General features: G+C 48.0%; 1 protein-coding gene and 1 long non-coding RNA gene across 5 annotated transcripts; both read right to left on the bottom strand.

Moving 5' to 3' along the window:
* Positions 1–46,168: 46,168 nt before the first annotated feature.
* On the bottom strand, positions 46,169–59,909 carry LOC149361304 (uncharacterized). 3 transcript variants are annotated; one of them, XM_089572655.1, is made up of 3 exons: positions 55,598–59,909; positions 54,608–54,811; positions 46,169–50,718 (listed from the first exon to the last, which is right to left on the bottom strand). In XM_089572655.1, the coding sequence occupies exon 3, from the start codon at positions 50,206–50,208 to the stop codon at positions 48,853–48,855; it is 1,356 nt and encodes a 451-aa protein (XP_089428781.1). In that variant the 5' UTR covers positions 50,209–50,718; positions 54,608–54,811; positions 55,598–59,909; the 3' UTR covers positions 46,169–48,852. The 3 variants fall into 3 exon arrangements, with proteins under 3 accessions (XP_089428781.1, XP_089428780.1, XP_089428782.1); XM_089572654.1 differs by having other exon boundaries at positions 54,608–54,788; XM_089572656.1 differs by lacking the exon at positions 54,608–54,811.
* A 277-nt stretch (positions 59,910–60,186) lies between these two features.
* Positions 60,187–66,463, bottom strand: LOC149361303 (uncharacterized). 2 transcript variants are annotated; one of them, XR_016288940.1, is made up of 3 exons: positions 66,187–66,463; positions 65,200–65,403; positions 60,187–61,138 (listed from the first exon to the last, which is right to left on the bottom strand). It is a non-coding gene; the product is annotated as an uncharacterized LOC149361303 (long non-coding RNA). The 2 variants fall into 2 exon arrangements; XR_016288939.1 differs by having other exon boundaries at positions 60,188–61,138; positions 65,200–65,380.
* Positions 66,464–72,089: the final 5,626 nt, after the last annotated feature.

Genomic DNA, 72,089 nt, shown 5'->3' with positions numbered 1-72,089 from the left:
TCGGCAGAGTGTCCTTGTGGTCACGCTGTCGGGGATGTCAGTCATTATCTATCCTCATGTCCAATCACAAGGGATTTGGCGCAGCAGCTACCGGGTTTTGCGGATCAGAATGCCGGTCGCCACACTGTTTGGCGGCGGTGGTTAGATGATCGCCGTGCGTCGGCAATTTTGCTCCGCATTGTGTCAGAAATCAGCCGCGCTCTGCCAGATCGAGTGCGGGCGTCTCGAGCGCGACCTTATTGGTCTTCAGTCGAGACCCAGTATTAGTAATTTCTGTCGTTTATCTTTAAATTAGGTTTTTGTTTTTTTTCCATTTACCTTTTCTTTTTCCACTTTCTTATCTCTAGAATATATTTTATTTCTTTATTTATTTATTTTTTTTTCTCTCTCTCTCTCTTTTTTCTTTCTTTTCTCGGGTCTCGGCTTCTATTCCTTCTTTATTTCTTTTTTGTATACAGTTTTACCTTTTCAATACCTTTTTCTGTTTTTATTTTTTCTCTCCGGCAAAGTTTACTGTCTTGTCTCCTTCGCCTTTAACAGGAGATTTTGGCGTACGTCCCGCAGAGTGGGATGAGTTTTTTTTTTGTTTTGTTTTGTTTTGGGGAAAACGGCGCGCCTCTAGTTGCCACAGTTTCGTGCCTGCTCGGGGGGCCTTTCTGGCCATACGAGGTGGACATTTTTATGTCCGCCCTTCTGGCAGGTGCGTGCTGTGGTTTGTTGGGTGGGTGTGAATGTGTGTGTGATTGGTTACCTTTTTTTTGTGTGTGTATTTCTTGTTTATTGCTTTCCCTTTTCTTATATTTTCTTTTTCTTTTTCCTTTTCTTTCGTTTTCTCTCTCTCTCTCTTTTTTTTATTTACTTTTATTTATTCCTTTATTTTTCCTTTCTTTTCGTTTATCTTAACTTTTTGTTTTCATTTCTAGTTTTTTCTTTTTCGTTTCATATATTTTCTTTATTTCCTTGTTGTAAATATCATATTTCTCCTTGTTTTTTGTGCACATAAGAGATTATTATTATTAATTTTTTTTTTGTTTTCCTTTCTTTTTCTTCTTTTCCTTTTTCCTTTTCTTCCTGTTTTTTTTTAATCTAGTTCTCTGTTTTTTGTTTTGTTTTTCATTTTCACTTCCATTTCTTTGTAGTTTTTTATGTTTTTTTTTTTTACTCTTTGTAATGAATGGACGGGGTGGTTCTGCATTGCTTTTGGTCTTTCTTCGTTTCTGTTTTGGTTCCTGCTTTTTGTTTTCTCATTTCAGGTTGACTGCTTCCTTCTGTCTTTCCCGGTTCATTCTCAAGCATTTTATTGACGGACGGATTAGATACCTCATGCTCATTTGTTTTTTTGTTTTTTTCTCTACACTTTTTGGGCACCTTCATATCTCAATAAATTTTGGTCATTCATCAATAAATCAGCTCACGCGGGGATCTTTCATCCCTCTGTGCTCGTTGTGCCCTTAGGACACCCATTCAGTTACCGTGCCCACATTTTATTTTTTCAATTGGCTTTTTCCACGAAATTTTTTTTTGGCCAATTGGGCCCTGTTCATTTATTTTTGATTGGTTTAAGCCTGATTGATGCTTTATAGCAGGTGCAGGCTACTTCTCATTCCACTTTATTTTTGCCTTTTCTTTCGATTTGATCATGGAATGAGACTCCGATTGGGGCAGACTCTATTGTTCGTACCGTTATCACGGCTGTTCTATTGGTGCAGAAGGATCGGAAGGAGTTGAACATTCTTTCTTCGGGGTTGATTTCGGACAACTTTGTGAAAATGGCCTCGTGGGATACTCTGTTTAAAGCTTCCTTAAGGTCTAAATCTTATATTGATTTGCTTCCTGTTCCCTTATCAGCTTCGAAAATGTCCTTGTTAAGCTGCAAGAGCATGTCCTGGGCAGATAGTGGGCTCTGAATCCTATCATTGTTTCTCGTAGAAGTTCCCTGTCCTCCGCATTGTTCAGAGTATGCTGAGGGTGACATGCTGTATTAGCCAGCCTAGGCATGATGTTAATTAAATGGGGCGTAGATTCTCAGTGCTGAATTTCTGACATGCTTTAGGAATAAAGGTGGTTTTAGCGTTTTTCCACTCCAACGTATGCTGCATGCCAGCCAGTAATTATTTTTTCATAAGGTCCGTAACTGCTGTAATGACACTGCGAAGTTGCTAAGAGCCTTACTAGTTACTTAATCTGGTCCTCCTGCCACAGATGTTCCTGCCACGGCTGACCTTTTTTTGCGCGGGACGTGATTGTTCTCGCTCAAGAAAGATTCTTAACACATGCCACGTCTTCTTATTTCGGAGTTGTCTATTCATGCTTTCACATATCTCATAACGTTATTGTGTTTAGGATGGAAGTGTATGTTCTTCGATTCGTCTTTCGATTTCAACTATATTTCGAGGAGTCGTTTGTTGTGTTTTTGCTTCTTCAAGCGTTTTATAGACCTTTGTGTGCTACCCATATGCGCTCACAATGTTCATAAAGCAGGTGTTAAGAATTAGGTTTATGGGAGTCACCTGGGGTTCTTCAATGTGCACTGGCATTGCACAGTACACGGGCCTCTTTAATTTTGCCTCGATCGAAATTCGGCGTGGCTGGGATCGAACCCGCGTCTTGCGGTTCAGTAGCCGAGCGCCATAACCACGCAGCCACCACGGCGGCGAGTTGGGAAGGGCATGCGCCGCGCGTCGCTTGGAGACTGCGAAATTGTAGTGCTCTTTAGAGAAGCGCCTTGAATTAAGCAACAAACATTATGCTGGACGATTTTTACGCGGCTACTGTAGTAAACCAGAAAGAATGTAACGCGATATGCGCAAAAGAAGCACAAAAAATCTCAGGTAAAGAAGATAATTTTTTGTCAATATGACGTCCAAACAGCAGCCCTTGACAAGAGTGTAACATGCAAGGTCTTGCTATTACACACCTGCCTTTTAAAAACTAGCACATGTGCGCCTCACGACCTTGCAATGGCATTGAAATTGAAATAATATATGCAGGAGTAGAATGCCAGCATTGCACTCAGATTTGGTGCTGGTTGTGAGACAGTGTTTTTAAGAACTAACTATTCTAATTAAAGATATACTCCAGTGCTTCCGGCGTCTGAGCGGCTTCCCTTCTTTGAAACGCGTCCAGTGCTCTACCTCTGAGCAACGGCGACAGCTGTCATATCGTCTGCTTTCGGGGTATATGTGTTAACTAGTAACCTAACCTTGGGAGGGTTCATCAGCGCCTCCCACGGTCGTAAGCGGCGCACGAAGTACGTCCTGAGTTAAGGCTGGTGTGACGTGGAACGTCATCGAACGACGAGGGTGGAAGCTGTTGAGAACACTTTTATACTTGCTACGGAGTCAAGGCTGCCAGAACCGATGGCCCTCGCTAAACAATTTAGCAAAGAAGAGAGGAGAATGAGGGGCTCGTTATAAATATGAGAGAAGCCAAGAGCCTCAGAGACGAAGGAACAAAGGGAATTTTTTAATTTAATACTTTAATTTTGTGGTGTTGATCAATTTAAAATATTAATGAGTATTGGCTCGTGCTCGCGGAAGCGCGTCGACGGTGAGGCGTAAGTGTGAGTGTGTCGGTCGACGAAGACGAAGTGTGTGTGTGGTTCGATGAGCGGGTCAGCCCTCTTGTCAGTTCTCTGTTGTGCACTGAACTTTGCTGAAACTGCGAGCTGTGCTAGTCCTGTCTTCGTTACATTTGTGGTGGAGGTGCGGGGTACTTTACAACATCTACGTGCCCCGAAGGCTGTCTATGAACACGGATTTGACTCCGATTCATCGCAGTGGGAGCCGCCGACACCAAGGTTACTTACCAGAGTTCGGCCCGTTATCCCCTAAGACCAGGGCTCCTGCCGCGACGCACAGGACTGACGCGGCAGCTATGACTGACAACAGACGCGGCAGCTATGGCTGACAACGGAAACTCAGCTGCTCATTTGCTGGTCTTCCAGCGGCGAACGCCGGCGACCTTCCATGGCAAAGTTCGAGCGCGTTTCCAGGTACAACGGCTGGGATGCGGAGCGGAATCTCCACGATGTTTATTTCGTTGTTGACGACTCAGCGCGGACGAGGTACGAGAACCACGAGACGACGTTTCTTTCTTGGGAAAGGTTCCGCAGCCAGTTGCTGCCGACCTACGTCAACACCGACCGTCGGGAACGAGCTGAGTCCGCGCTGCACTCAAGGAACCAGCGACCCAATGAGAGCGTCGCAATGTAATCTGAGGACATGACGTGACTGTTCTGAAGGGCGGATCCAAGCATGGTCGAGGACAAGAAAGTGCACCACCTGTTGCGCGGGATAAAAGAACAACTTTTCGGTGGGCTTGTGCGAAACCCACCTAACACAACTTCAGAATTTGTGTCAAAGGCCACTACCGTCGAAAAGACGGTAGTGGCCTCTGACAACGCGCCCGCTATTACAATCGCGCCGTGAACACTGTATCTACTGCCGACTTCTCGCCAGCCTCCAGCGACTCCGTTGACACCCTGCAGAAGGTGGTTCGGTCTAGCGTCAAAAAAGAGCTTCACCAAATTCACCTCTCTGCCCAGTCGCAGCCGCAGTGTCCGTCGTTAGCACAAATTATTCGAGAGGAAGTGCAGCAGGCGGTCCCTGAACCTCTTGCCCCTCCTGCCCTTACACGGATGACCCTGCGCCAGACGTACGCGTCGGTACTCCGGCAGAACTGCGACCTAACCCCTTGGAGCTCACGCCCATCTGCTTTCCAGCCGCGGCCCCCGTCTGTCCCTGTGTTGGCCGAAGCGAGGCTGCGGAAGACAGACGTTTGGCGGGCACCTGACCTGCGGTCCCTTTGTTTCCACTGCGGTGAGGCTGGCCATATGTTGCGATGGTGCCCTTATCGCCCAGCAGTAATTCGTGGACTTCATCCGCGAGTCCCCTGTACGCTCAATGGCGAACAGCGCCATGAAATTGCGGAGCACCTGTCAACACGCCGGGACCACACTGATTTCCCTCGCCCTGACTACCGCGCACCAATCTCTACCTGCTATCGTTCGCCGAGTCCCCGTCCTTCGACAACCGTTTCAGCCGCTCACCGAGTCCTCGCCGGGGAAACTAGGACCAGCGACCTGCGGAGGTAAGGTAGCTGACAAGGGAACAGCCGAATATCCTCCATCGCGTTCACGACCAGACGATGGCTATCAAATGAGGACTCATGACGATCACAAAGGATGTGCAGCTTCGGACTTACCGGTCGATGTAGACGATTTAGGAGTTACGGCACTGGTTGATACGGGAGCGGACTATTCGGTTATGAGCAAGGAGCTAGCAAAGGAACTGAGGAAATTTTCACCGCGTGGACTGGGCCTGAGATTCGCACAGCTGGCGGGCACCTAATCACCCCTATAGGCCGGTGTACAGGGAGAATTACAATCGACGGATTTGTTTACGTTTGTGACTTTGTTGTGCTACCTCACTGTTCGCGTGATGACATTCTCGGCTTGGACTTTTACAAGCTAACGGCGCCGTTATCAATTTAAAACAACCGCGCGTGACGTTTTCGCCGACGCACGTAATTGAAAGAGCCGACCCAGACAACTCAGGATGCCCGCCCTGCGTGTTGCTGCTGATGACGTGACAGTACTTTTGCGGGGCAGCATGATGGTAAGCGGGCAAAGTGACTCGCCCGGCGATTGAGACGTTATGGCAGAGAGAAACGTCAGCCTTCTACTCGCGAAAGGAATCTGCGCTGCAAGAGGGCTTGTTGGCTTTCGGGATCGCTCTGAGACACTCTTGCTCACCAACTTTGGAAGCGAGTTTCAGCTCATTCCGAAAGGAACGGCCGTCGCATACCTTACCGACTTCGTTGAGCCCGCAGAAATATGTGCTCTGGAGTTACCGTCGCCGGACGGACGCGATGCAGCAGTCGTTCTGTCTGCCATCGACATTAATCCCGGCTTGCCGTTGTGTCACAACCAGCGCTTGTTAGAGCTCCTTCACGATTTCGCGGAGTGCTTCGCCACGATATCAAAGGTAGGGCGCACCCCGGTAGCAAAACACCGCATCATCGTAAACGAGGCGACAAGCCCCATATCCCAACACCCGTACAGAGTGTCGCCGATAGAACGGGAGGCTATACGATCCCAAGTGCAAGAAATGCTTGCAGACGACGTAGTCGAGCCGTCCACGAGCCCCTGGGCTTCGCCTGTGGTATTGGTGAAGAAAAAAGATAACACTTTGCGATTCTGCGTCGATTATCGAAAGTTAAATCGTATAACGAAACGTGACGTTTGCCCCCTTTCCACGTATCGATGACGCCTTGGATCGACAGCGTGATGCTAAATGTTTTTCTTCACTCGACCTTAAGAATGGTTACTGGCAGATCGAAGTGGATGAAAGGGACAGAGAGAAGACAGCGTTCGTGACACCTGACAGCCTGTATGAATTCAAAGTGCTACCCTTTGGACTCTGTTCTGCGCCAGCAACTTTCCAACGCATGATGGACACCGTTCTTTCTGGGCAGAAATGGCAGACAATCCTAGTGTATATTGAAGATTTTGTCATTTTTGCACCTAGCTTCCAGGAACACCTCAACCGGCTGCGAATGGTGCTACAGGCGCTCCGTTCGGCACAGTTGACGATAAAGCCACAAAAGTGTCACTTCGGTTTCGAAGAGCTCAGTTTTCTTAGTCACGTGATAAGCGCTGACGGAGTCCGTCCCGACCCGGAGAAGACTGCCACTGTGGCACAGTTCCCGCGCCCAACCGACCAAAAGTCCTGTTCGTAGGTTTCTGGGCCCCTGTGCCGACTACAGGCATTTCATTGAAAACTTTTCAACAATTGCCGAGCCCCTCACAATGCTTACTAGAGACAAAGTCTTTTTTGTGCGGCACGAGGATCAGGAAGCTGCCTTCAACCAGCTACGCAGCCGCCTGCAGACTGTCCCAATATGTAACCGCTTAAAGCTAACTGATTAAAAGACAACCACATGAGGCCGGTGGGAGCCGAACCTACGACCTCCGAATTACGCGTCCGGTGTTCTATCTCTAAGCTACAGAGACGGCTGTCAAATCTGCATTCGGGGGTATTTATGTTTAGAAGCAACCTAACCTTGAAAGTGTTCATCAGCATCCCCCACGATTGTAAGCGGCGGACGTAGTACGTCGTCGCTGAGTTACCCCCGAAAGCAGATTTGACAGCCGTCGCCATAGCTCAGAGGTAGAGCACCACACGCCTGATTCAGAGGTCGTGCGTTCGGTTCCCACCGGAGGCATGCGGTTGTTTTTCCTTCTGCTTTTCTAATAAATTAGCTTTAAGCGATAACAAAGTCAGTAAAATTCTAAATTGATCAACACCACAAAATAAAAAACCAATAAATTAAAAATTTTCCTAGGTCCGGTGGTATCTGTGCGGTTGGTTTCACTCATATTTATAACGAGCCCCTCATTCCCCTTTCTGGTTTGCTTAATTGCTAATCGAGGGCCTTGGTTTTGGCAGCCTGGACACCATAGGAAGCATAAGATTCTTCTAACACAGCTTCCACCCTCGCCGTTCGATGGCGTTCCACGTCACACCAGCGGTAACTGCTGCTCCCGCCGCTTTCGACCGTGGGTGGCGCTGATGAACGCTCTCTTGGTTAGGTCACTTGTCATCATAAATACTCCTTAAAGCAGAAGGTTTGACAGGCGTCGCCGTAGCTCAGAGTTACAGCACTGGACGCGTAATTCGGAGGTCGTGGGTTCGGTTTCCACCGGCGGCATGTGGCTGTTTTTTCTTCTGCATTTCTAATCAATTAGCTTTAAGCCATCACATATTCAGTAATATTCTAAACTGACAAACACTACAAAATACAAATTAATAAATAAAAAAATTCCCTGTGTCCCTTGGTTTCTGTGGCTGTTGGCTTCTCTCATATTTGTAATGAACCCCTCATTCCACTCTCTTGTTTCTTAATTTCTTAGCGAAGCCCTCGGCTCTGGCAGCCTTGACGCCATAGGAAGCATAAGAGGGTTCTCACTCAGCTTTCACCCACGTCGTTCGATGACGTTCCACGTTACACCAACGGTATCTCAGGACGTACTAGGTGCGGCGCTTTCGATCGTGGGAGGCGCTGATGAACACAATCAAGGTTAGGTTATTTGTAAACAGAAATACCCCCGAAAGCAGAAGATATGACAGCCGTTGCCGCAGCTCAGAGGTAGAGCTCCGGACGCGTAATTCGGAGGTCGCGGGTTCAGTTCCCACTGGGCTGGAGCCACTGAGTCGGCTGCTTTCTACTTCACCGACTATCGGGCGTTTTTGTGGGAATTGAGAAAGAGCAAGACGAAGACTTTGAAAATAAATACGTTACACTTAAAAAATTGGTAGGCCTTAATTTTCTTATTTACGTGTTTATAGAATACTGCACACCCTAATATGGGTCCAAGCAGGAGGGGCAAAAAATGATATAAAGAAGCGCGATAACTTACATTGCAGAAAACTAAAATATGAGTAATAGGACATAGTAAAGAACAAGGAAAAGCAACTCATCCACTATCAATAAGCAATGTTTTCAATGGCATCCATGCTGCAATCATAATCTAACGATAGGTATCAACAAAACCTAAAGACTGAGACATACCCAGCTAAACGATAAAGATGTAAAAGATAACTAAGCTAAACCGTACCTCTCGCTACGCACGTCCACGCATAACTGCGTTGAGCCAAAGCCAATTTTTTTTGCATGCATCTTAGCCCCCTTGCTTTTTTGAGACGTTGATAGACAGATGCCACATACTGCACCCACGCTTTGAGGATTATTCATGTGTAAGGCGTTAGCGTGAAAGGCCCCGTTAGGCGGAAAATCCGGCGTCGCCGCTGTGAGAGATAAACCACGAAAATGACTGTGGTAGGTAGTGTAGAGAAAGCAACCTAAGTGGTAGTTGGGCCAGCTAGGTGATGTGACCTTGCGGCATCATCCCAACCTGCCCACTCGACTTAGACAAGTGCCACCGTTGCTGGTGGCAGTTAAATTAATGGCTGGCCCCTGGGAAGAGCACCCTGGGCCGCAGAGCACCCACAATCGCTGGGCAGTGGATGCATCGCTTCACCGCTGCAGCACTGCGCCAGGTGGTATGTGGGCTTCTAAGAATCTGTGAACGTGGAGCAGAGGATTACCTTTCGCATATATGGGAATTAACCGATTACGCTATGGGTTCACACCCTTGAGGTGTTGCTTAAGTGTACCCTCAAATTTTTTCGAATGATTTGTGACATTGTTTGGGAACCTCTTCTCGGCGCTTTACCGCAGCGAATGCCATTTGGCCAAAAGCAAGCTGTAACTAGGGTGTCGAACCCGAATTTTTTTGGGTTCGGTTCGGCTTCGGGTTCACGCCTTTCGGGTTCAGTTCCGGGTTCGGCTCCTTAGGGACGTTCAGTTCCGGTTCAAACCGGTTCTGACCATATCGAACCAGTCCAGACGGGTTCAAATTAAAAAATATTTAGAATGTAGATGGGTTTCAACCAACCCTGCACTACTAATTACTTTTTTCTGGCACGTCGATATACAAAATAAAAATGCAAAAATTTGTGTACCGGAATGAAAAACTGGGCTAGTTCCTAAGGGTTCATGTTTAAGCAGCGCAATAGACAGGACAAAAGGAAGACGAGAGACTACTCGGGCCCTGACTGACAACTGGCTATTTTATTCACACGAAAGTAAATAAACCGTAGGACACAGTGAATTTAGAAGAACGCCAATTTGGCGCTAGATGGTGCATTATTAAGGCGAAAACCTTTAATGTCTCATCGTTGTAAGCAGCAGTTGTCGACAGAAATGTCACGCTTTTCAATTGGTCGAAACGGTCGTGACGTCACAGTGCGCAAATTTCAAACGGGGCCAATTGTACTTCGGCTAGTAACCATGCAACCAATTGAAGGGATCATATAGTGATGCTCCAGGTAAGTGGGACTGAGCTTAGTTAATTGCTTAATTACCTAATTAGCCTAATTAACTCTTCTAGTAAGGCCATAGAAATACATAAAACTGATTTGGAAATTGGTCGAGCTCGGGAATCGAACCCCGGTCTTCGGAGTGCGAGACGAGCATGCTATCCACTCCGTCATGCCAGCTCGATGGTTTGGAATGAACAAAGGCACGTCTAGTGAATACGGTGTCTTCGCTCACTCCCATTCTCCTCTCTTCCCTTCCGGAGAGGTTTAGGTGTCCACCGAGATATGAGAGACAGATGCATTTCCTTTCCTCAAAAACCGTTTTACCGACGAGCGAGGCGTAGACCCGAATGGGCGATGGCGTTCTATGGACTCCCTGGCAGCGTTGCAAGATGCTGTCGCGTTCCACTCTTAGAGGCGAAGCTTAACATCTTAATCACACTTCAGTGACCGCACTTTAGGTCAAAAAAGTCCCCCCCCCCCCTGAATTTCGACGGGTGTCCAACGAGATATGTGAGACAGCTACTGCGTAATTTACTCTCCTCAAATACAATTTCCATTTTCTTCATTACGGGCCATCTTTGTCTTTCTTTTTTCACTCCCACTTCCTCCCTTCCTGTACGGTGCGGTTAAGGTGTCCACCGAGATGACAGAGAATTACTGCGCCATTTCCTTTCCTCAAAAAGCGTTGCGTTCAAAGGGCAAAGCATCGCGCCGAACGGGTGGTTGCGTTCCGTGGACTCCCTGGCAGCGCTACAACACGGTGTCGCGTTGCACTCCTAAAGGTGAAGCTTAAGCGTCATTAATTAGCAGTGAATTAGTGTTTAGTCATTAACCAGTAATTAGCCATTAATTAGTAATTTGTCATTGCTTAGTAATCAGTCATTAATTATGCGTGCCGTCATCCAGTGGTGACGCCACCAGTGCCACAGAGGAAGTCAAAGTGGTGCGGAAAACGCCAGAAACACGGCAGCCGGAGCGGACAGAATCGACAACGCCTTAATCCGCAACCTGAGCGACGACCTCATAAAAGAGCTCGTCACCTTTCTTAACAAACATTGGGAGGCGGAGACGGTTCCCGAAGATTGGAAACACGCCGAAGTAATAATGATACCTAAACCTGGTAAAAAGCTACAAATTGAAAACCTCAGGCCTATATCACTGACGTCGTGCCTTGGCAAGCTTTACGAACGGGTTGTAACTTTCAGACTGCAAAATTACATGGAAGACAACGACTGTGTACCACATACCATGTTCGGCTTCAGAGCGAAGCTCTCGACGCAGGACGTTCTCCTCCAAATACAAGAAGATGTCCTGCGAAACGTACCTCGGACGGGAGAAAATGTCATAATGGCCCTGGACATCAAGGGGGCATTCGATAACGTCAGCCACGAAGCGATCCTTACGGGCCTAGACAACCTGAATTGCGGACGCAGAATCCACGGCTTCGTCAAAGCCTTCCTGTCCGATAGAACTGCCACCATCGGCATAGGAGACCTTCGATCGGAAAAAATTCGCACTCCAAACAAAGGAACACCCCAAGGGTCAGTTATCTCACCCCTACTCTTCAACATAGCTGTGATAGGCCTAGCTCGAAAACTACAGAATATCGAAGGCATCAGGCATGCAATGTATGCTGACGATATAACAGTCTGGACAAACACGGGCTGTCTCGGAGAGAAGGAACAAAGGCTACAGCAAGCGGCTTCTTGTGTAGAGCAATACCTCGCAGAAAGAGGACTCGCATGCTCGACCGAGAAATCGGAACTGCTGAGAGTCTGGAGAGGCAAGCAAAACCGGACCGTCCCAACCAACGAGGACCTAAAACTCAACGTCTACCTAGATGGGACGCCCATACCCGAAAAGACAACAATAAGAATTTTGGGCATGTGGGTTCAATCCAACCAGCGCAGTACTCACACTTTTACCCTACTGAAAGCAACAACGCTACAAGTCGCACGCATGATCACCCGCATAACCAACAGGCGACATGGCATGCGTGAAGAAGACACACTAAAACTAGTCAGAAGCCTAGTAGTTAGTCGAATCACGTACAGCCTACCCTACCAGTGCCTCAACAAAAATGAAATACAACAAGCGGATGCCCTGCTACGCAAAGCGTATAAGACAGCGCTCCGACTACCACGCAACACGTCTACAGAAAAACTCATGGCCCTGGGATTACACAACACCTTTGAGGAGCTACGAGAGGCGCAGCATGAGTCGCAAAAACTGAGGCTGTTGCAAACAACGACAGGAAGAGCGCTCCTGCAGAGGCTCGGATACCGCGATCAGATGCGAGAAATGTCGAGGACGGCAACGATCCCCGACGAGCTTCGCAAGACCCTCAAGGTAGCGCCAATACCAAAAAACATGGATCCCAACCTCCATCCAGGCAGAAGAGAAGCGAGGGCCGAATTCATCGAGAAAACATACGCTCCTCAAGCCACGACCGTGTATACAGACGCGTCTTGGAGAGGAGGAGATACCAAAATCGCTGTAGCGGCGGTGGTCGATTCGTCTTTACGCGAAATGACCAGCGCGTCTCTCCGAGGCTGCACAGCTGCAGAGTCCGAGGAAGTAGCCGTTGCTCTAGCGGTGGCGGAGGGCTATAGAACCGGGCGGTCACTAACAATACTTACGGACTCTCAAACAGCCTGCCGAAATTACATGAATGGCAGGATAGGTGGTCACGCGCTCCGTATACTCCTCGCAGCGAGTGACAGAATTAAAAACCGGGAAGAACAAAACGACAAGATCCTACACAAAATTGTGTGGGTGCCTGGACACACGGGGGTTGCAGGGAACCGAGAGGCCGACAGGATAGCTCGAGGATACATTACTTTCCGAGCTTCCGACGAGACCGCGGAACTCGCGCCAGCACCCAGGGAACACTCGGCCATACTACAAAACTATAGAGGCAGAAGAATGCGATATCCCCCACCGCACAAATCTCTCAGCAGAGAGGAAGCTGTCACTTGGAGACAATTACAAACAGGCTCTTTCCCAAACCTACATATACTAAACAAAATGCACCCTACGATATACACGAACAAATGTCCCTGGTGCGACGAAAAACCTACACTATACCACATCACATGGGCCTGCCAAAACATAGACGTGGTCCCCAAAATACAAAACCCGAGTGCGGAGCAGTGGGAGACTGCTGTCCAGCGACCGCTGCGAAGACCAACAAGGTCTGGTACAGCGAGCTCAACGGGCGGCAGTGGCCAGCGGAGCCCTGGACTGAGGGCAACCGACCACTGGTTAGAGGCGGACGATTTCGACAGAGAAGGCTCCTGGGGGTAGAACCAAGACGTCTCTGAAGAAGCCCCCAAACCGCAGGAATAACCATTACTGTAAATAAAGTTTTCCCTTCCTTCCTTCGCCTCTACGCACTTTAGACAGTCAAAGTGCCCCCTGAATTTTTTTAGACTGAAATGGCAAAAGCGCTACAGCAAGACGTACACACCAAAGACGACACAGGACATGCGCTAACTTCATCTGAGTTTATTTACTGCAAAGCCAGCAAATAAATAGAAAATTTTAGGCATACGCAAAAACCCGGTACAGCAAGGCATCTACAAAACCGTTCCAGCTATGATATCTCAGTCTTCAAAAGGCGGGCCGAAGTGTCACTTACAAAATTTATTCACCTCTTTTTAATGTGCAATGCTTCCAAAATCTCCCGCGCCTTTTTATCTCCACTCCTGCCAAGAATCTTTATCTCCATACGCCGTGGCTCACACTTCTTGCATTGCTGCCATCTTTTTTGCCCCAGCCCTTGTGCTGCCACACGATTACACACGAAGCACTCGGCGCAGTTCTGCGTAAGATGTGCACCTCCTACTTTTTTTAACGATCGTGCGTGCGCAGCCAGTCGTTCATTAACGCACCGCCCCGTTTGGCTAAAATGGGCTTTTCCGCAGGTCAGGGCTATCTCGTATACCACACCTGTGCAGCACTTCACGTACTGTTTGCCACGCTTTTTGTTGCAAGAGCTCTATTTATCGCTCCCAATTCGCGCGCGTAGCTGGGCAAGGTTTTGTGGAGCAAAAAACACGACCGGCACGTCAAGTCGCTTCGCCACCTCTTTGACATTGCTCGCGAATTTGTGCACATAAGGCAGCACTTCTGGACTCACAGAATTTCTTTTGGCTGACACGACTTCTGAAACATGGCACACTTGATTTTTTTAAGACGGCTTCAGCAACTGCCGTGTGTGCTTCAGCAATTGGCGTTACTCCCATTTCAGTCTGAAAGACACAGTGAACAATCCAAGAAACAGAAGAAAAAAGATTGAAAATTAAACACCATACTGCTTATGGACATCATACTCAAACCTTTACATCTTTTTACACGAAATTCTAAGAGTATCAGCCATAGTAGACGGCACTCCCTTATTTCCTGGACCATACACAGTTGCCAACAGAGCCTAACTTCATATCTGCCAAACTGAGAGATGGTGAAGCAACACACTATTATCCTTCCTACCTGATTATAAAGGCCTCCACCAGCTCCCTGCAAATTCTTTCAGGGCTATTAAAGAGGCCAATTGTCTTATCTAAGTGGGGGAAGCAATGAGCATTTGTTCGACCATCGAAGATGGGTGAAAAAAGGAGCGTGGTCGTACAACTTGGCTTTGCATTGCAGAGATTGCATCGATTACTTCCCCCACCCCTTAGATAGGACAAGTTTCTTGTTTGATCACCCTGATCGAATGTGTAGAGAGCCGATGGAGCGATATATTATCAGCAAGCAAGCAGACGAGTGTGTTGCTTCGCCATCTATCCAGTTGGTAGATAAGAAGTTACGCTTCTTGGCAGCTGTATGAGGTCCAGAAGATAAGCGAGTCCTGTCTACATTTTAAGATAGTCTTCGAGTTTCGTTCAAAAAGATGTCATGACTCGACAACGATGTACATGCGCTGTATGGTTTCTAGGTTTAATCTTTGTTCTTATCTTTTTTTGTTGTTTACTCTGCCCCGAGCATTAATATAATTTCCCAAAATAAAATAATCAGTTGTTAGCGCTCGTGTCGTCTCCCGTCTTCCTTTTGTCCTATTTACTACGCTGCTTAAGCATGAAAAAATTTTTTAATGCCAGATGTTCTCATTTTTCCCATTTTATTGATTGTCCGCAGCAAACAGGCGAATTTACGGCAAGAGCGGCGAGATGAAATGGTCTTGAAATTAATCTGAATCGGCAATGTATACGCTTCAGTCCATCTTATGAGGTAAAATGCCAAAAGCCGGTGGATTTTCCACCTACACCTACAAAACCCTCCACCTTGGGCAGTTTGAAAGACCCAGTTGCGCGAGTAATAGGTCTCCGCTGAAGCTTAAGTCAGTCGGGAATTTCTCGTACGCAGTGTACTTAGCGGGCGCCGAAATGACCGCCACACGCGCCCTCTATGTTCCCGCGCACTACCGAGATGCGAAGCTGTCGTGTATCGGCACCTATATACAGACGGACACCTTTTCATCGCCCCGAAAGCGACTTGCGAGTTCTTCCCCCCTCATTTACTACATGGTAAGAAAAAGTGCGAAAATCGCCCCACCGCCCATCGCCACCCAGCGAGAGCCTCGTGAAAGCACTAGCTCTCCCTAACATCAAGAGCTTACTGAACGTATTTTATTCAAATCACGTCTTCGACATCACCTTTCTGACTAGCGTTGTATACCCCGAGTCCCTATCGCTCTATCTTCAAAAGCACAGCTAATCGTAGCTTCTGGCTAGTAGTGTAAGAAATTACGACTTTAGCCTATTATGATGACGTCGACGTTTTTTCTTCAGATACGGGTATGATAAAAAACGTGCTTGCATGGGTTGAGAACGTTTTTCTTTGCACGGACACAAATTGGCAACATCTTCGTTGCCACGTTCCGTTGCAACGTTCTTGCAAGTACAGCATCGTGAAAGGAAGAAGATATATTTGCACTGCATAGAATTTCGGTGACTTTTCCTGGGGCGCTATAAAAGGCAGCCTTTGCGTCAACAAAATTTTTGGCGCCCTTGATTGACACTGTTTTATCTAGCGTGCATCATTTGTCCACCAACTTGTTTCAGGCATTTATTTTCAAAACTATAAACAACGCCTTTCTGGCAGCTGAGCTTAACAGGCGACTAAGTGCTCTCCTGTCTTTTCTGGATATCCTCGCGACAAAACTTTGTACTGGTTCATTCGGTTGTCTCACTTTTCGTTTTTCCTCAGGATACGTATAAGGCCTCTCCACAAGGCAGACGGCAAAGTGTTGCGACGAATCATTACTTTCTCTACCCATACAGCGATAGCCTTCACTAGACTTTCTTGATACCACTGTATTAAAGCAATTCAGCGGATTTACAGTCAAGGCGTATTTGAACGCCGCAGTTATAACGAACGCTCGTTTATTAAGAGCGGATGCGGTGCTACCGTCAAAATATACATAAGGGCAGTGGACAGTCGTCGCAGATACAACGAACAACTCTGAGCGCACCACTCGTTTAGAGCGAACGAGGAGGGGCGGTAAACTACCCTCGAAGTTGAGGAGGTCGTGCTTCCACTAAGCCGGCAAGTGAAAGAGCGTCTCTCAACCTTCACGACACCACCCCGGAAAGAGCATGTCGACCCAGAACTGGAATTAATAGGTGGCACTGGTGTGCACAGCGCTATCAGGAAACTCCGGCGTCCAGTAACAGTGTAAACGGTAAAGTAAACGCGGTAACGATATGCTATTACTCTCTATTGAAACAGTAAATAACCGCCGGCCAAGCCCGCGTTGATGGCCTACGAGGGCAATTATTGCGTACGTGTACGCAGGCTGGGCAAAGCATCCCAAGTGCTGTTGTTGTTGTTTAACGCTTTTATTGTCCAATAGATAAAGACCACACCACCTGGGCCACTCTGTCTCAGCCCCCTTTACGGGGGAGGGGACCTAGGAGCGGCCCAACCGCACGGGTTGGTCGCAGTCGATGCTGGCCGGGTTGGTTTCGCCGGCGGCCTCTTCTGCCAGTTGGACGGCGGTGAGTTGGAGCTCAGGGTCCGAGCTCCGCAACCATGTTTCCCAGGCTTCCCTACTGCTAATGTTTTGCGCCCTGTCTGGGGAGTAAGGGCACTCCCAAATTATATGGTCGAGGCTTCCTCTCACCCCACACTTTTTACATTTATCGTCCTCACAGTCCGATCGGATATCATTATTTAGTACTGGGTTTGGGTATACTCCAGTCTGCAGGCGTCTCCACACCGTCACCTGACTCCTATTTAACGCCGTGTTTGGTGGTAGAAAACACCTCCGGCATTGCCTGTAGTGTGCTGGAATCTCTTGATACGAGATTAATTACCCTTCTCTATCATGTTCGGCATGAGCCGACCCTCCCTGTACAGCTCAAAGGTACAGATATCGAACTGCACTGTGGGCCGCCTCGTTACCGCTGACAGATTCGTGCGCCGGGGTTCAGATGATGTTGATCGTCCTATCAATCGCTCCTTGTGTTAAATTTTGGTGGTGAGGGGCTTTACCCTCCCTCTACTGAAATTTTGGATTGCAGTTTTACTGTCGCTAACAATGTATCTAGCTTTGTTGCCAGCGCAAGCGATCGCTATCGCGGCATTCTCTGCCATCTCGGTTCTTTCCCTAGTATGGTGGTCGCACAAATGGAAGAAGCGCGGTGCGCGCCAGACGTGGCATTGTCGAAGGCGAAGCTACTGACCACGGCCGTGGATGAATTAACAGCACTTATTTAAGGATTTTGAAATTCTTCCTCGCTATACTGGTCACATGGCACGATAGCCTGCCCAGTCAGCTCCACATTTTCCGCTGCTACTACGTGCAGGCAGCATCATACAGGAGACAGTGCAAGTGATGCATTGTGCGCGACAAGCTCTGCGCTACTTCGCTGCATCAGCCCTGTAACGACAGAAGCAACTCGAAAACACACGTGACGAGGCGCATGTAGATTCCTGGCAACGCTTCGGTAATCCATAGCTGGTCAGATGATTCCTCTGATAACTAGGTTCCTGCGGACCAGAAAATCGCAGAAGCGCATGTTCTGACGAAGACGTTGAACACCAAGTACAAGCTCTCCCCTACTGCCATGAATCTTATTTATGTGGCCAAACCTGCCCCGTGTTGCCGTGTACGCTTCATACGATTAGTAATATCCCATCCCTAAATATGACAGTTGGCAGCAAGGGTCTTGACGAGGATTAAATTACCGCTCTAGACAGCCTGGAAAAAGCCACGGCAGGCTCTGATTTGCACAAGTAGGCACCCATCACGCAGTTTTATAAGAAATAAATGCCGCATTTAGCGGCCTTAGTATTTTGGCTCTTGTACGAGGATTGGTTTATTGGTTTATTAGGGTTCAACGTCCCAAAAAGACTCAGACTATGTGGGACGCCGTAGTGAAGTGGTCCGGAAATTTCGACCACCTAGGGTTTTTATCATGCCCTGACATCGCAGATTATAGTGGCCTCTAGAATTTCGCATCCATCGATATTCGGCCGCTGCGGCCGGGATCGTGTTGTGCGAAGAATCCATTTGCTGCGAACATCAGATATAACGAACGGAACTAACGTGACCGTCAGGTTCCTTATAGGTTGGCTCGACTGCAGTTTCAATCGGCCAAAAAAAACCTCTTTCACGCTTCAGACATGGACCTTCCGCGTTAGGACGTACCTTCGCGACAAGGGGACGTTTGTACCGTGGTCAGTGATTTTCTCCCTGTGCGAGCAACGACAAACCCTTGAGCAATGAAATGATAATTTGGTTGTGATACTGCGCTCTTTTGGGGACATACATAAGCAGTCTCTTAAAAACCCATTTACATCATGCATATCATTAAACATTTTTGTCTGCGATTGAAAACTCCGGAATTCTGTGCGAATTCTTCGTAGCCATAGGCCCGTTTAGTGTGTCAAAAACGCGCATGATGGATGAACACAGAGCCGCTGCGTTCAAGGAGGTCATTGTTCAGGCGCTGTGCACCTGTGCAGCGAAAGAGAGTGCAAGTTGCCGACATTCTGCGGCATACATGTGAGCTTGAGAAAGGGATGTGGTCTCTGAAGGCTCGGGGCGATGGGGAAGAATGTTGTCCATAGGGTATGTAGGCTCTTGAACATATAAAATAATAAAGGAGAGAAACCGACTGTTGTTTGCGTAGCCGTATTACACACGTAGTTTATGAAAGAAAGGGCTTTGTCACAGTTGGATTTGGCAGTATCAACGTACATGGCGAGCATGTCCCTCTATGTGCGGTTGAACCGCTCAGCCATGTAGTTGGCTTGGGGGTGATAGGTGCTGGTACAGCGATGAACGATTTGGCATTTCTTTAGCAGCATCTCGGCGGCTTCTGATAGAAAAAATTGGCAGTGGCTTAGCTCAGCTAGGCGAGGATATGCGTAGCGAAAACCGTTTCCTCTACTGCCATATCGGTAGCGACATGCCGTCGTTGTCATTCAGCAGCATGGCGGCATCTATTCGCGAGACGCTCCTCTCGCTCTTCGGGCCACTTGGTCGCCCGCTTAGCCTTTCTCGCCTTGTTTCCACGCTGTGCGCCGGCCTTGTACCATGCGACGACTTCTGAATCGGATGCGCATCGCACTTGAACTTTTTAGCCTGCCGAATAACGTGGTCCATCACACGGGGAGCGTCCACGTCCTCCAGCTTCGTTGTATCTGCGGCAAGGCGCGCCAATTACTCCGCTGTCTCTTCTCGATACCCCGAGCACGTTATTCCTCTGTCTCCGAAGCTCGTTCCCTCCTCCTGGTATGATTCATTAGTTGATCCGCGGCCCTGGCACGAGATGCTGAACTAGACCACGAACCATCGTCGTCTGAATCCACTCGCCTGGCCGCTTCGTACTTAGACGCTTCTCGAGACGTGCGGGTCGCTCTTCCTCCGTCTCCTCGGCTCGCTGCCTCCTCTTGCTTTCGCTCGACGACGAAGCCTGGCTTCTTCCAGTCTCCCCGATTCACTTGCCATATCTCCCGACGAAACCCACCGAGCCGCCTATTCTATATACACGATGGAACGCCGGCCCCTCCTCTGTTTTTGCAACGCGGTTTCACCAGCTCCTCGTCTGACGTCATGCCAGATGGCGCGGCGAGGAGCGCTGACATCTGCGGTGGTCGCTAGGCAACGGCTCATCTCGCGGTGGGGCCACCGCCTACAGCGACACGGCGAGAATGAGGCCTATGTAGTTTTCGCTACAGAACAAGGCCGTGGTCACTTAGCAGTTCTTTCGGGGCGCCCTGACGAAGAACAAGACGGTAGGGGATGAAAGAAGCAACAGCTTGTGCGGTGGCAGTTTGGAGAGGCGACGTTTATACGTAGCGGATGAAGTGGTCAACGGCCGTGACAACGCAGCGGTTGTTAGCCGAACTGGTTGCAAGCAAAGCGTAAAGATCAATGCCGACACGTTCAAAAGGGCGACTGTAACGGAACGGCGCCTTGGCAGGCAGGGTTCTTGCGACGTTGGCAGGGTCAACATGAGCGAACGTACTGTCGCGTCAAGTGGTGTATACCGCGCCAGTAGTACCACAGACGCTGGTGGGCATACTTTTTCAATACACCGGCATGGCCGCATTGTGGATCTGTGTAGAAAGGGGTGTAGATGGAAGCACGGAGGTGGCGAGGAACCACCAACAGCACTTCCCCCATCGGAGAGGTAGTTACGGCAGTATAAGAGGCCATCATGGACGGCAAAATAGAGGGCTTGGCGACGAAGGGTCCGCGACGAAGAAGGTGGCGAGAGATTAGACAGAAATGCGAGGAGCGAGTTGATCCAAGGATCCTTCAGTCGTTCGGAGAGCATATCAGGGACACCGAACGACCAGAAAGCGTAGGCACGGACGAGAGCTGGTGTGGATTCGCATAGGAGCAGTGAATGTGAAGTGCGTCGGCTTCTGAGTGCTTGCATCGAGAGCGATGAATGACGTGAATATGAAATCCCTGGAGACGTGAAGCCCAGGAGGCAAGCCTGCGAGGGATCTTCGTGGGAGGACAACAAAGCAGAGGGCATGATGGTCTCTGCCGACATAGAATCGGCCGCCGTAGACATAAGGGTGAAACTTGGCAACCCCCCAAATGATGGAGCGACCTACTTTGTCTCAAAGGGCTTTAACTTTACATTAACCTAACCCTGAGAGTGTTCATCAGCGCCTCCCACGGTCGTAAGCGGCGGACGTAGTACGTCCCGAGTTACCGCTGGTGGTTATCTAACGATGAGGGTGGAAGCTGTGTGAGAACCCTCTTAGGCTTCCTATGGCGTCAAGGCTGCCTGACCTGAGACCCTCGCTATGCAATTAATCAAAGAAGAGGGGGGAATGAGGGGCTCGTTATAAATATGAGAGAAGACAACGGCAGCAGAAAGATAGAAATACAGGGAATTTTTAATTTATTAATTTTTATTTCGTGGTGTTGATCACTATCGAGTATTCATTACTCTGTTACCGCTTACAGCTAATTTATTAGAAAAGCAGAAGAAAAACAACCACATGCCGCCTGTGTGAACCGAGCCCACGACCTCCGAATTACGCGTCCGGTGCTCTACCTCTGAGCCACGGCGATGGCGGTCAAATCTGTTTTGGAGGGTATTAATGTTTACAAGTAACCTAACCTTGAGAGTGTTGCTCAGCGCCTCTAACGGTCGTAAGTGGCGGACGTAGTACATCCTGATTTACCGCTGGTGTGACGTGGAACGTCATCGAAAGACGAGTGTGGAAGCTGTGTTAGAACCCTCTTCTGCTTCTGATGGCGTCAAGGCTGCCAGAACCGAGGCGTTCGCTAAGCAATTAAGCAAACAAGATAGGGGAATGAGGGACTGGTTATAAATATGAGAGAAGCCAACAGCCACAGGAACCAATGAACAAAGATAACTTTTTAATTGATTAATTTTTACTTTGTGGTGTTGATCAATTTAGAATATTACGGATTATGTTATGGCTTGAAGCTAATTGATTAGAAAAGGAGAAGAAAAAAGAACCACATGCCGCCTGCGGGATCCGAAGCCACGACCTCCGAATTACGCGTCCGTGCTCTACCCCTGACCTATGGCGACTGCTGTCAAATCTTCTGCTTTCGGGTGTAATTATGTTTCCAAGTAACCTAAGCTTGGGAGTGTTCATCAGCGCCTACGTCCGCCGCTTACGACCGTTTTTCGCCGCTTAGGTCGTGGGTATATATATATATATATATATATATATATATATATATATATATATATATATATATATATAATGTGTGGTTGTTTTTTCTTCTGCTTTTCTAATCAATTACCCTTAAGCGACAACATATTCAGTAATATTCCTACTTGATCAACACCACAAAAAAATTAATTAATTAAAAAATTCCCTGTGCTTTTAGGTTTCTGTGGCAGTTGCTTCTCTCATATTTACAACGAGCCCCTCATTCCCCTTCCCTTGTATGCTTAATTGCTTAGCGAGGGTCTCGGTTCTGGCAGCCTTGATGCCATAGGAAGCATAACAGGGTTCTCACACAGCTTCTATCCTCACCGTTCGATGGCGTACTACGTCCCACCAGCGGTAACTCAGGACGTTCCATGTCCGCCGCTTACGAACGTGGGTGGCGCTGATGAACACTCTCAAGGTTAGGTTATTTGTAAACATTAATATCCCCGAAAGCAGAAGGTTTGACAGCCGCCGCCGTAGCTCAGAGGTAGAGCACCGGGCGCGTAATTCGGAGGTCGTGGGTTCGGATCCCACCGGCGGCTTGTGGTTGTTTTTTATTCTGCTTTTCTAATCAAATAGCCTTTGCGACAACATATTAAGTGTAATAAAGAGAATTGGGGTTTGCTGCCTCAGCGGCTAGCGCTGCCGAAGGAGAGGAAGATGACAGAAGACGAAGCTGACGAAGCTCGGGTGCGCGCTTGCGAACGCCGGCCTGCTGAGCAGCACTGCGTGTACAAGGACTGTGCCCGACCACACTAACTGTGCGGGTTTCCACATTACACTTGGTGGAGGTGCTCCTTGTTCTCCCCGTGGATCTACGCCACGATGCCCAGGATACCAGGCTCTACCACGACGTCCGACACCTCGGTCCAACCTGCCCAAGCTGTCATCTGTTCCGGTGCCGTCCGTCAGCGCGACCCGACAGTCTTCAGCGGCACTGACGACACCGACGTACAAGATTGGCTGGCCTCTTACGAACGCGTGAGCGCCTACAACAAATGGGATGACGTCGTTAAGCTCACGAACGTCATCTTCTACTTGACTGACGTCTCCAATTTGCGGTTCCGCAACCACGAGGCGGATTTTACTACCTGGGCGGCTCTCAAAACCAGCCTGACTGACGTCTTCGGCCGCCCCGCTGTCCGAAAACTTCGCGCCGAACAACGTCTGCGCAGTCGTGCCCAGCAGAATGGCGAGAATTTCACCAGCTACATCGAGGACGTTGTTGACTTGTGTAAACGGCTCAATCCATCTATGAGCGAGGGTGACAAAATCAAGCACATTCTGAAAGGGATTGAGGACAACGCATTTCAAATGCTTGTGTCTAAAGAGCCTCAAACCGCCTCAGACGTCGTCTCTTTGTGTCAGAGCTACGACGAGCTCCGAAAACAGCGTCATGCCACCCGGCGTGTCATTTGCACGGACGACAACCTTTCGAGCTTGGCGGTAGGCGGTCCTGCTAACGATCAGCCGACCCTTCTTCAGCACATCAAGCAGTTTGTGCGAGAGGAGGTCGCCCGTCAGTTATCGCTGGTTACCTCCCAACCCGCCACAACGCCATCACTATCGCCTTCGATTCAGCGTGTAATCCAGGAGCAGGTAGCTGAGGTCATGCCGCCCACTAATTCACCTACTCTGGTCACTGCACCGTTGACATACGCAGAAACAGTCGTCCGGCCACGACCTCAGCCGGTTCTTCCAACTTATGCGCCGCCTGTCAAGGTGTACCCTCAGCAGCAGCTCGCCTCTGCACTGCCACGCACTCACCATCCTTTGCCTCGCACCGGTCCCCGCCCTGTGAATCCGTGGCGCACCCCTGATAACCGCCCCATATGCTATGCCTGCGGTCTCGCTGGTCATGTGGCCCGCTGGTGCCGCACGCGCGGATCCGGTCCTTACGACTACGGGCGCTCGCCAACGTACGACGCTTCATTTCCCTCCGTCCCTGTCTCTTCTCCTCTGCCGCCTCCGAATCCCTCTCCGCCTCGCTCCGACTCTTACAACCGAAGCCACCGGTCACCGCCTCCTCGATGCCGTTCGCTCTCTCCTATGCGCCGCCGGTCCCCACCTCTTCAAGCGGAAAACTAGGCGCCGCAGTTCCGGAGGCAAGAACTGTGCCGTTAACGACCGTTTCAAGCCCTATGAACGTTATTGAAGTTATCGTTGAAGGTGTTACTGTTGACGCGCTTATTGACAGTGGTGCTGCCGTGTCCATCATTATTCGTAACTTGTGCCGCAAATTAAAAAAAGTGATGACGCCTCTTTCTGACGTTTCGCTTCGCACCGCCAGCGCTGACCCCATTCGTCCTATCGCAGCGTGCACTGCCCGCCTCGTCATCCAAGGCCTCCCATACACCATTGAGTTCTTCGTTCTCGTCCGCTCCTCTCATAACACCATCCTAGGGTGGGATTTTCTGTCCGCGCATCACGCCATCATTGACTGTGCACGTGCGGAAATTGATTTGTCGCCGCTGTGTGATGCTCTTGTGGACGCCTCCCCTGTTACCGCCGCGCCTATTCTCGCCGCTGACGACGTCGACGTGCCTGCTTTCTCTTCTGTTCTCGTGCCGCTGACTTGTGCTGCCCTCTCTGACGCTACTGTCCTTTATTCACCCTCACCTCTTTGTGCGCACCGCAAGTCTGTCTTGCTCCCTCATGCCGTGCTCACACTTGCTGGTAGTTGTGGCGCTCTGTACGTCGCGAACCCGTTGCCTTTCCTCACCACTTTACTTCGGGGAGAATCGCTTGGAACGGTTGATGTCATCGATCTCGACGACGCTTCTCCTGTCCTTGATGACCCTGACGCCCATGACATCAAAGCCCTCACTCCTCCCGCCGACGTCGCCGACCCGTCCTCCCCGGATATGTTTTCCCGTTTCGTCGATGCCGCTCTACCACCTCACCAACGCGCCCAGCTCATCGCTTTGCTGCAGCGCTTCCGCGCATCCTTCGAGTCTCCTCAAGCACCGTTGGGTCGTGCCGCAGCGGTTCGCCACCATATGGACACTGGCACCCATGGGCCCTTGCGCCAACGCCCTTACCGCGTGTCCTCCTCCGAGCGCCGCATCATTGATGAACAGGTGAACGACATGCTACATCGCGGCGTGATCCAGCCCTCCCACAGCCCGTGGGCTTCTCCGGTCGTGCTCGTCAAGAAAAAGGACGGATTCTGCGTCTGCGTCGACTACCGCCGGCTAAACAAAATTACTCGGAAGGACGTCTACCCCCTGCCTCGTATAGACGACGCGCTGGATTGCCTGCAGGGAGCGGAGAACTTTTCTTCGTTGGATCTGCGCTCTGGGTACTGGCAGGTGTCGATGGCCGACGTCGATCGCCCGAAAACAGCTTTCATCACGCCTGATGGACTGTATGAATTTAATGTGATGCCCTTCGGTCTCTGCAACGCGCCTGCCACTTTTGAGCGTATGATGGACAACATCCTCCGTGGCCGTAAATGGCAGACATGCCTCTGCTACTTGGACGACGTTGTCATCTCCCAGAATTTTGCGTCTTATCTTCTTCGCCTCGAGAGTGTTCTTCGCTGTCTAAGTGACGCTGGCCTGCAGCTAAACTTGAAAAAGTGTCGCTTCGGCGCTCGACAGCTGACTATCCTAGGCCACGTCGTGTCCAAGGATGGTGTACTCCCGGATCCTGCCAAGCTCCGCGCAGTTGCTGATTTCCCGAAGCCCACATCTCTGAAAGAACTCAGAAGCTTTCTTGGCCTTTGCTCCTACTTTCGCCGTTTCATCAAGAATTTTGCTGCCGTTATCGCCCCGCTGACGCAACTTCTCGCTGGTAGCCACGACTTGTCAGGTTGGTCCCCTGCATGCGACGAGGCTTTTGGAACGCTGCGCCAGCTCCTCAGCTCTCCTCCGATCTTGCGCCATTTCGACCCTTCCGCGCCAACAGAACTGCACACAGACGCCAGCAGCATTGGTCTCGGTGCCGTTCTAGCTCAGCGGAAACCTGGTTTCAATGAGTACGTCGTTGCGTACGACAGCCGTGCGCTCACAAAAGTGGAGACTAATTATTCCGTCACAGAAAAAGAATGTTTGGCGATTATTTGGGCGATCACAAAATTTTGTCCTTACTTATACGGGCGCCCGTTCGATGTCATTACCGATCACCATGCCCTTTGTTGGCTGTCGTCACTCAAAGATCCATCTGGCCGCCTCGCTCGTTGGGCTCTGCGTTTACAAGATTACGACATCCGGGTCATTTATCGTTCCGGTCGTAAACACTCCGACGCCGACGCTCTCTCGCGCTCCCCTGTGACCTCTGAGCCTGACTCACCATCTATTTCCGGCCTCACACCTTCTCTCGACACTATTGATATGGCTTCTGAGCAGCGCAAGGATCCTTGGATTACTTCTCTTCTGGATTTTCTAGCGCACCGCTCAGCGCGCCTCCCTTCTCGAGCCCTCCGACGTCAAGCCCATCACTTTGCCGTGCGCGACCAGCTGCTGTACCGTCGGAACTACCTCCAAGATGGTCGCAAATGGCTGCTCGTGATTCCAAGGCATCTACGCTCCGCCATTAGTGCCAGTTACCGCGATGACCCGCAATGCGCTCATGCCGGTCTCCTGAAATCTTTTACCCGCCTACGCCTTCGGTATTATTGGCGGGGCATGTACCGTTTCGTCCGCCAGTACGTACGCTCTTGCCTGGAATGTCAGCGTCGCAAGAACCCACCACCGCACTCACCTGCTCCTCTGCAACCTTTACCGTGTCCCGCCCGGCCATTCGACCGTGTTGGAATATACCTTTATGGCCCTCTTCCCATCACTGCCGCAGGGCACCGCTGGATCCTTGTCGCCATGGATCATCTCACGCGCTATGCCGAAACTGCCTCGTTGCCAGCTGCTACGGCCTCTGACGTAGCCGGTTTCATACTTCAGAACCTAATTCTTCTCACGGTGCGCCTCAGGAATTGCTCAGCGACCGGGGTCGCGTCTTGTCCGGCGTCGTGGAAGCCCTCCTTCGGGTGTGTCATATCGTTCACCGCACGACGTCTTCGTACCATCCGCAGACCAACGGCATGACCGAGCGCTTTAACCGGACCCTCGGAGACATGATGGCCAAGTACATTTCTGCCGATCACTCAGACTGGGACCGCGTTCTACCTTTCGTTACATACGCCTACAAATCTTAAACCTTAAACTGGGCATAAACAACACAGTACAAGAACATACCGAGGCCCACCTTCTCGCGCAGAAAACAAGACTGGTACTGTCCGCAAAAGGCCGAAACACGCTGCGGTTGCTCGGCATGAGGGACGCTTTGAAAGAAATCAATAGCACAGAGAGCGTTCCAAATGAAATCAGGAGGATCATTGAGATCAGCCCGATTCCTAAAAACATGCATCCCGATATACATAAGGCGAGAAGAAAGGCAAGATCTGAATTCCACGAAAGAAGATTCGCCGGGGCAAAAGACGTATTATACGTTGACGCAACAACATACAGACACCGATACGGCTCGGTAGCCAGCGTGGTGGATCACCAGCTCAGGGAAATCAACTGCGCTTCGATACAAACCAACAACATCCTCGAGGCTGAGGAAGCAGCAATTGCACTCGCCATCACCCAGCAGAGTGACGAGCCCCATGCACACATCATTACAGACTCGCAAGAGGCGTGCAGAAGATACAGCAGTGGACGCATATCCACTGCAGCCATTCACATACTCAAGGCGAGGACGATCACTTTTACGAGTTGCTTCATCACGTGGACACCAGGCCATGAGGCTGTCAAAGGGAACCAATGTGCGGACGCCAATGCCCGAGGATACGCCAACCGGGAGGCGCGCACCGAAGGGGAACTGGACGCAGTCACTAGACGGTATGGAGCCATCTTAGAACACCAACGAGCCCTCCGCAGGGCCTACCCTCCTCCCCACAAAGACCTTAGTAGAGAGCAGTCGGTTGCCTGGAGACAACTGCAGACTAATACATACTCCAATCTGAGTTTACTCAGCAAAATGTATCCTTCCACATATGCCAACAAATGCCCGCTATGCGGTGAACACCCAACGCTTTACCACGTTACATGGGCCTGTCAGAAAATGCAGGCAGTGCCGATAAACAACACACCAACACCGGAGCAGTGGGAGGCTGCGCTGTCCAGCTCGAAGCCTGAAGAGCAGCTCAAGCTGATCGACAGGGCTTGCAAGACTGCAAAGGCCGCTGGGGCCCTGGACTGAGGGCTCCACCTACTCTTCGATAAAGAACACTTGTTGTACAATAAAGTTTTTCATTCATTCATTCATTCTGCAACGCAAGCCACTACTGGTTTTTCCCCGTATTTTCTTCTGTACGGACACGAGCCTTCCTCCCTCATGGTCATCATACTCCCTTACCGCTCCTATTCGTCCCAATTTACAACCGTCCCTCAGGCCGCTGCGCATGCCGAAGAATGCCGTCAACTCGCGCGTTCCTTTACTTCACACGACCAGCACCGTCAGAACAGCTCCCGCGCCGCTTCTCCCGGTCTGCCGCCGCATTATCTTCCGGACTCCTTGGTTTGGCTTTGGGTGCCCTCCTCCAGCCCAGGACAGTCTACAAAACTGCTGAGCAAATACCAGGGCCCCTATCGCGTTGTTCAGCAGACATCGCCAGTTAATTATCTTGAGGAGCCCATCACGCCTTCGTCGGACCATCGCCGCCGCGGCCGTGAAATCGTGCACTTAGACCGCCTGAAGCCCTACTACGACCCAGCTCTCGTCTCGTGCCCTTAGGCCGCCAGGATGGCGCCTTTTCACCCCGGGGGTATTGTAATAAAGAGAATTGGGGTTTGCTGCCTCAGCGGCTAGCGCTGCCGAAGGAGAGGAAGATGACAGAAGAAGACAGAAGACGAAGCTGACGAAGCTCGGGTGCGCGCTTGCGAACGCCGGCCTGCTGAGCAGCACTGCGTGGACAAGGAGTGTGCCCGACCACACTAACTGTGCGAGTTTCCACATTACATAAGTAATATTCCTACTTGATCAACGCCACAAAAATATAAATTAATTAAAAAATCCCCTGTGCTTCTTGGTTTCTGTGGCTGTTGGCTTCTCTCATATATATATATATATATATATATATATATATATATACAGTCGAAACGTTATGAATTAAATCTTGTTATGTTGTTCAGTTTCTGGTGACTTTATCTTATATATATGTATATATATATATATATATATATATATATATATATATATATATATATATAAGGATAAGTGGCATAACAGAAAGATAGCTAAAAGCGACGAAGTCACGGACGCACCCACACACACACACACACACACACACATAGAGGGTGTCCCAGCGAACTTAGAGCAAGGTGTGAAAAAACCTAAGAGCTCTTCAGAACGGAAATCGCGTTGAGTCTGTTAGCGTTTATCTGAAGTTACACTGCCATTTTTTTCGTTCGTCCTATTTGAATACTTTGTTCAGATAAATAAATTAACTTTTTAAATATAGCTTGAAACGTTCAATCGTGAATAGAAAAGCTCTGGGGCTGCACAAATATTGTCCTACGCAGGCACTTTCAACGAGATAGACTTAGCGTGGCCGTTTTTATTCATGATAAACGAAAGCCCTCGGTGATTAAAATATGCCACTTCACAGCGTGCCCCGTGCGCCCGATTGCGCCGCAATTACAGCGCTGTCGTCCATGATTTTTAAAAAGCATCATTCGCTTCGCACCTTTCGTGCTGCCCAAGACAGAGCTTCGCGTTGTGCTTGGTTCTAAGTTAAGCGCCAGTGGGATCGGACGGCAGTTAAAAGAAAGCGCGGCTCCCGTTTCTGCGGCGCTAATTGCACTCTCAGGGTGAATGCATGCGGAGGAGAGATGGCAATCTCATGAGTTCGAATTTTGGAGCAAAATTCCACAAAGCAAAGAGGCATATAACAAGTTTGATAACGTCGTACGAATTACGATGAAAACCGGGAGCCGCGCTCTCTTTCAGCTGCCACCGGACACCACTGGCGCTTATCTTAGAACCAAGCACAACACGAAGTTCTTTATTGGGCAGCACGAAAGGTGCGAAGCGAATGATGCTTTTTAGACAGCATGGATGAGAGCGTGCAATCACGGGGCACTCGGGCGCACGGAGCACGCTGTCACGTGGCATATTTTAAACTCTGTGGGCTTTGGTTTATCGCGAATATAAACGGACACGCTAAGTCTATCTCATAGAAAGTGCCCGCGTTGGGTGATATTTGTGGAGCCCCACAACTTTCCTATTGACGCCCGAACGTTTCAAGCTAAGTTTAATAAGTTCATTTATTTGTCTCGACTAATTATTCATATAGGACGAGCGAAAAAAACTGCAGTGTAACTTCAGATCAACCCTAACAGCATCAAGGAGAATTCTTTCTGAAGAGCGCTTAGTTTTTTTTTATAAATCATTCTCCTAGTTAGCTGGGACACCCTATGTGTGCGTGCGTGCGTGCGTGTGTGTGTGTGTGTGTGTGTGTGTGTGCGTGCGTGCGTGTGTGTGTGCGTGTGTGCGCGCGCGTGTGTGTGTGTGTGTGTGTGTGTGTGTGTGTTGCGCTACAGCGAATGTTTGTAGTGTTTCTTTGTTCAATCTTCGAAGCTGCCGGCACGCCGCTTTATCGCTTTGTTTGTGATGCAACACGCGCCTAGATTTATCTGGATATATCGCATCGAGGCGACGCCGACTCTATTTTGCTACACAATGTTCTAGTAACTTTCCAGCTTTTCCTCTATAGTTGGCTATCAGCTTTTAAAAGCGCAGGGCCGAGAGCGGCGGCATTCTGTTCTAGGATCGCCGAGCACGCTTGTTGCTATGCTATGTTGCTATGTTGTTGGGGCTTCCCTCTGCCTGGCCAGGGCCAAATCAAAGTTTCGGCCTACGCCGAAGACGTGTCGCTTTCCCTCAAGGACGAGGGTAGCTACGCCGCTTTTTCGCGGCTGTTTCTCGAGTACAGCGAGATATCGGGGTCCTATTGAGCAGGGAAAAAAGCAAGGCGCTATAGTTTGGCACCTTCACACGGAACCTTGCGGGCGAGGTGGAGTGGGTTCAGGGAGTGAAAGTCCTGGGAGTAGTATTCCTCGCCAGCGGAGAAGTAGCCCGCGAAACCTGTACTAACCTCCGCACGAATGCTGAGAAACTCCTCTCGGTGGCGTCAACTTTCCGGCTTTCAATGGCAGAGCGCTGCTATATAGTTAAATCCACAATCCTAGCCGCATGTTTTTTTGTCGCCCGCGTCGCAAACCCACCGCGCACGTTTGCTCGCAGGCTAACGTCGGCCTGTGGCTCTTTCGTTTGGGCGGGCAAAACCGAACTTGTGTCACGAATGTTCATGCGCCTTCCATCGTACATGGGCGGGTTAAGTATACCTTGCATCCGCACCATGTGTAATGTGCTCACCTTGCGAGGAGTACGCGATCTTGTGCGCAACCCAGACTATCCCGGGAGAACACTCCTCACATACTTTCTGGGTACAGCACGTTACGTGTTTTTTAAACAGCACGTGGTTGGCCCTACAGCCGAGCAGCCGCCGGCATTTTTCGTGAACGTGCGTCGCACACTGGCGTCATCGACTGCCAGCGTGCCCGATCTGGATGTTGACGAAACCCCGCCCTCCAGGAAGTGTGAAGCACTAACGGTCGCTGAGCTGACCCACGAACAACCCCAGAAAATGAGACGGGCACGCTGGCGCCAACAGACCTCAGCTGCGCTTCCTGCAGATGTCAGGGACTTCGGCTGGCTGCGAGGCTGGCGGGTCTCGCCCACAAGAGACCGCTTTGCGGCGTGGGGCGTGGCGCCCTCCGCCCGGTGCCCGCAGTGAGGTTTCCTTGCAACTTTGCAGCACGCAATGTTTGAGTGTGTAGTTGCGCGCACCTTTTGGATATCAGTGTCACGCATGTTTTAACCCGCCTGGAAGCGCGCACTAGTTCACCCGAAGTGTTTCAAAATATGCTCTTGTGTGTCGCCATGTTCGTTTTGTGGCGGCAGCGTGGAGTGGCTTCCTTAAATGGGCGTCCGCAAAGAACAATGTTTCCAATGTTGCAGCGCCTCCGCACGCGCCTCTTTGAACAAGCATGCGTGGATGCTCTGTCAATGTGCGAGGCTGAGTTATTGAGCAAATGGTCGACATACTTTATCGTCCTGTTCGGCGGTCGAGTGTCGACTTTCTTGCTGCCTTACTCGCGTGCTGAGTGGTGCGTCACTACGCATGTGCTTGACTGATCAGAGCATTGAGTTCAGCTGTTTTGTTTTGCCTATTTTATGTTAACACAGAACAAAATAAACTTCTCTTTCCATGCCGCCGAGCGATTAAGTTCTTTCCGGGCGCAAGTCAGCCCAAATAAAGAGTTTCGTATTGAAGCGATTCTCGCTGTTTTCCTGTTCGCCGGACTGCAGTCACAAGTACGTGACATCTGGTGGTGGCACTGACGGATGTCCCTGTTACCATGAACCTCTAGGAGCCGCCAAAGCAGCCCGTTTCGTCTCGAAGAAGATTTCTAGAAAGCAGCAGAAGCCGCCCCAACCGAAGGCGAAGTGCGAAGCAGTCGTCGTCCCCAGCGGCGTTCACCCTAATACCGACTACTGCCGGACCGTACGCGAGCAAAGAAGGACTCGTTAATTGTGACGTCAACCATTGCAACGATACCAACCCTCATTATTTTGCACCAGCCCTTCTGCCGGCTCGGTTTAGCAGTTCACTGGCCAAGGATTCTGAAAAATGGCTGGAACAGTATGACCGTGTCGCCGTCTTCTACAGTTGGGTTAACCAGACTAAAGTAAGCCATGTTTTCTTTGCCCTGGAAGAACCAGCCAGAATGTGGTTCGAGAACCACGAAGCTACCCTGGCGACGTGAAAATCATTCAAGCGGGAGTTCCCGAAGGCATTCGCAAGCACCGCCAGAAAAGAAATAGCTCAGCTGCTTCTACAATCACGCATCCAACACCCGAATAAGACTGTGACCGCGTACGTACAAGACAGGAAGCGCCTTTTTCGACTTGTAGATCCTGACATGAAGGACGGGAAGAAGGTGCAGTTCTTAATGCGTGGTGCTAAAAATGCACTTTTCGGCGGTCCGACCCGCAATCCACCCAAGGAAATCACGGTATTCACAGGTGAAGGAGGCGCAATTGATAAATCCTTGAAAGCATCAGCCCGTCATTTTTCTCGACAGCCTCAATTCACCTCGACTGCCGTGTCGGATGGCAGAGCATTTAAAGGCTTCCTGGGGGTTGCTATTCGGAAAATTATACGGGAAGAGCTGCGTCGCCTGCTACCATCTTCGAACCAGCCTGAAGTAGCAACCCTTGAGGAAATCGTCCGCGAAAAAGTACAGCATGCACTTGGCTCCCTTTCACGGACGACATCAACGGCAGCTGAGGCCATGACCAATGCAGCCGTACTACGCAGTCTCGCGCCCCGACGATACCCCCAAAGCCCTTATCGAAGGACACCAGCTCTACAAGAATGACAACGCCTGGCTCCCTCCCGCCCACTTTAGGAGCGAAGCAAAGGAACTAGAAGATGCTACCGGTGGAAGACTCCCGACAACCGCCCACTGTGTTTCCATTGTGGCCATGCCGGGCACATACTTCGCCACTGCCCGTACAGCCGCATCAGCCTTCGAGGTTCCGCTATCGACGCCCCACGACCGCTCCCCGGCCAGCGACCACGGGAAATCGACGACTACCTGCGCAGAAGGGAGTACGTGTCTTGAAGCCGCCTTTCCCGCTCCCTGTCGCCGTCCACCTCACGTTTAGCATGAGCGGGCCGCACCTACACCACGGCTCCCAGAGGAGTGTCGCCTAGCCCCCGTAGGGGAACTAAAAAAAGAAACCTTTGGACGTCAGGTTGCAGCCGAGGAAAAGACGAAAATCCTCCAGCGACCACGCCGTATGAAGACGCCGCACAGACTACGCCGACGCCGCATACGACATCCTCGACCACGACGCGAACCGCCTTAAAAACGACGCTGCCATCAAGAAAAGCTTCGACCACACACCACACCCACAATTCACATACCCGACGAAGCCGTGACCCGACGCCGAGGATGACATGCAACTCCAGAGCCAGGACATCTGGCTTAGTGGTTATTGACGGCCTGAAAGTCACCGCTCTAGTAGACACAGGAGCCGATTATTCGGTGATGAATGAACCATTCGCTGCGGAGCTGAGGAAAGTAAGGACCGCTTGTGACGGCCCGTAAATTCGCACCGCAGAGGCCGCCTCATTAATTCATGACGACGATGCACAGTGCGAGTGACCCTCAAGCGACATACCTATCCCATGACCTTGGTGGTGCTACGGCAATGTTCCCGCCAAGTGATCTTGGGCATGGATTTCCTTAAAAAGTGTCAGGCGATCATCGACCTGTCATTCAAGCTGATCACACCTTCCGCAGACGAGGCCATTCTGTCCCACCTCGCTCAAGCGTCATCGTCACCGTAGGCGCCATGTAAGCGATTAAGACTGAAGCCTTATCGAAGGGAGCATGCAGTAGCTTCTCCACCGAGGAATGGGTATCGCAAGAGTAATCGCACATTTCTGCAAAGGACAAGCCGAAGTACTGCTGACTAACTTCAGCGGCGAATGCCGGCATGTTTGCAGAGGAACGACGATTGCTTTCCTCGACGAAATATCCGACGTACGAGACTTCTTCGTCCTCTCCGACCCATCCTTAAAAGATTAGCCTGACCAAGTGAACTCGCCCACTCTCAAATAAAACCAAGCCCTGCCTCCGAGCAGTTAAGACCAAATCCGCAGTCTCCTTCGAAGCTACAGCGAGTGCTTCTCGTCATCGCCGAAGGTGTGACACACGCCGATTGCCAAGCATCGCATTATAACCGACCAGCACGCCCGACCTGTCCGCCAAAACACCTACCGAGTCTCGCTGCGACAACGATAAGCCATCCGAGACCAAGTGGAAGAAATGCCTCTGGACGACGTCATCCAAGCTTCAAACAGCCCGTGGGCCGCACCGGTTGTCCTAGTGAGAAAGAAACACGGCAAACTTCCATTCTGCGTTGATCACCGCCGCTTGAGCAACATCACAAGGAAGGACGTCTACCCCTTCACCCGCATCCACGACACACTGGACCGGCTCCGCAGCGCTAACTCTTTCTCATCGATGGACCTCAATAGCGGTTACTGCCAAATTGAGGTGGAAAGAAGAGATCGCGAGAAGACCGCGTTCATTACTCCAGATGGCCTCTTCGAGTTCAAGGCGATGCCCTTTGGTCTCTGTTCCGCACCAGCGACATTTCAACGAGTAATGGATACAGTGCTGGCAGACCTGAAGTGGCAGATTTGTCTGGTATATTTAGATGACGTCGTTGTCTTCGCCTCCAACTTCCGGACACCCCTGAGTAGGACTATATAAGGGCGAAGCCGAGGTTGCACTTAAGATCGTAAGATGAACTCTTAGTCAGTTCATGCTATAGCCTCGTGTGCAGTACTGTTCTATGCTCTTTATATGATGGACGTGTGAGGCTTGAGTGTATGTATGCATATACGCACTCGTGTTTGTGTGTTTGTGCGTATGTGTGGCGCACTACGTCACAGGGGATGACGGCTTCACGTTAACGAGAAATTGCAGCAATAAATATGATTATACCGCCGAAAATTGCATTGAGCCCCGCCGCGGTGGTTCAGTGGTTATGGCGCTCAGCTGCTGACCCGAAACACGCGGGTTCGATCCCGGCCGTGGCGGCTGAATTTTGATGAAGGTCAAATTCTATAGGCCCGTCTGCTATGCGATGTCAGTGCACATTAATGAACACCAGGTGGTCGAAATTTCCGGAGCCCTTCACTACGGCGTCGCTCATAGCCTGAGTTGCATTGTGACGTTAGACCCCAAAAAACCAAACCAAACCACACCAAACCAAAATTGCATTGGTAGTCGGTCCATCTGGCACAATACGAATGTGTTCAAAAAATTTTTTGCTTTTTTACCACAGCCTTGATTCTGAATGATGTGTTCATTCACCCCGTAATTTCAACATGAATTAAACATAAACGCACTGCAGAAATTCCGTTGAGAATGCTCAACTCTAGCACGTTGCCACTCTTCCAACGAGTTTCAACTCGGCTTCAATGATTCACCAACTCTAGCCCATCCTGGTCACAACAAAAATTCAACATGGCGTGTTGAGTCAGCTTATGAGAACTTCAAAACTGTCTCAAGAAGCATTTTTGTAAGAGAGTACGCCCACACCGCAGAAAAAAGCTGCTATCGCAATGTTTCCGCCACCGGCCGATAAGAAAGCTGTGCTCAGATTCATGGGACTGTGCGCGTATTACCGATGATTTGTCATAAACTTTTCGCGCATCGCCGAGCCACTGACCCACCTGAGAAAGGCAGACGTGCTATTTAAATGGGAAGCGCCGCAGGACTTTCAGCAACCGTGCAGGATTTTCGTCCTGCACGGTTGCTGCACTGTCACGCACCCTGTCGAGCATCTCGGAGTTGGACACGCCTGTCAATATGCAAGCCTGTGGTGCTTAACAAAGCAGAGGCCGCATCTGGACGTTGTATTTTCTTATTGAGCACCTGTTCCTCGCACTCTTTTTTTTGTGTGTTGCACTACCTCTAATAATTTTTTAAGGCGAAAGGTCGTTGTAACCAGCAGCTGTCGACAGAAATGTCACGCTTTTCAATTGGTCGAAGCGGTCGTGACGTCACAGTGCGGAAATTTCAAACGGGGCCAATTGTACTTCTGCTAGTAACCATGCAACCAATTGAAGGGATCATATAGTGATGCTTCAGGTAAATGGGACTGAGCTTAGTTAATTGCTTAATTACCTAATTAACTCTTCTAGTAAGGGCATATAAATAAATAAAACTGAGTTGGAAATTGGTCGAGCTCGGGAATCGAACCCCGGTCTTCGGAGTGCGAGACGAGCATGCTATGCACTCCGCCATGCCAGCTCGATGGTTTGGTATGAACAAAGGCACGTCTAGTGAATATGGTGTCTTCGCTCACTCCTATTCTCCTCTCTTCCCTTCCGGAGAGGTTTAGGTGTCCACCGAGATATGAGAGACAGATGCATTTCCTTTCCTCAAAAACTGTTTTACCGACGAACGAGGCGTAGACCCGAATGGGCGATGGCGTTCTATGGACTCCCTGGCAGCGTTGCAAGACGCTGTCGCGTTTCACTCTTAGAGGCGAAGCTTAACATCTTAACCACACGTCAGTGACCGCACTTTAGGTCAAAACAGTGCCCCCCTGAATTTTGACGGGTGTCCAACGAGATATGTGAGACCGCTACTGCGTAATTTACTCTCCTCAAACACAATTTCCATTTTCTTCATTACGGGCCATCTTTGTCTTTCTTTTTTCACTCCCACTTCCTCCCTTCCTGTACGGTGCGGTTAAGGTGTCCACCGAGATGACAGAGAACTACTGCGCCATTTTCTTTCCTCAAAAAGCGTTGCGTTCAAAGGGCAAAGCATCGCGCCGAACGGGTGGTTGCGTTCCGTGGACTCCCTGGCAGCGCTACAACACGCTGTCGCGTTACACTCCTAAAGGTGAAGCTTAAGCGTCATTAATTAGCAGTGAATTAGTGTTTAGTCATTAACCAGTAATTAGCCATTAATTAGTAATTTGTCATTGCTTAGTAATCAGTCATTAATTATGCGTGACGTCATCCAGTGGTGACGCCACCAGTGCCACGGAGGAAGTCAAAGTGGTGCGGAAAAGGCTTTCGCCTCTACGCACTTAAGACAGTCAATGTGCCCCCTGAATTTTTATGTTTACTTTTCTGCTATGTGCTTTGTGTTTCCCACTTACCTGTTCTGTGCACACCCCTATAAAAAGGAGACGAATTAACAAAGTAATATCACTCCTGAAGAAGATCGGTCTTCCGATCGAAACGTCGAGTCGAATAAGTATGTTTCCTTTAACGAAGCGTGTACTTCGCCCTATACTCTTGCAAGCAGTCAAGTACTTTATGCCCCCGCAACCTATATATATATATATATATATATATATATTCACTTTGTAGAATTTCTTATATGGGGTTTTCACTTACATAAGAGCACAGTTCGCCCAAAGAGAGAGTATAGTAACTTTTTAAAGAACTTTATTTTCCCCTCATGAAATACCTCACGATGAGTAGAACTGCGTCGAAAATGTTCCGTCGAGTGAATTTTTAACTTCGTTCCTCACCACAGATACTTTCCATAAGTGAAATCGTCTACGTTGTCCAAAAGCTCGCAAATAAGACGTCTGCTTTCAGTTGCACACAAAAAAAAAACAGCCAAACGATACTCGGCTTAGAAGCGGAAAACAAGATTGCTAACCTCCAGCTCTCTTGGAAAAAGAATGAATGAATGAATGAATGAATGAATGAATGAATGAATGAATGAATGAATGAATGAATGAATGAATATTACATGGTAAGAGTACAGGCGCCCACATCGTTAGCTGGCGTGCGCGAGCGGCGACTTTTCTGAGCGTCAGCCCCATATGACGGAGCGAAGTTGGAAATAGGATGAGGCTAAGCGCATGCTCACAAACGACGCTCGGCTGGGGCCGTCGTCTGCCAGGCTGTTCCTTCTTAAGGACGTCATCCCTTATTATCGCGTTTCGACGAGCAGGCAGCGTGAGTAGACGAATGGTTTTGCTCGCATTTTACGTTCCGAAGCACAGCGTTGTAGCAACCAAGCGAGGAAATAAAACTGAAAGATATGCCGAACCCGCCCAATTATGTGATAAGCCGGAGAACACGGGTCGTTATCGTTATGAATGGGGCACATGGATCATTATGGTTTTGAAAGGTTTATCACTAGCTCAGGCAACAGTCTGCAGGTCTTCCTCTTTTGTTTTCTTGATGAGCTAGCGAGGAGCATCTTCGATCCGGTTTTCGTCCCACTAGGCACGTATGATTCTGCCCACTGAGGTCCAAGCCACTCCAGTTGCTTTAGCATCTCCTTCTGTGATGAGCCGCCCAATGACATCCCTATAATTCGGAGTCTTGTCGCTTGACATGCACGGAGTGGCATCTTGAGAGCTGTTCCGAACTGCTGCGAGCACGGCTGCAGAGCAGCTTCAGTTCAGTTTCACAGCGGCCTTTTAGTTTCGTCGCCGCGCTGAAGCATAAAGCACGCAGAGTGTTGATAAGCGCCCTTCGTGCAGACGAAAAAAAAACTTTCGCGTCAGCAAGTAACACATGAACGATCCATGTTCTCCGGCTTATCGCATGATTGAGAGTGTCCGGCCTATCTCTCAGTTTTATTTTGTCGCTTCGTTGCTACAACGCTGTTCTTCGGAACGTAAAATGCGAGCAAAACCATTCGTCTACTCACGCTGCCTGCTCGTCGAAACGTGATAATCAGGGGTGACGTCCTTAAGAAGGAACAGCCTGGCAGACGACGGGCCCAGCCGAGCGTGCTTTGTGAGCATGCGCTTAGCCTCATCCTGTTTCCAACTTGGCCCCGTCATATGGCGCTGACGCACAGGAAAGTCTCCGCTCGCGCACGCCACTTAAAGATTTGGGCGCCTGTACATACATGCTTTCTGAGGGACTAATTTAAAATCACTAAAAGCTTTGTTTATTTTTGTAAATGTTACAAATATTTGCTGAGCTGCTTATATCGGCTTAGTCATTCCAGCGGCGTTAGTTCTGTGCAATTAGACTACCAGTGCAACTCGCGCTACACGGAATTCACATGGCAGTTCTTATTGGTCACGAACATCGAGATTTCATCACTCACAGACATTCGTATATTTTGTGGTTGCTTCTTAGAATAGTGAGACGGTTACCCACTTGAAGTCTCTGAAACCTGTAATTGGCACATCAGACCACCTCATCTACCACCTAACTGCATTCTCGTCCGGGCCATTTATCATTTACTTAGCATGAGATAGTGTCCCTGCGAACCTGGACGGGAAAGGAAGAGATGTCCAGGACTGTACTTTCTTTGCGTCCACAAAAATTTGGCATTTCTCTTGAACTTATCCCTAACTTAAAGCTATCACACCGGGGGTCCTTGAGGTAGCTAAAATGAGACGAAAAAATTAGCTCCACAGGACTGCTCTAAGGATACATGCGTGAACAATACTTGCGAAACGGCACACTCGTTCTTGCTTTTCTTCCCTCCAACTACGTCCCCAAAAAATATCAGATTTCAGCACACATGCCTTTCCTGTGCTCGACCCAAGTTCAGGTTAGGATCAGGCGTGCACATGAATATTGGTGAACGCTTTTCGGATTTTTTAGATAATTCTGGGCTCTACTAGGATCTCAAAAGCGATAATCGCGAGAAATTAAAATTTGGCGCTCTCACTACCTTTAATCGTAATCTCCTAAAGATGATCACACCAAACAATGACTCCGCTGCCTCCTGTCTGCGCTGAATCGATCTCTTGTTCGGGAATATGAATATGCCCCGACAGGTAAAGTGCATGAGTTCATAGCCCAGACAACGAGGCAGCCGGCTTCAACCAAAATAAAAAACTTCTTAATATATAAGCTGTATGTCGTCTTGAGAAAACGGCGAATGAGAAAACACAGGCAAATAACAAAGGAAAGAGCCTGCAAAGTTTCATTGAAAAATATTTATTTATTTCGAAGTTATGACTGTTTGCGCAACACGAAAGTGCAAGAAATAAAGTTTTGAGAAAAACAAGATTAAAGTTTTTCAATCCTTGTAGAAAGAAGATCATCATGCCCTAGGAAGTTAAAATCCTTCAGGTTCATAGCTACCCTTACAAAAATTTTTAGTAACATTCTTTAGAAAGTCTTTCGACAATTGTTAATAGAACCTATCAACATTGAATAGAAAGTCTTTTAAACGCCTTTGTACATTGTAGTAACAACCTATCAACCGTCTTCCGACAATTGGCCACCGATATCCAAAAGACTCAAGTACATAGAAAGTCTTTATACTTCCTATCATCCCCTTATCGAGTTTGTATACACTTCCTACTGACCCCTTACCGACAATGTCTACCAACACCCTATTAACGGTCTTCCGACAATTGGCCACCGTTATCCAAAAGACTCAAGTACATAGAAAGTCTTTATACTTCCTATCATCCCCTTATCCAGTTTTGTATACACTTCCTACTGACCCCTTACCGACAATGTCTACCAACACCCTATTGACGGTCTTCCGACAATTGGCCACCGTTATCCAAAAGACTCAAGTACATAGAAAGTCTTTACACTTCTTATCAACCACATACCGACAATGTCTACCAACGCCCTATCAACGGTCTTCCGACAATTGGCCACCGTTATTCAAAAGACTCAAGTACGAAGAAAGTATAATTCCTACATCAACTTTTGGAAAAGTGTATGTTAACTACACAGTACAACACTTTTACCAACATAGTTTTATCACTTCAAAATCATTTTGTGAACACTATCCTGGAGTGCTTAAAGAATAATAGAAGCAAAATGCAAATTATTACATTTATTGTGCACAAGTGTACATACGCGCTACAACACATGCATGATGCATCAAAATATTTTATGGAGAACAATAGAGGAACAGAATATTGCCTTCGGCACGCTTCCCCTCAGTTCCCTCTGAGTAACAATGACTGACACACAGCAATTGAAAAACATAACAGGTTTTAATTCACGATGTTTCGGCTGGAGGACCAGCCTTTTTCGAGTATAGTATATATCATTCGAAACAAAAGCTGTGCGCTTCAAATGCTGTAGTACACTTGAAAACGACTGGCCCTCCAACCAAAACATCGTCAATTAAATCCCGTTAGGTTTATCTTACATATATATGAGGTGTTTCAGGGAAGACTAAGTAATTTTCAAAAAACAGGTATTTTGAGATGAATGTATGGCTTTTTCAGCATAGTATTACCAGTGTTGGCAGGCACCAGAAAACTTGTGAAGAGTCTTACGTAATAAGCTGGTTAGCTAATTTTTATTAATGAACCTTTTCACTATCAGAAACTTTGTTAAAACATTAAGTTGGGCTAGTTGGTAACGGCTTGAAGGAATCATACTCTTAGCGGTAAGAACACACACAACACCAAGACACACACACACAGGACACCCGCTAGACTTCAACTATCTTTACTGGACAATTGTACGACATAAATATGTATCACTGAGCACACGCAGGTGCCTCGTCGTCGGCATCAGGTCTAACTACGCCCTCCCCTCTCCTCCAAGGCATACGGTTGCGCCGATAAACAATCCCTTTTTCTGCCAATGCCAGGGAGGGAGTGCTTACACACATGTCACCCGCCTCTTGAATACGAAAGGCCTGGGAGCCGAGATTGGATTGGATTGTAAAACGTTTATTGCCAACAGTCTGAAGGGCATATAGGCCCCCCGCCTAAACGACGGCCAGAAGGTCTTGGCTCCTGGCGGCGTCTTCGGCCAGTTGGACGACTTTTGTTTGAGTCTCCGGATCGGAGCTGAGTAGGAGAGCCTCCCATTGTTCAAGTGACTTTATTTTTTGTCCCTCCAGGGGGGCAAAAGGGCATTTCCAGAGAATATGGTTGAGATCCGCTTTGGCCTTACATTGCTTACACTCGTTTGAATATTGTCCCGGATAATACCCTTACAAAAATTTTTAGTAACATTCTTTAGAAAGTCTTTCGACAATTGTTAATAGAACCTACCAACATTGAATAGAAAGTATTTTAAACGCCTTTGTACATTGTAGTAACAACCTATCAACCGTCTTCCGACAATTGGCCACCGATATCCAAAAGACTCAAGTACATAGAAAGTCTTTATACTTCCTATCATCCCCTTATCGAGTTTGTATACACTTCCTACTGACCCCTTACCGACAATGTCTACCAACACCCTATTAACGGTCTTCCGACAATTGGCCACCGTTATCCAAAAGACTCAAGTACATAGAAAGTCTTTACACTTCTTATCAACCACATAACGACAATGTCTACCAACACCCTATTAACGGTCTTCCGACAATTGGCCACCGTTATCCAAAAGACTCAAGTACATAGAAAGTCTTTACACTTCTTATCAACCACATACCGACAATGTCTACCAACACCCTATCAACGGTCTTCCGACAATTGGCCACCGTTATTCAAAAGACTCAAGTACGAAGAAAGTATAATTCCTACATCAACTTTTGGAAAAGTGTATGTTAACTACACAGTACAACACTTTTACCAACATAGTTTTATCACTTCAAAATCATTTCGTGAACACTATCTTGGAGTGCTTAAAGAATAATAGAAGCAAAATGCAAATTATTACATTTATTGTGCACAAGTGTACATACACGCTACAACACATGCATGATGCATCAAAATATTTTATGGAGAACAATAGAGGAACAGAATATTGCCTTCGGCACACTTCCCCTCAGTTCCCTCTTAGTAACAATGACTGACACACAGCAATTGAAAAACATAACAGGTTTTAATTCACGATGTTTCGGCTGGAGGACCAGCCTTTTTCGAGTATAGTATAGCATTCGAAACAAAAGCTGTGTGCTTCAAATGCTGTAGTACACTTGAAAACGGCTGGCCCTCCAACCAAAACGTCGTCAATTAAATCCCGTTAGGTTTTTCTTACATATATACGAGGTGTTTCAGGGAAGACTAAGTAATTTTCAAAAAACAGGTATTTTGCGATGAATGTATGGCTTTTTCAGCATAGTATTACCAGTGTTGGCAGGCACCAGAAAACTTGTGGAGTCTTATGTAGTAAGCTGGTTAGCTAATTTTTATTAATGAGCCTTTTCACTATCAGAAACTTCGTTAAAACATTAAGTTGGGCTAGTTGGTAACGGCTTGAAGGAATCATACTCTTAGCGGTATGAACACACGCAACACCAAGACACACACACACAGGACACCCGCTAGACTTCAACTATCTTTACTGGACACTTGTACGACATAAATATGTACCACTGAGCACACGCAGGTGCCTTGTCATCGGCATCAGGTCTAACTACGCCCTCCCCTCTCCTCCAAGGCATACGGTTGCGCCGATAAACAATCCCTTTTTCTGCCAACGCCAGGGAGGGAGTGCTTACACACATGTCACTCGCCTCTTGAATACGAAAGGCCTGGGAGCCGAGAAAAAAGAAAGAGAAATTATCGAAGTCTTTCGTATTCAAGAGGCGGGTGACATGTGTAAGCACTCCCTCCGTGGCGTTGGCAGAAAAAAGAGATTGTTTACCGGCGCAACCGTATGCATTGCAGGAGAGGGCAGGGCGTAGTTAGACCTGTTGCGGATGACGAGGCACCTGCATGTGCTCAGTGATACATATTTATGTTGTACAAGTGTCCAGTAAAGATAGTTGAAGTCTAGCGGGTGTCCTGTGTGTGTGTGTCTTGGTGTTATGTGTGTTTCTTACTGCATTCCTTCACTATCAGAGTTAGGCGCCTAGTTACCATTAGAGATTTGTAGCAGTTACATGCACTGGAGGGGTTTCTTTCCCTGTGTGCTTTCAAAAGCGCATGTATTTTCGCCCGATGCAGCCAAATTTTGTCGAGCCACAGCGGCGAAAGTAATCATGTTTTGTACATTCCAGAAACTGATATGGCTACTACGAACAACTGGCTAAAAGTCTCTAACTGCAACCAGTTGCAAACCTGTGTTAGTTAAAAAGTTAATTATCAGAAATTAGTTAACCAGCTTACTAAATACACCTCACCGGCTTTCTGGTGTCTGCTAACATTGGTAATATTATGCAGCAAAAGCCATATTTTTGAAAACTACTTATTCTTCCCTGAAACACCTGGTGCATATAAATACTGCTCACTTTCCTGTACAACACAGAAATGAAATAATTTCTTCTGTAACGTGAAGGTTCCATGAGCCACTTAACAAACCCGTGGAAAAAAACTGCATGCATACACACACATCTCTCCAAAACAGCTAAAAAATCCCACACAGTGAAACAATGCTTACACTGTCTTAAGACCAACATTAAAGGCTGCAAACACTAGCGAATTAGAAGTCAAACAGATGCCAAACATATGCTAAATGTCCCCATGGATGTAGATATTGTCACGTAGCAGTTGGTACAGGTAGCGCCGCGTCCAGACGGCAGAGGAACGCCAACACCGAGATGATGCCAGCGCGTACCGAGACGGCCAGGATGGAACGTCGAGCTTCGTCTTCTTCAGCAGCGAACCGCGTGGCGCACGAGCTGCGTGCCGAACAGCCGCCGAGCGGCTATTGTTGTAGACGCGGTATTACCCTCCCTCGCGGAAAGAGCATCGGCCCGATGCTTTAACAAGAAAATAGGGAGAAAGAAGCAAAAAACAACAGAGTAACGCACAGCACTTAGTCACTGAATGTCTCGCGAAAAATAGGGCTTCATCCGCACTACATGAACAATCTCTGGTCTCTGCTGACGGCGAGTAGTCCGGGAAGCCCCATCAGGGAGGACTTCATAGGTTACGTCGCTTAGCTGACGGAGAACTCGGTAGGGGCCGAAATACTGCTTGAGCAGTTTTTCGGAAAGGCCACGGCGTCGAATGGGTGTCCATACCCACACTTTGTCGTCCGGGGCGAACGTCATCAGTCTGTGGCGGCGGTTGTAACGTCGGGCGTCACGGTCTTGTTGGTTCAGGATGCGCACTCTTGCAAGTTGTCGAGCTTCTTCTGCGCGAAGCGTGAACTCCTCGGCGCCAACGTCGGGGTCGCGGCCATCATGGGGCAGCATTGCTTCCAACATTGTCGACACTTCGCGGCCGTACAACAGACAGAAGGGCGTCCTCCGCGTGGTTTCCTGTTGAGCCGTGTTATACGCGAAAGTAATATATGGCAGGATATTGTCCCAAGATCGATGCTCAACGTCAACATACATGGACAGCATGTCGACGAGAGTTTTGTTGAGGCGCTCGGTCAGGCCATTCGTCTGGGGATGGTAGGCGGTTGTTTTCCTGTGAGTAGTGCCACTCAGCCGCATGAGGGATTCCAAGAGTTTGGCAGTGAAAGCGGTGCCTCTATCCGTGATAATTAGTGCTGGAGCGCCATGCCGGAGGACGATGCGTTCCACGAAAAATTTCGCAGCCTCGGCTGCTGTGCCGCGCTGGAGGGCCTTGGTTTCAGCGTAGCGCGTAAGGTAATCAGTAGCGACGATAATCCACCGGTTTCCCGAAGATGAAGTTGGAAAAGGGCCGAGAAGGTCCATGCCAACTTGCTCAAACGGGAGTCTGGGCACTTGAACGGGATGTAAAAGTCCAGCTGGCTTGACAGGGGGTGTTTTTCGTCGTTGACAATTACGGCACGTGCGCACATAGTGTCGTACAGTCGCCGCAAGCTTAGGCCAGTAATAGCTCTTTTTGATCCGAGCCAGAGTGCGGGCGTAGCCGAGGTGACCTGCGGTGGGCTCGTCGTGACACGCCTGCAAGATTTCTTCACGGAGATTCGCTGGAACGACGAGGAGGTAGTCGCTTCCGGTTGGAGAAAAGTTGGCTTTGTACAGCACGTTGTTGCGCAGACAAAAGGAGGACTGGGTTCTTGCGAAGGGCTGGGGAACCTCCTCGGTACGGGCTTCCAGGAAGTCGATGAGAGGTTTCAGCGCCGGGTCCTCACGTTGCTGACTGGAAATAGTCGCTGCGTCTACGGCTGCGATGAGAGGAAAGTCTGGTTCGTCGTCGTCGCGCGCAGCCTCGACTGGATATCTGGACAAGCAGTCGGCATCGTTGTGCTGGCGCCCTGATTTATAAACGATGGACATGTCAAACTCCTGAAGGCGTAAGCTCCAACGCGCAAGGCGGCCAGAGGGATCCCGTAAGTTCGTCAACCAGCAAAGAGAGTGGTGGTCGGTTACAACTTGAAAATGCCGGCCGTACAGGTAAGGTCGAAATTTTGTCACAGCCCATACCACGGCAAGGCATTCTTTTTCGGTCGTGGAATAATTAGATTCGGCACGAGACAGAGTGCGGCTGGCGTATGCTATTACGCGCTCAGCGCCGTCCTGCCACTGGACGAGTACAGCACCGATACCCACGTTGCTGGCATCTGTGTGGACGAGAGTCTCCGCACGAGAATCGAAATGACCAAGGACAGGCGTGGTTTGCAAGCGTCGCCGTAATTCATCAAATGCCTGCTGCTGCTGTTCTGTCCACGTGAATGGGACGTCCTCTCTTGTAAGATGCGTCAACGGTGCAGCAAGTCGGGAAAAGTTGGCAATGAACCGCCGGTAATACGCGCAAAGGCCCAAAAAACGCCGGACCGTTTTCTTGTCCGAAGGAGTGGGAAAGTTGGCGACGGCAGCTGTTTTAGCAGGATCCGGCCGGACTCCACGATGGCTGACGACATGGCCCAGGAAAAGGAGCTCCTCATAACCAAAGTGGCATTTCTCGGGCTTCAACGTGAGGCCGGCAGATCGTATAGCCTGTAGCACGGTCAAGAGGCGCTGGAGGTGTTCTTCGACCGTTGGCGAAAATACAACAACGTCGTCCAGGTATACCAAGCACGTCTGCCATTTCAGGCCCGACAAAACAGCGTCCATCATTCTCTGAAATGTTGCTGGAGCTGAACACAAACCGAAAGGAAGGACCTTGAACTCATAAAGGCCATCCGGCGTCACGAACGCTGTCTTCTCGCGATCCCGCTCGTCAACTTCGATCTGCCAGTAACCACTTTTTAAGTCCAGCGAAGAAAAGTAGCGCGCGTGCCGCAACCGGTCAAGAGAGTCGTCAATGCGTGGTAACGGGTAGACGTCTTTCTTGGTAACCTGGTTAAGCTTCCGGTAGTCAACGCAAAATCGCAGACTACCATCCTTCTTCTTAACCAAAACCACAGGCGAAGCCCACGGGCTCCTCGACGGCTGAATAACACCATCCTGCAGCATCTCTTTGACTTGTTCAGCTATGGCTTCACGCTCCCGCAGTGAGACACGGTATGGGTTTTGCCGAATTGGTCGGGTACTGCAGTCCGTAATGATGCGGTGCTTAGCGAGAGGCGTCTATTTGACTGCCGACGTAGACGAGAAACAGTCTTGGAACTGATGCAGTAGGCCGACTAGGCTCTCCCTATCGGCTGGGGTTAAGCCTGGGTTCACGTCGAGGATCAGCTGAGGTGTGCAAGAATTGGACGTTTCGCTCTGGAGGGCAAGGCAGTCGTTAATTTCGGCGATGCCCTCGAAGTATGCGACCGCAGTGCCCTTGGCGATGTGTTGCCGTTCGGTCCCGAAATTCGTTAGAAGGACATCTGCTAGGCCGTTCCGTAGCGTGACGATACCTCTGGCGATGCAGACCCCATGGGAGAGCACAAGCGCAGTGTTCTGTTCTGCTACGCCGTCAGCACTGCACAGGTCGTCACAAATGACGGTAACGAGGGCACAGGATCGCGGAGGGACGGTCACATCGGCGTCGATTATGCGCAGGGCCACTCTGCGTGGTTCGGTGTCGGCTGGAATCGTTCCAGGGGTCGAAAATGTTACCAGACTATCAGGAAGGTTTATGATGGCACCATGCTCACGCAAGAAGTCCATTCCGAGAATCAGGTCTTTGCAGCAGTGCGGCAGAACAACAAAAGTGCCAACAAAAGCAGAATTGGCAATGGTGACTCGAGCAGTGCATCTTCCGACAGGCGTCATGAGGTGACCGCCAGCAGTACGAATTTGAGGTCCATCCCAGGCTGTCTTTACCTTGCTGAGGCGATCCGCGAGGTGCTTGCTTATGATCGAAAAGTCCGCGCCTGTATCGACTAAAGCAGTCACTGGGTGCCCGTCAACGTGAATGCGGAGGTCGGCGCTAACTGCATCGGTGTCAGGGAAACTCTGGTTCACAGAATCGTGCTGCGGCGGCATCGGGATCTCGGCATCGCGCTCCGGCGGCGTTCGGGGGTCTTCGTTATATCCGCTGTCAGCAACCTTCCCCCCTGAGGTCGCCGCTTTCAGTTTCCCCGGCGCGGGCTTGGAGGCCTGCCCCGCAGTCCATCTGAGAAAGGCTGGCGGCTGGGCGACGTGACGCGTGCGGGAGACGGAGATCGGGGTCGGCGGTTAGAGGTGGTATCATGGGCAGCAAGGTACTCCTCTATTTCGTGGGGTCGCTCACCGAAACGGGGACAAGGAGCGTCACGTGGGAAACCCCGGAGGCCGATTTCACGGTATGGGCAACGGCGATACAGGTGGCCGGCTTCCCCGCAATGGTAACAGAGCGGCTGCTGATCAGAAGTGCGCCAAACAGCCGCCTTCCGGGCCGGTGGGCGCATGGCAGGTCCTCGCTGAGGCCGCTGGTAGAATGACGGTGGCGGAGCGGTTGGCGGCGGCGGGTGGTACGGCAAGCGTTGCACAGGTGGCAACTCGGAACGGAGAGCCGCGGCGTAGCTCATGGGGCGTGGCTCCGGCATGACTGGAGGAGGCGGTGAAAATGCTTGACGAATCTCGTCGCGCACAACCTCGGGAAGAGCCGCAGCCGTCGGGTCAGACGAGGCAAGGGTCAGTTTCTGTAGCTCTTCACGGACCACGGCGCGTATGAGCTCACGCAGCGACGCATTGTCGCTGGACACGCTCAAAGAAGCCGCACTGGCGCTTGGCTCACCGCACAAGGAGTCATTTCGGCGGTAGCGTTGATGCAAGGCCCTCTCAATGGCGGTCGCCTCTTTGATGAAGTCGGCTACCGTCTGCGGGGGATTCCGGACCAAACCAGCGAAGAGTTGGTCCTTCACACCTTGCATCAGGTGGCGGAGCTTCGCGGATTCCGCCATATCTGGGTCAGCGCGCCGACAAAGACGGGTCACGTCCTCGGCGAACATGGCAACTGTCTCATTAGGCTTTTGGACGCGAGCGTCCAGGAGGCGCCGCGCACGATCCCGGCGGTCCGTGCTAGCAAACGTGTCCCGGACCTGCTGGCGGAAGGTATCCCAGCTTTGGAGATCGGCCTCCCTGTTCTCGAACCAAATCTTGGCTCCATCTTCGAGGGCGAAATACACGTTCCGCAGCTTCTGCGCAGGGCTCCATTGGTTGAAATCGGCAACCCGCTCAAACTGGTCAAGCCAGTCTTCAACGTCTTCGAAAGTGACGCCATGGAAGCTGGCTGGCACGCGGGGTTGCTGGAGCGTCAAGTGTGAAGCGCTAGCCTGAGCCATGGTGGTATGCTCACCAGGTCGATGAGTGCGTGCCTCTTGTGGGAGGAGACCAAACTCTGGGACCAGTCCCAGAAGGCGGCGGCTGCTGCGGTGAACGGGCGTGCAGACAAGGGGTAGCTGGTCAGGACTCGATGAGCGGCTGTCTGAAGAGGTGTTGGACATGGGACGTCGAGCCCGCAACCTCCACCAGTGTCACGTAGCAGTTGGTACAGGTAGCGCCGCGTCCAGACGGCAGAGGAACGCCAACACCGAGATGATGCCAGCGCGTACCGAGACGGCCAGGATGGAACGTCGAGCTTCGTCTTCTTCAGCAGCGAACCGCGTGGCGCACGAGCTGCGTGCCGAACAGCCGCCGAGCGGCTATTGTTGTAGACGCGGCAATATTAAGCTATGAGCTGATTTTAATAAAAATGCATCAGCACAGAAATGCTTAAGCGACTTTGTTGGTGCACTATCCTGACACTTGTCCTCAATATCAGGCAGCCTGCTTGTTGTTCATCATCATCATCATGTCTGACTACGCCCACTGCAGGGCAAAGGCCTCTCCCATGCCTCTCCAATTAACCCTGTCGTTACTTGTCTGCATCACCAGCGGAAGAGGTAGCGTCCTAGTGATGAGACGTGTGCACGAACAGGTAGCCTCCTCCATGGCAGAATGCAGCAGCAAGAGAACTGCACAAGAAAACATTCAAAGTATACAGTTATAGTAACTTCTAATAGAATCAAACAAGGAGAAGCAACAATCAGTTAAATGTGCACTAAAATGCAGCACTCCGAGTGAGTTTGATAAGGCTGCTGAGTAATAGCATAAGCAGCAGTCACAAGACTAGAACTAAATGTAATGCGTCCTTGAACAAGAAAAAGCTATAACATGCTGTTGTGTTCAATTCTGCCCCCACATTCGAAGACTGAATGATATTCACAGGAACAGACATTAACGTGTTACACCTAATTAGGCTACCACGAAGAGATATTTAGCCATTCCAGTCATATGAAGATAACATGCAGGCCATCAAATATGAAAATTATTTTGTGTTTCTGATTTGTCTGCACAAAAATTCAGGCAGCTTTTGTTTTCAAAAGTGATGGCACAAAGACATTGCAATATAATGCACATGTTGCTGTAGATAATGTATCATTTGGAGCTATACCAGGTGTTAGGGGAAAATGTATGAACAAAGAGTACAAAGGTGAGCAAGTTCGTCAGGGCAAGAGTGGCACACTCTAAAGTAAATGAATCAAAATATTAAGGCACACGCTGTGTCAGATACAATACTTGTAAGTAAAGCTGCATAGAACTACAAGCGATAAAAGCCTCAGAAACGTGCCCCTAAGGGAGCAGCTGGACTGGTAGTTTTTTATTTGTCCCGCAGCACATCCCTCCAGTGCTGAGGCCTGCTCACATCTGTTTAAGTTAAGAATACAAGGGAAACAAGCAAACAAGTGTTCCAAAGAAGATAAAAATGTGCACTTAGGTTGTTCTTTATGAAATTACCTGTCACTAATTGCAGCAATAAATACCTCGAGAAAGTAAATTAAGTTATTTACCAAGTACAGAAAATTGGGCTAGTTGGTGTGGATTCATACTTAGCAGCGCAAAAAAACGAGGACCAAAGCGAACGAGGAGACACAACACAAGCGCAGACTATCAACTGAATTTTTATTCAGGAAAGGGAAGCTTTTTAAAGGCGTTAGAAAATACAAAATTGAAACACAACAACCACTACCACGCGTGCAAGGAAAGCATGACATATCATTCCTGCGTGAAAACGAACATAACAACAGGATAACAAGTGTAATCACATCAAGCCAACCCCCCGTACTGTCTGCTCATACTCAAGAACCTGCGCAGAAAAGGAACCTCCTGTTCCTGCAGGCTGACCGACGGTGATGCGGCACACGCGTCTCCTTCTTTTTTAATCAAGTAAGCTTCCATCAGTTCCCGGCAAACCTTATCTCTGTGCCTGAACAAGATGTTCGTCCTATCAAGGTGGGGAAAGCAGTTTTTGCAACCCCTGCAGTGCAAGGAGAGGTTGGAAGACACAGCACCTTTCAATGATCTCCGGTGTTCCGCTAAACGCTCATTGATACACCGACCGGTCTGGCCGATATAATTCCTACCACAGGAAAGCGGAATGCGATATACAACACCTGTGTCACAATCAGTGATCCTTTTTCTGTGGGCTATCGTACAACTGTCCCTCCGGCGGACACCACCATGCTCAAGCTTTTTTCGCACAGCACTGCACACACCAGCAAGCTTATTCCTCGCGGTGTAAACAACGTTTACCCCATACCTCGCCCCCACTTTTTTCAGGCGACGTGAAATACCGTGGACATAGGGAATTCCTACCGATCGTTTTTTCCTCGCATCTTCTGTCACCTATCGTTTTACCTCGACTCGACCTTCGTCGGGTGGGGAGGGAAAGTGTACGTCCAGAGGTCTGGCGTCTGCATCGGATCCCGTGTCACACCTGTTTTGAGCGACATATTCCTAAGCAGGATGGATGTTAAATTAGCTGAAGACTTTGCTGATCTTGCTGAAAAGGTCTTCCGGTATGTTGATGACTTTTTGATCCTCCTAAAAGATAGTTCCCCCAGGGTTATCCCGTACGTCGTCAAGGTATTCAAGGAAAGGGGCGACGGTCCATCCAGTTCCTAGACCTGAGGATCGGTTGCCATGCGAGGGGGGTGTGCTAGGAGTATCGCCCAAGGACGGAAAAGCCCCTCCTCAACCACAGGTCGGGTCATTCGAAGTTGGTAAAGGCCGGCATTGCTAGTTCTTGCCTAAAAGCCTCCTTCTCAAAAATCTTGCCGCCACAAGGTTGAATCAAGCTTCCTGGCACAAATACGCCAGCTTAAGGAAGCAGGTTTTCCTGATCACACTCTGGCTAGAGTCACGGAAAGGATCTTGGCCAGGACCGGTAGGCCAGAGGTCATCGTGACAGAGGATGCGAGGAAAAAACTATCGGTAGGAATTCCCTATGTCCACGGTATTTCACATCGCCTAAAAAAAGTGGGGGCAAGGTATGGGGTAAACGTTGTTTACACCGCGAGGAATAAGCTTCCTGGTGTGTGCAGTGCTGTGCGAAAAAAGCTTGAGCATGGTGGTGTCCGCCGGAGGGACAGTTGTACGATAGCCCACAGAAAAAGGATCACTGATTGTGACACAGGTGTTGTATATCGCATTCCGCTTTCCTGTGGTAGGAATTACATCGGCCAGACCGGTCGGTGTATCAATGAGCGTTTAGCGGAACACCGGAGATCATTGAAAGGTGCTGTGTCTTCCAACCTCTCCTTGCACTGCAGGGGTTGCAAAAACTGCTTTCCCCACCTTGATAGGACGAACATCTTGTTCAGGCACAGAGATAAGGTTTGCCGGGAACTGATGGAAGCTTACTTGATTAGAAAAGAAGGAGACGCGTGTGCCGCATCACCATCGGTCAGCCTGCAGGAACAGGAGGTTCCTTTTCTGCGCAGGTTCTTGAGTATGAACAGACAGTACGGAGGGTTGGCTTGATGTGATTACACTTGTTATCCTGTTGTTATGTTCGTTTTCACGCAGGAATGATATTTCATGCTTTCCTTGCATGCGTGGTAGTGGTTGTTGTGTTTCAATTTTGTATTTTCTAACGCCTTTAAAAAGCTTCCCTTTCCTGAATAAAAATTCAGTTGATAGTCTGCGCTTGTGTTGTGTCTCCTCGTTCGCTTTGGTCCTCGTTTTTTTTTGCGCTGCTAAGTATGAATAAGTTATTTACACAGCTTATTACAAACCTTGATGGCACGGGAGAAAGGCAACATCAAATGAATCGGTTCAAGTAAAGCCAGGGGTCTTGTTAAGGTCACAGCAATATTTGTTGACTTAGGCTCAGCTAGTGTAATGCAATCAGTAACTGAACGTCGGCATGAATAAAAATAACAATGCACCAATACTCAAATCCAAATGCATTTCAACTGTACACTGCAGTCAGTTGTGACAAAGGGAGTGTGAAAGAAAACCTCAGCAATGCTCATGACATCGAATAAGCACCTTTCTTCTGTACAGCTAAAATATAAGCTTTACAGGGTTTCATGTAATGCAAGGATAACCTGGTAAGGTATCAATTATTGATGCTACCAACAAATATGCTTCTAAAGCAGAGTGCTCCACTTGAACGCCAATATTCAATTATGCATTGCCCGTTAGGCCATGCCTATCACATCACTGGTTCACTTCAAACATGCCGTACCTTGTAAGAGGTAGGTACTGCTGAAGTAAACCTATAAAATTTATTTGCTGCTGTTAGACTGCTGTATAAAGGTCATGAAGCAGATAATTGTTTTAATTTGGTCTATACTGTGGTCAAGATTTCCAAGCACGAGAGCCATGAGGGAAAAAACTATAAAAAGCATTTCACACTATAAGACAATGCACTTGACTAGGGGAGTGCTTTCATGATGCCCGCAATATCTTTTCCCTTTCTCTTGGTCCTCTTTTAAAAGAAAAAAAAAACGAAAGAGAGAGGGAGCCTGGACCAGAAGATTTTTGGCAGGCTAAAAAAGACAAGGAAAATATACCCACTTGTCTACCTTTCCTTTTACAAGTGGCACATGCTTGATATCCAGTGTCAATGGCTGATAGGCTGAACCAGCAGGTCTTGATGTCATTTGCCTCTGGTTGAGGTAGCATTGGCTCGATGACAGATGAAAGCTGGTGCAAAAGTAGCGTGATGATACCGGTGGAGCAGCTGTACAGGGCTTGACTGCGGGTGCATTTGAAGAAAGGCTGCATTAGAGCCATGCTTTCATAAACATCATCACAGAAGCCACATCCCATTACAACCTCTAGCTGTTCAGTCCAATGTGTTCACGAGTGGAGGCTAATGATTAATTACCTATGCCTCCAATAGTTAGCAAAAAAATGGTTTACAAAGCTTGTCATACTTTTCTTAAAGCTATTATTCGCGAATCACGTTATACTTTTATCGCTTCAGACTGAAAATGGGGGAATGACATAAATGTAGTGAACGTAAAAAAATAAAATGACAACAAACCTTGCATTGTGCGATTACCTCAGCTGCACTGCAATGGAATGGTTCTGCTATTTTTAATCGTCGTTTCGTTGACCAGAACTATCAAGAAACACAGCACTTGATGTGACGGCGACGTAGAACGGGCAATGCTCCTTATCCAGCAAACACTCAGGCAGCAGAATCAAAAGACGCACGCCGCTACAAGCACTTTTCGTTCTTATGGTCTCCTTTTCACGCGCTGCTCCTGTTCAGTCGGAATAACGAATCAAGCAGCACCCCATAGTTCTCGGCGTGCAACCAAATTCTATCACATAACCCCTGCGCAGAGGAGCTGACACAAAGAGCGTGAGGCGGCGGGTTAAAAGTTGCATAGTTGGCAAGCGAGCGTGTCAGAACACCTTCTCTCTGCAAAGGATCGCGTGGTGCCCGCATTTTGCACCTCACTGCGAAAAAGACGTGAAGACCAACCCAAATGCATTCGCAGCCCTCAATCATACCCCCGACACATCGCAGAAGTCATTTTCCAGTTCTGTACTTACATTTGTCAACGTTCACGGCAAGCCGTTTCTTCTATCGGGCATCGGGCGCCGGCCGCTCTCGGCGTGGTTGCGTGCAGTACGTCAGAGCAGTTTTTGAGCACTGCGTGCGCGTAAGAACGTCTTCCGCAGCACTGGAGCCATCTGTCACCTTCCGAGTTCAGTCACACTACCACAACACTAACGAGGCCGCACATTTAACACAAACAAACTGAAGAAACGCACCCACAACATCACAACCGTCGCACCCCGTCAACAAAGAGTCGTTTCAGCGTCCTAAAAAAGATAGTGTAGCACGCGGCCAACATGAGACTCGCAATCCGCCTCCAGCAACGGAAAGATGGCGCTAATGTCGCCTAACTTTACACGCGTTAAAAAAAGAATTGATAAAGCCCTTTTTGCCACAAACTTGTTGCATTAAACAACAAAATATTTTGTTTCAATTACAAAGTCAGCAAATTGGAATGCTTGAGGTGAAAAAATGCGACTACTCACAACCATCTGTTTCTGGCGGCGCTGCGAACGAAAGCTTGGAAAACCGGGCAGCATCCGGGCAGCTACAGGCGGCGCATCTGGGGCCAGGAAAGCCGCAGCCGCTGCACGGCTGCACTGTCTGCCTAGTTATAAGGCTATAACTCAGCTCCCCGTAACTGCGTCGCAGAATAAGGAATGATGATGATGTTGCCAAACGCTACTGGTTTCGGTTTTTATTTTCGCATATTGTGTGGCTTAGCGTACTCTACACAGCTTGGCTCATGCGATTTAGTGTACGTGTGTGTACCTAGGGAACACGAGCGTTCGCACGCCGCTCTAGCGTGACGCGCGAAACTTTCAAGGCTGCGCTGCAGCATCGCCTCTGTTTTGTGTGTGTTTATATCACGTCATTGGACACCTTGCGCGCTCTTTGCTCGAGCGAGCCCCGCCGACAGTCGCGCTACCGTAGTCTTTTTGTGTGCTTCCTTGATTGTTTTTTGCCTCTGCCTTACGCGGTCCTCGCGGCTCGGTCTCACGTCCGCTGATGGCAGTAAGAAAAGGCGAAGAATGAACACATGCTTTCGCGCGTCTACTCCGTATGACTACTTTAAAACCCAACACTTTATTCCAGGATTCCTTAGTCATTGCATTACGGGAAGATAGAAAATACAGCTATCACCACGTTTTCCCTCGCCACAGCTTCGTACCGTGTTTGCGTTGAAGGAGATGCAAGTGAAGAGGCGGAAGAGGCACTGCGCCTGTGCTTTAGCGGTGCTCAAAGTGGGGGCTGCTCTCACCCTAGCTTTTTCCATACTGGAAGCTCCTCTGTGGCTCAGTACTAGCGAAAAATGTAACAAGTCAAGAATGAGGGCTTATAGTGCTCCAATTGCCGTGCACCTTCCTCATGCAAAGCCCTTGTTACCGCAGTTGAGTACAGCGGGCCGCTGTTATCTGTTTTGTTTCTCTATACTTCTATTTATAGTAGCGGCCGCCGAACATGAATAAAAATTAATATTGCCTTGCCTGAAATTTCGCATGTACAGTCGCTGAGGAACGAAGCAACTTGACTTTTCGAAGCTGTAAGCCTGCACACGTTACACAGAATTTACTCAGAGCGCGAAGCGGTGCGGCCCTTTTCGCGCGGGGTTTTTCAGTCCCGTGCGATCAGCCATTGCTGGTCGCTCGAGGAGGAGGGTAGTGCGAGGGTTTAAATTGGGCGCTCCCACGTGGAGTGGCATAAAGTGTACCGGGCACTTTTGCATAGCGGGCAGTGTGCAGGGAAAGTGTGCTTGCGGTGCAGGTTCAGGAAGCTGGTGATATAATTTGGGCGCCATTTGGGCTAGCGAGAACGTGTCCTTCAATGAGTGTGGAAACACATCGGTGCAATGCTAAACTTGAATTTTTTTGGAGCTCGCAACAATAATCCCTCTGAAACCTCAGAGCGAAACGCTCTTAATGCTAGTGTGTTTTAGCACCGTCGTACGGTACATCACTGTTCAACTGCACGTTAAAATGTGACCTATCAAGAATTACAACAATAGCAACACCAACGTGTTTCGAATTAGCAGAGTTGTTGTACAGCTCTGCTGAAATTCTTTGTTAGTTCTGAAATGTTAAATCTGTTTAATGACTGCCTGAGTACAGAATTTAAGGACGAATACGCAGCAGAAAGCATTGTTTTCGTGTAGAATGAGGCATCAGCGAAACTGATTCGCTGTAACGAAGTCATCATTGCGCTTATGTAACACAATATGTCACTAGCTCCTATTTTTTCTTAAAGTTCTTTTAATTTCCTTGAAGTGCGAGGCAATAATACTTGAGTATTCTATGAATTCATTCACTTTGTACCAAAATTATTTCGTTTGCTGGTAACTTTTTTCGTACACTTCATACAATCAAAAATTGTCACTAAATGTCTTCAATTCAAGGCACGCGTCGTTTCTGAATTTCGGGATAAATGTTCTGTTATGAACTTTGCCCTTTTCCCCGCACTCGAAAATGCGAAAGCAGTAAAGCTAGTATTGAGAAAATTGAACTGAAATTTCTAAAAATCCACAGCGTGATCGGCTATGGGAATGTGATTGCAAATTTTTGTTTCGTCTTCAAGGTTAGTTAAGTTGCCGCTTTGAAGTTGTCGGCTACAGTACTTGATTATTTCAGGCTTTTATTTGTTTATTCGCATAACCAAAATGCTGTCTCGATTCGTAGTATATTTCTATTGACAGCAGTATATAAGCAGTAAGAAAATTGTATGAACGTTCTATCAACAAATGTTGATAAAATATGTCCTAAGATAATGTGACTACAAATGTTTGTTTCGTGTTCAAGGTTGCTTTAGTTGCATTGACATGTTAGGCTAGAGTACTTAATTAATTTAGGCATTTATTCTCATTATAAAACGTTCTGTCGGTGTCTAGTATGTTTCTACTGACAGCAGTACATAGAAAGCAGTAAGGAAATTGTATGAACTTCCTATCAACGAATGTTAATAGAATATGCTCGGCAAGGGAATGTGAGTGTAATGTTTGTTTCGTGTTCAAGGTTGTTTTAATAGCTTTGAAGTGTTCGCCTACAGTACATGATTTGAGGCATCTATTCGCATGACCAAAAATGTTTTGTCACTTTCTAGAGTATTTCTGCTCACAGCAGTCCGTAAAGTACATAAAGTATTAAAATGGAATATATTTTATGTTTTAAAACGTTTTCCCATATCCTGATTACATTCCAAACGCATTTGCTGCGAATAATGTTGGTCGCTTTTCGATATAGTGAAATTGTTGACTAGCTGCAACAGATTCCACCATGCAATCAGGTAAGATGTCGTCACGATTATGCGAACAAGATAGTGTTAATCACCTCGAACACCATGCAGTTTGTTCATTTACTCCTCTCAACGTGTCAAACTGCACCCAGATTTTCTAGTAACTTTCTATTGACAGGAGTAAATACAAAGAAGTAACAGTCTACCAACTTTGTATTGACAAAGGTGCATAGAATGTAAAAATTATTTTCTAGTAACTTTCTATTGACAGGAGTACATACAAAGAAGTAACTTCTACCAACGTTGTATGAACAATTGTTGATAGAATGTAAAAGTTACTACAAGGTTACTAGAGTCAATAGAATGTTAATACAAATTCTAAAGAAAGTTGATATCCATTTTTGTAAGGGTAACGACTACATAACCGGGTTCGGAAACGTATAAGTTTGGAGACGGCGCCAAGAGGTGGCCTGACTCTTTGTCAATGATTTATCAGCAGCGGGGTACTTTGTTCGATTGAGCCTATAATGTTGTGTGATTTCTCTGTAACCTACAAGACGATCCCTGTCTGCGAAGCCCTCGGTATGGCCACTGGCTCGGAAAGCAAGACCTCGAGCCAGTTCGTGAGCTGCTTCATTTCCAGCCAGGGATGCGTGTGCAGGTGTCCAGACTATGCGAATTTTGCGGTCGTCCCTTGCAGTCCGCAGGATTCCGTTCGTCAGAGGGGAGACCCTCCCCTTGGCAAAGTTCATCACTGCTACCTTTGAGTCACTGACTATCATTGACGCATCCGTGCCCACTATTGCAAGTGCGATGGCGGCTTCTTCTGCAATTTCGGGACTGTCCGTTGTGATCGAAGCGCCGGCTCGGAGATATGTCTCGGCGCTAGCTACCGCTATCACCATTCTCCCCCTCCCGCAATTAGCTGCGTCCACGTAGGCCACGTCTTCTATCGGATAGTTTTTGAAACATTTGCCGAGGGCTTCAGCCCGTTTCTCTCTGCGATCCTTGTGGTGGACGGGATGCATGTTTTTCGGTAGTGGTGGGATCATCAGCCTATCGCGCACGCTCTTAAGCATGTCAAAAAGAAAGAAAAATTATCGAAGTCTTTCGTATTCAAGAGGCGGGTGACATGTGTAAGCACTCCCTCCCTGGTGTTGGCAGAAAAAGAGATTGTTTATCGGCGCAACCGTATGCCTTGCAGGAGAGGGCAGGGCGTAGTTAGACCTGTTGCGGATGACGAGGCACCTGCGTGTGCTCAGTGATACATATTTATATTGTACAAGTGTCCAGTAAAGATAGTTGAAGTCTAGCGGGTGTCCTGTGTGTGTGTGTGTCTTGGTGTTGTGTGTGTTTCTTACTGCTAAGAATATGATTCCTTCACTATCAGAGTTAGGCGTCTAGTTGCCATTACAGATTTGTAGCAGTTACATGCACTGGAGGGGTTTCTTTCCCTGTGTGCTTTCAAAAGCGCATGTATTTTCGCACGATGCAGCCAAATTTTGTCGAGCCACAGCGGCGAAAGTAATCATGTTTTGTACATTCCAGAAACTGATATGGCTACTACGAACTGGCTAAAAGTCTCTAACTGCAACCAGTTGCAAACCTGTGTTAGTTAAAAAGTTAATTATCAGAAATTAGTTAACCAGCTTACTAAATACACCTCACCGGCTTTCTGGTGTCTGCTAACACTGGTAATATTATGCAGCAAAAGCCATATTTTTGAAAACTACTTATTCTTCCCTGAAACACCTGGTGCATATAAATACTGCTCACTTTCCTGTACAACACAGAAACGAAATAATTTCTTCTGTAACATGAAAGTTCCATGAGCCACATAACAAACCCGTGGAAAAAAACTGCATGCATACACACACATCTCTCCAAAACAGCTAAAAAATCCCACACAGTGAAACAATGCTTACACTGTCTTAAGACCAACATTAAAGGCTGCAAACACTAGCGAATTAAAAGTCAAACAAATGCCAAACATATGCTAAATGTCCCCATGGATGTAGATATTAAGCTATGAGCTGATTTTAATAAAAATGCATCAGCACAGAAATGCTTAAGAGACTTTGTTGGTGCACTATCCTGACACTTGTCCTCAATATCATGCAGCCTGCTTGTTGTTCATCATCATCATCAGCCTGACTATGCCCACTGCAGGGCAAAGGCCTCTCCCATGCCTCTCCAATTAACCCTGTCGTTACTTGTCTGCATCACCAGTGGAAGAGGTAGCGTCCTAGTGATGAGACGTGTGCACGAACAGGTAGCCTTCTCCATGGCAGAATGCAGCAGCAAGAGAACTGCACAAGAAAACATTCAAAGTATACAGTTATAGTAACTTCTAATAGAATCAAACACGGAGCAGCAACAATCAGTTAAATGTGCACTAAAATGCAGCACTCCGAGTGAGTTTGATAAGGCTGCTGAGTAATAGCATAAGCAGCAGTCACAAGACTAGAACTAAATGTAATGCGTCCTTGAACAAGAAAAAGCTATAACATGCTGTTGTGTTCAATTCTGCCCCCACATTCGAAGACTGAATGATATTCACAGGAACTGACATTAACGTGTTACACCTAATTAGGCAGGCTCGAGACAAGGCGGTAGGTGACTATAGGTTCTAGGAACAGTAGGGGAGAGTTATTAGTAGAGTTCGCAGATAGAAATAGTTTACGGATTATGAATACCTTCTTCCGCAAACGAGCAAACAGGAAGTGGACGTGGAAGAGCCCCAATGGTGAGACTAAACATGAAATAGACTTCATACTGTGTGCACACCCTGGCATCGAAGAGGATGTGGAGGTCCTCGGTAAGGTCCGTTGTAGCGACCACAGAATGGTAAGGTCTCGTGTTAGCTTAGATTTGAAGAGGGAACGGAGGAAACTAGTGAAGCGAAAGGCTATTAACGAGTTAGCATTAAGAGGGAAGGTAGAGGAATTCAGACTGTCGCTGCAAAACAGATTTTCCGCTTTAACTGAAGAAGACGACCGCAGTGTTGAAACAATGAATGATAATCTTACAGCTATCGTTACAGAGTGCGCCGCAGAAGTAGGTGGTAGGATGGTTCGACAGGATACCAGCAAGCTATCTCAGGAGACTAAAGATCTGATTAAGAAACGCCAAAGCATGAGGACTTCTAACTCTACAGACAGGATAGAACTAGCAGATCTATCGAAGTTAATAAATAAGCGCAAGGTAGCCGACATAAGAAAGTTTAACGTGGAGAAAATCGAGCATGCTCTAAGGAACGGAGGTAGCCTAAAATCAGTGAGGAGAAAACTGGGCATAGGTAAAAACCAGATGTATGCACTAAAAGACAAACAGGGCAATGTCATCAGCAATATGGATAAGATAGTTGAATTAGCCGAAGAATTCTACACAAATCTATACAGTAGCGAATGTAATCATCAAGTTACTGAGGGAGGCAGTCGAGCACAGCAATGGGACATCCTGCCAGTAACGAAGGAGGAAGTAAAGAAAGCCTTAGGAGCAATGCAAAGAGGGAAAGCAGCTGGTGAGGATCAGGTAACAGCAGATTTGTTGAAGTATGGAGGAGAGATTGTGCTACAAAAACTAGCCACCCTGTATACGCAGTGCCTTGTGACCTCGAGAGCACCAGAAGCTTGGAAGAACGCTAACATTATCTTAATTCATAAGAAAGGAGACGTCAAGGACTTGAAGAATTACAGACCAATCAGCTTATTGTCCATTGCCTACAAGGTATTTACTAAGGTAATCGCTAATAGAGTCAGGAAAACCTTGGACTTTAGTCAACCAAATGATCAGGCAGGCTTTCGTAAAGGATACTCGACAATAGACCACATTCACACTACCAATCAGGTGATAGAAAAATGCGCGGAATATAACCAACCCCTATATACAGCCTTCATTGATTACGAGAAAGCATTTGACTCAGTGGAAACCTCAGCTGTCATGCAGGCATTGCGGAATCAGGGTGTGGAAGAGTGTTATGTGAAAATATTGGAAGATATTTATAACGATTGCACAGCTACTATAGTTCTCCATAAAGTCAGCAATAAAATTTCAATACGGAAAGGTGTCAGGCAGGGAGACATGATCTCGCCAATGGTCTTCAATGCCTGCTTACAGGAGGTATTCCGGGGACTGGAATGGGAACAGTTAGGGATAAGAGTTAATGGAGAATACCTGAGTAATTTGCGATTCGCTGATGACATTGCCTTGCTAAGCCACTCAGGACAAGAACTGCAAAGCATGATCAACCAGTTAGACAGGCAGAGCAGAACGGTGGGGCTAAGAATTAACATGCAGAAAACCAAAGTAATGTTCAACAGCCTAGCAAGGGAACAGCAGTTCGCAATTGGTAGCGAGGTGCTGGAAGTAGTAAGAGAATATGTCTACTTAGGGCAGGTAGTGACCGCAGATCCGGATCATGAGAGGGAAATAACTAGAAGAATAAGAATGGGGTGGAGCGCATATAGCAGATTCTCTCAGATCATGTTTGGTAGCTTACCAATATCCCTGAAGAGAAAAGTATACAACAGCTGTATCCTACCGGTACTCACCTATGGGGCAGAAACGTGGAGGCTAACAAAGAAGGTTCAGCTTAAGTTAAGAACAACGCAGCGAGCTATGGCAAGGAAAATGATAGGTGTAACGTTAAGAGATCGGAAGAGGGCGGAGTGGGTGAGGGAACAAACGCGGGTTAATGACGTCTTAGTTGAAATCAAGAAGAAGAAATGGGCTTGGGCAGGGCATGTAATGCGAAGGCAAGATAACCGCTGGTCCTTAAGGGTAACGGAGTGGATTCCAAGAGAAAGCAAACGCATCAGGGGACGGCAGAAAGTTAGGTGGTCGGATGAGATTAAGAAGTTTGCGGGGATACAGTGTCGGCAAGTGACAAAGGACAGGGTTAATTGGAGAGACATGGGAGAGGTCTTTGCCCTGCAGTGGGTGTAGTCAGGCTGATGATGATGATGACCAAATTAGGCTACCACGAAGAGATATTTAGCCATTCCAGTCATATGAAGATAACATGCAGGCCATAAAATATAAAAATTATTTTGTGTTTCTGATTTGTCTGCACAAAAATTCAGGCAGCTTTTGTTTTCAAAAGTGATGGCACAAAGACATTGCAATATAATGCACATGTTGCTGTAGATAATGTATCATTTGGAGCTATACCAGGTGTTAGGGGAAAATGTATGAACAAAGAGTACAAAGGTGAGCAAGTTCGTCAGGGCAAGAGTGGCACACTCTAAAGCAAATGAATCAAAATATTAAGGCACACACTGCGTCAGATACAATACTTGTAAGTAAAGCTGCATAGAACTACAAGCGATAAAAGCCTCAGAAACGTGCCCCTAAGGGAGCAGCTGGACTGGTAGTTTTTTATTTGTCCCGCAGCACATCCCTCTAGTGCTGAGGCCTGCTCATATCTGTTTAAGTTAAGAATACAAGGGAAACAAGCAAACAAGTGTTCCAAAGAAGATAAAAATGTGCACTTAGGTTGTTCTTTAGGAAATTACCTGTCACTAATTGCAGCAATAAATACCTCGAGAAAGAAAATAAGTTATTTACACAGCTTATTACAAACCTTGATGGCACGGGAGAAAGGCAACATCAAATGCATTGGTTCAAGTAAAGCCAGGGGTCTTGTTAAGGTCACAGCAATATTTGTTGACTTAGGCTCAGCTAGTGTAATGCAATCAGTAACAACGTCGGCATGAATAAAAAAAACAATGCACCAATCCTCAATTCCAAATGCATTTCAACTGTACAGTGCAGTCAGTTGTGACAAAGGGAGTGTGAAAGAAAACCTCAGCAATGCTCATGACATCGAATAAGCACCTTTCTTCTGTACAGCTAAAATATAAGCTTTGCAGGGTTTCATGTAATGCAAGGATAACCTGGTAAGGTATCAATTATTGATGCTAGCAACAAATATGCTTCTAAAGCAGAGTGCTCCACTTGAACGCCAATATTCAATTATGCATTGCCCGTTAGGCCATGCCTATCACATCACTGGTTCACTTCAAACATGCCATACCTTGTAAGAGGTAGGTACTGCTGAAGTAAACCTATAAAATTTATTTGCTGCTTTTAGACTGCTGTATAAAGGTCATGAAGCAGATAATTGTTTTAATTTGGTCTATACAGTGGTCAAGATTTCCAAGCACGAGAGGCATGAGGGAAAAAACTATAGAAAGCATTTCACACTATAACACAATGCACTTGACTAGGGGAGTGCTTTCATGACGCCCGCAATATCTTTTCCCTTTCTCTTGGTCCTCTTTTAAAAGAAAAAAAAAAACGAAAGAGAGAGGGAGCCTGGACCAGAAGATTTTTGGCAGGCTAAAAAAGACAAGGAAAATATACCCACTTGTCTACCTATCCTTTTACAAGTGGCACATGCTTGATATCCAGTGTCAATGGCTGATAGGCTGAACCAGCAGGTCTTGATGTCATTTGCCTCTGGTTGAGGTAGCATTGGCTCGATGACAGATGAAAGCTGGTGCAAAAGTAGCGTGATGATACCGGTGGAGCAGCTGTACAGGGCTTGACTGCGGGTGCATTTGAAGAAAGGCTGCATTAGAGCCATGCTTTCATAAACATCACAGAAGCCACATCCCATTAAAACCTCTAGCTGTTCAGTCCAATGTGTTCATGAGTGGAGGCTAATTATTAATTACCTATGCCTCCAATAGTTAGCAAAAAAATGGTTTACAAAGCTTGTCATACTTTTCTTAAAGCTATTATTCGCGAATCACGTTATACTTTTATCGCTTCAGACTGAAAATGGGGGAATGACATAAATGTAGTGAACGTAAAAAAATAAAATGACAACAAACCTTCCATTGGGCGATTACCTCAGCTGCACTGCAATGGAATGGTTCTGCTATTTTTAATCGTCATTTCGTTGACCAGAACTATCAAGAAACACAGCACTTGATGTGACTGCGACGTAGAACGGGCAATGCTCCTTATCCAGTAAACACTCAGTCAGCAGAATCAAAAGACGCACGCCGCTACAAGCACTTTTCGTTCTTATGGTCTCCTTTTCACGCGCTGCTCCTGTTCAGCCGGAATAACGAATCAAGCAGCACCCCATAGTTCTCGGCGTGCAACCAAATTCTATCACATAACTCCTGCGCCGAGGAGCTGACGCAAACAGCGTGAGGCGGCGGGTTAAAAGTTGCATAGATGGCAAGCGAGCGTGTCAGAACACCTTCTCTCTGCAAACGATCGCGTGGTGCCCGCATTTTGCACCTCACTGCGAACAAGACGTGAAGACCAACCCAAATGCATTCGCAGCCCTCAATCATACCCCCGACACATCGCAGAAGTCATTTTCCAGTTCTGTACTTACATTTGTCAACGTTCACGGCAAGCCGTTTCTTCTATCGGGCATCGGGCGTCGGCCGCTCTCGGCGTGGTTGCGTGCAGTACGTCAGAGCAGTTTTTGAGCACTGCGTGCGCGTAAGAACGTCTTCCGCAGCACTGGAGCCATCTGTCACCTTCCGAGTTCAGTCACACTACCACAACACTAACGAGGCCGCACATTTAACACAAACAAACTGAAGAAACGCACCCACATCACAACCGTCGCACCCCGCCAACAGAGTCGTTTCAGCGTCCTAAAAAAGATAGTGTAGCGCGCGGCCAACATGAGACTCGCAATCCGCCGCCAGCGAACGGAAAGGTGGCGCTAATGTCGCCTAACTTTACACGCGTTAAAAAAGAATTGATAAAGCCCTTTTTGCCACAAACTTGTTGCATTAAACGACAAAATATTTTGTTTCAATTACAAAGTCAGCAAATTGGAATGATTGCGGTGAGAAAATGCGACTACTCACAAGCATCTGTTTCTGGCGGCGCTGCGAACGAAAGCTTGGAAAACCGGGCAGCATGCCGGGCAGCTACAGGCGACGCATCTGGGGCCAGGAAAGCCGCAGCCGCTGCACGGCTGCACTGTCTGTCTAGTTCTAAGGCTATAACTCAGCTCCCCGTAACTGCGTCGCAGAATAAGGAATGATGATGATGTTGCCAAACGCTACTGGTTTCGGTTTTTATTTTCGCATATTGTGTGGCTTAGCGTACTCTACACAGCTTGGCTCATGCGATTTAGTGTACGTGTGTGTACCTAGGGAACACGAGCGTTCGCACGCCGCTCTAGCGTGACGCGCGAAACTTTCAAGGCTGCGCTGCAGCATCGCCTCTGTTTTGTGGGTGTTTATATCACGTCATTGGACACCTTGCACGCTCTTTGCTCGAGCGAGCCCCGCCGACAGTCGCGCTACCGTAGTCTTTTTGTGTGCTTCCTTGATTGCTTTTTGCCTCTGCCTTATGCGGTCCTCGGCTCGGCCTCACGTCCGCTGATGGCAGTAAGAAAAGGCGAAGACTGAACACATGCTTTCGCGCGTCTACTCCGTATGACTACGTTAAAACCCAACACTTTATTCCAGGATTCCTTAGTCATTGCATTACGGGAAGATAGAAAATACAGCTCTCACCACGTTTTCCCTCGCCACAGCTTCGTACCGTGTTTGCGTTGAAGGAGATGCAAGTGAAGATGCGGAAGAGGCACTGCGCCTGTGTTTTAGCGGTGCTCAAAGTGGGGGCTGCTCTCACCCTAGCTTTTTCCATACTGGAAGCTCCTCTGTGGCTCAGTACTACCGAAAAATGTAACAAGTCAAGAATGAGGGCTTATAGTGCTCCAATTGCCGTGCACCTTCCTCATGCAAAGCCCTTGTTACCGCAGTTGAGTACAGCGGGCCGCTGTTACCTGTTTTGTTTCTCTATACTTCTCTTTATAGTATCGGCCGCCGAACATGAATAAAAATTAATATTGCCTTGCCTGAAATTTCGCATGTACAGTCGCTGAGGAACGAAGCAACTTGAGTTCTCGAAGCTGTAAGCCTGCACCCGTTACACAGAATTTACTCAGAGCGCGAAGCGGTGCGGCCCTTTTCGCGCGGGGTTTTTCAGTCCCGTGCGATCAGCCATTGCTGGTCGCTCGAGGAGGAGGGTAGTGCGAGGGTTTAAATTGGGCGCTCCCACGTGGAGTGGCATAGTGTACCGGGCACTTTTGCATGGCGGGCAGTGTGCAGGGAAAGTGTGCTTGCGGTGCAGGTTCAGGAAGCTGGTGATATAATTTGGGCGCCATTTGGGCTAGCGAGAACGTGTCATTCAATGAGTGTGGAAACACATCGGTGCAATGCTAAACTTGAATTTTTTTGTAGCTCGCAACAATAATCCCTCTGAAACCTCAGAGCGAAACGCTCTTAATGCTAGTGTGTTTTAGCACCGTCGTACGGTACATCACTGTTCAACTGCACGTTAAAATATGACCTATCAAGAATTACAACAATATCAACACCAACGTGTTTCGAATTGGCAGAGTTGTTGTAAAGCTCTGCTGAAATTCTTTATTAGTTCTGAAATGTTAAATCTGTTTAATGACTGCCTGAGTACAGAATTTAAGGACGAATACGCAGCAGAAAGCATTGTTTTCGTGTAGAATGAGCCATCAGCGAAACTGATTCGCTGTAACGAAGTCATCATTGCGCTTATGTAACACAATATGTCACTAGCTCCTATTTTTTCTTAAAGTTCTTTTAATTTGCTTGAAGTGCAAGGCAATAATACTTGAGTATTCTATGAATTCATTCACTTTGTACCAAAATTATTTCGTTTGCTGGTAACTTTTTTCGTAGACTTTATACAATCAAAAATTGTCACTAAATGTCTTCAATTCAAGGCACGTTTCTGAATTTCGGGATAAATGTTCTGTTATGAACTTTGCCCTTTTCCCCGCACTCGAAAATGCGAAAGCAGTAAATCTAGTATTGAGAAAATTGAACTGAAATTTCTAAAAATCCAGAGCGTGCTCGTCTATGGGAATGTGATTGCAAATTTTTGTTTCGTCTTCAAGGTTAGTTAAGTTGCCGGTTTGAAGTTGTCGGCTACAGTACTTGATTATTTTTGGCTTTTATTTGTTTATTCGCATCACCAAAATGCTTTCTCGGTTCGTAGTATATTTCTATTGACAGCAGTATATAAGCGGTAAGAAAATTGTATGAACTTTCTATCAACAAATGTTGATAAAATATGCCCTAAGAAAATGTGACTGCAAATGTTTGTTTCGTGTTCAAGGTTGCTTAGTTGCATTGACATGTTAGGCTAGAGTACTTAATTAATTTAGGCATTTATTCTCATTATAAAACGTTCTGTCGGTGTCTATAGTATGTTTCTACTGACAGCAGTACATAGAAAGCAGTAAGGAAATTGTATGAACTTCCTATCAACGAATGTTAATAGAATATGCTTGGCTAAGGGAATGTGAGTGTAATGTTTGTTTCGTGTTCAAGGTTGTTTTCATAGCTTTGAAGTGTTCGCCTACAGTACATGATTTGAGGCATCTATTCGCATGACCAAAAATGTTTTGTCACTTTCTAGAGTATTTCTGCTCACAGCAGTCCGTAAAGAACATAAAGTATTAAAATGGAATATATCTTCTGTTTTAAAACGTTTTCCCATATCCTGATTACATTGCAAACGCATTTGCTGCGAATAATGTTGGTCGCTTTTCGATATAGTGAAATTGTTGACTAGCTGCAACAGATTCCACCATGCAATCAGGTAAGATGTCGTCACGATTATGCGAACAAGATAGCGTTAATCACCTCGAACACCATGCAGTTTGTTCATTTACTTCTCTCAACGTGTCAAACTGCACCCAGCTTTTCTAGTAACTTTCTATTGACAGGAGTAAATACAAAGAAGTAACAGTCTACCAACATTGTATTGACAAAGGTACATAGAATGTAAAAATTATTTTCTAGTAACTTTCTATTGACAGGAGTGCATACAAAGAAGTAACTTCTATCAACGTTGTATGAACAATTGTTGATAGAATGTAAAAGTTACTACAAGGTTACTAGAGTCAATAGAATGTTAATACAAATTCTAAAGAAAGTTGATATCCATTTTTGTAAGGGTAGGGCCCTCCTTAGCTGATGTGAGCTCTCTTTTGGCATTTGTTGCTGCCCGTCCTTTTTTTGCGAAGATGTTTTGCCTCACCCGTTGATTGACGGTGGGCCTTCATCACATGGTAATGGTCACTGGTGCAACATGGTAGGAGAGTGTGGCGGCCAGATTCGATGCCTGCTTCCCTCAAAATATGTGCTGTACTTCTGTTGCCATCACTGAAGGACGAATTCGGTAGCATTCAAAGCGATAGCGCGAAGGAAACAACTCAGACGCTTGTAGCCTCATGCATCCCCCTTGCAGAAATTTAAAGCAATGTTTAAAAAACAAAATAAGCCTTAAAAATTGCCTTTGAGTAATCTTTTACATATCAGACTAAAACAAAACAAAAAATTTTCAATATACGCCCCTGATTATTGCCGAGTTATCATTTTCTGTTACCAAACCACATTAGTTTCGGTTTCAGAACTGTTCACCACCTGTTCGAAAGTTGGCTATAACTTTTTAACAAAATAAGATACGAACATTATTCTTGCTGCAAAACATTTTTGAATGTTTTGGGATTCCCAAAATATAAAAAAGAGAAGATGTCATTTTTCCAAAAAAAGCGCTTTTTCAAAGGTGGTGACATACCTTAAAGCTACTGCGGTGGCTCAGCGGTTATGGCGCATGGCTCCTGACCTGAAAGAAGCGGGTTTTATCTCGGTCGCGGCGGTCGCATTTCGATGGAGGCGCCATTGTGGAGGTCCGTGCTCTGTGCGATGTCAGTGCGTCTTGAAGAACTAAAGGCGGACGAAATTTCCGGAGCCCTTCACTATGATGTCCCTCATAGCCTGAGTCACTTTGGGATGTTAGATCCACTAAATTAAACCAACTTAAAATTGCACGAATTGCCCCACAATCATTTTCGTAACCAATATCGAGTGCCGTACGCCTTAATAATTTCTTTATTTTTACATGGATTTAAGAAGAAATGAAGCTCGTTTCATTCTAATATTGGCGAACTGTGCAATTTTGCAAAGTGTGCAAAGGAGCGTGGGTAGTAAGAGTCATAATTACAAAAGGAATAGCACGTCGCAATAAACCACAGGAACTGTTCACAATGTATCCTAACAAGGAGCTACCGCATGAATTACCCCTGCATTCTCACAAAAGCGGAGCAGGTGCGATAGAGGTAGGATACAATAGAAAAGAGATGCTATATGGCGATCTCAGGGGCATAATTATGTTTGCCAGCTTTGAAGCTGGAAGGCTGACGTTGCATTTGCCTTTCATACCCGTACTCTTCGTGGCAGAATTCCCGTTTCTCCACTTGCTATAGCTGGCATTTCTGCAATGTGCGTTTCTACGTTTTACCAGCAACCGTACTTTCAGCGACAACTGTGACACGATGACACGTTTTTCAAGAAAATCAAGTTATTAACCTGTGTCCTCGCATCGAACCGAACTTGTTCCTACATTGAATGTCATTGTGTTTTTCACATTTTTCTCCGCCTGGTATGTAGCCTTTTTATTATCAAGCATTGGCGACGGTGCGCACTGCGTAGTAGAGACATGTGGCTGAAAAGAGTGCGGCGCATGCATCGAGACCGCCAACTAGCATAAAAAATATTCTGCGCTTAGCCCCGTTTCGAGAACGGAAGCAGCTGAACGCCATTTCCCTTCTCTAAGCACGGTGAGGGGGGCTCATTCGACGGTTATCTGGTACTGAAGCCCATCGTTTCACCCACTTCTCCAACCTACTGCTGCATCGTCAGGGCCACCATGCTTCTCGTGAAGGTGTCCATGGCCCGAAGGTGGCACAATTTTCTGTTCTTGTGCTGAAAATTGGCAGTGCCTTAGCTCAGTTATGCCTGGTTATACGTAGCGACAGGTACAGGTTTAACTTAGTTACACATTGCCGTTTAGCTTTGGTGGTTTCTCCCCCCGGCTACATGTAATTGTTTAGTTTTGGTTTCTCTCCCCCCCCCACCACCCCACCTGTTCACGGGATCGGTTACACGGCGGGCCTTCAAGTCGTCCTCCATCGCCACATCGCGTTCCAGGAAGACAAGGGCCCGCAGCTCCGCGTCCCAACGCCGTCTCTTGGCCAGGCGCTGCGCCTTCTGCTTCGGCGTCTCAGCCTCTCGCTTGGCCTTGCGCCGTTCTTTCTTCCTGTTCTCGGCTGCCAGCCACCAGGCGGGAACCTCGGGGTCGGACGAGTTTAGATTCTCCAGTCCCCAGCACCGCTCGGTAGCGGCCCGACTCTCCTTATCTATGGCCAGCGTCTATACTTGTTGTTGT

Source organism: Amblyomma mixtum, chromosome 2 (assembly GCF_055824585.1).
Source record: "Amblyomma mixtum isolate Tamu chromosome 2, ASM5582458v1, whole genome shotgun sequence".
NCBI lineage: Eukaryota > Metazoa > Arthropoda > Arachnida > Ixodida > Ixodidae > Amblyomma > Amblyomma mixtum.
Note: the sequence above shows the minus strand (reverse complement) of the source record. Positions and strands in the feature narration are given on the sequence as shown.

Bases quoted from the DNA above. Each gene is read 5' to 3' on its own strand.
- LOC149361304 (XM_089572655.1), bottom strand. From the start codon at position 50,208: ATGTCCAACACCTCTTCAGACAGCCGCTCATCGAGTCCTGACCAGCTA.